A 72,089-nucleotide genomic window follows, 5' to 3' on the forward strand; every position below is an offset into this window, starting at 1 on the left:
ACATAAAACATGTTGATATGACCTTTCAGTAATGATCACGCACACGCCACACCTGGTGCAGGAGATCTGTTTTCTTTGTTTGTCTTTTTCTGCTCTTTCGTGCTGCGAGCCTGTTCTTCTCCCTCCTTTCCAAACGACTGACATTATAATCACCATGAACCTGATACACACACACACACACACACACACACACACACACACACACACACACACACATGCACGCGCGTGCACACACACACACACACACACACACACACACACACACACACACACACACACACACAAGACTCAAACTTCAATGCCCTTAGAAAACATTTTAACATTCATCAAGAGAGCATTACAATAATTGCACTCTCTGACACAAAATTGCACAGTCAACAAAGTGAAACATGCACTGACACACACACACACACACACACACACACACACACACACACACACACACACACACACTTAAGTTACCTCACAGTTCTGGGGGCTCAAGTCATTTTGTCTGTTTCCTGTGGACGATTGACAGCCAGACATCATGGGATAGTGGAGCACACATTTAAGAGGTGATATATCTTGTATGGCCCGTTATATAATGTTCCACAATATGGGCAGCAGCAACACACAGACGGTCAAAAAAGGGTTTCACTTCAACTTCTGTTCACTTTTTCAATTTCGCTGCCGTTTTACTCTAACTGCCCTCGGAACTTCTTTGAAGTCATATGATGCAAGTATAGTCCCCACACATTTCATTTACAATGAGTGTGCACATGCCATGCGAGACTGATAAATGTCCTTGTGAAGAGCACATCCACTGTTTTTAAAGAGAATAACTTATTTTCTTATCTTGATTTTATTTTTGTATATGATTTTTAAAGATTTTTTGGGGTTTTTTCTGCCTTTATTGATAGGACATATAGTGGAGAGACAGGAAACAGGGAGAGAGAGACTGTGAATGACACACAGCAAAGGTCGTCAGGATCGGGACTCAACCTCGCAACATGCTGTCAGTGTCAGGCATGCGCCTATGTGGTATGCACCTGGACCGCGAGGCCAGTGGGCGTCCCACCTTGGTTTTATTTTATTTCATTACAGTCCAGACCAGTACTATTGTGTATATTAAACTTTTACTATTGCACAGTCTTGCCGACCACCAATACAATATTTTGCTGCTTGCAAATTATATCTGTGAAAATAAGCATAGGGCAGAAGCCTATCTCCTAAACACTATAACAATATAATATAATATATATAATTGATGAATTGAACATGGTGGACCCTCTTGTAAACAAGTGTAATGCTTAATTGGGTCGTCCACTCACAGTTAAGTCTTTGTATTGAGTTTGTGCTTGAAATGTACTGTAATTCTGCAAACTGTTAATAAATATTTTAATCAATCAATGTTTGTGATGCTTCTTCACTTGGAGTTGGTATTTTTGCTCACACAGGTTTTCTGTTAAAGGGGTGCTGTGGTTTGGGCCCAATTCCCTGACCCCTTTAAGAAGGCGTGCACTTCCTCTTTAAAATGTCTTTGTGGGTGATTGTAACGTAACTTTTGTAATGCTTAGTCAGCTCCAAAATAAGTTGACATGAAAAGAATGTTTGAGAACCACTGTACCATGGGGTCTGGACCCCTCCCCCCCTGTGGATCTCGACAGACAGGTTGAGGACCACTACGGTAGAAGGGCTAGGCTACATTAGCACGTCACACAGACTTTCTTCCTGTGAAGGCGCGTCATTCAAAATACTATACAGCTTGTGCAAGGACGTATTTAGTATGTATGTCACTGTGCAGGCTTATGTAAGTTTGGCAAAATGTGCCAACAAATCATGGCTGCCCTTGTTTGCAAAATGTATTCGTTTGTGGGAGACGATGCACTTTGCAAACCCCTTGTGTTTTCCTGAGAACATAGTAAAACTGTACTCTCATCACACAGCAACATTACTCTTTATTCTTCTGTACCAGTTGTTGGGTTTCACATAATGTATACCTGCTAAATGTCTAAATTGTATACTGTATGTATGTATAAAGAAGAAAACTAAACTTTAGACTTGAACTTGGTACTCATGCTGATCATTAATGGCGACACGGGACGCTATATTATCAGCACCCACAGCGAAGGACAAATGGCACACTTACATTAGTTATAATCAGGAAGAATACCATGTTTATACAGTATGTAAATGCATAGGCATGAATATCATGGTTCATGGATCACCAAACCCTGACTTGGCCTCCGAAAAGGTGGGAGGAGCCATATAATGTTTAATCCATGATAGAATCAGGCCTGTGCACATATCGTCTCTGTAGGGTGGAAGCCACATAATAGTTACTTTTAAAGGATTCAAATTCAAAAACAGCACGCTCCTCCAGGTGTGTGTTTTTTTCCCGATCATCTAGACGGTTCGGTAAAGCCATCTTCGGTCTCTGCCATCTCTACGGCTCTCTTGACCGTGACGGCGTGGGGCAGGACTGCGTCGGACTGGCCGCCATCGCCAAACACGTCCCTGTAGACCTGGCGGTCGGTGGCGCTGGGTCTGGTGTTGAGCACCTCACAGAGGCCCTGGGCGTGCTGCTGAAGGATCTCCATGGACTGTGGGGCACATTGAGATTTAGTTATTGTCTTTTGAATAAAATTCAAATGTTTTAGTTTTAGTCTAGTTTAAGTCGACTAAATAACGTAAGATTTTAGTCGACTAAATCTACAGTTGACTTTTATCGACAAAAAAGAATTTTTGCTTGCGGCTATTTTCAGCAGGCACCCAAACATAAAATGACCTGTCTTTCAGTTTTACTGGATCTCTCCACTAGTCCCTCCCTAACATTTTAGTTTTTATTTGTTGACGAAATTGTCAGTATATTTAGTCATCATAGTTTAGTTTTTAAATTAATGAATCAATGAAAAAGGGTAGTCGACGAACATTTTTCATCATAGCCGATGACATTAACACAGCATGTGTTCACAGGCATCAGTGGTTCTCAAACCCCCAAATTGATATTTACCCGCCGCAGACCCCCCCACACCATCTGAAAATACTTGTGTGTAAAAAAAAATGTAAATTAATAAAATGTTTCCAATACTTTCAAGATAAAAAATACAAAGTACATATACAAACTTGTAGATCTGCAATTCTTTGAGTAGCCAAAGTATAAATAAAGTGGTTGAGATGAGGGTGGTGATGCTATATAAACTAATTATGCTGGGGGACCCCCTGGAACCACCCCTGGGGGTCCCCGGACCCCACCTTGAGAACCACTGTAATAGATAGCGTTTTAAGGACAGTTAGAAAGACATAGCATTCTTTAATACCGGTAATGTACATTGTACAAGTCTGATGCCCCCTGGTGGAATCTGTGCACGTCTCACTCTTCCTCGCCCCATTCAGCCAGGGGTTTCAAAATGCTTTCAGCTCAACACCCAAAAGAGAAAGTTGGGGTCAATTTATTCATAATGGCTTCAGTTAACCCATTAAAGGACCACTTCACCACTTTTCAACTTGTCTTCATATAATTGGTCCTCACAAATGTTCACGATAAAATACCACAATATTTTTCTACTCAGTCTGTGTCTCATAGGAGGGCTGTGGGCAGTTCAGAAACATGTCCACCAACAGTGACATCATCATTAGGAAAACATTTTTTTAAACAAGATTTTATATAAATAATATTTAGATTTGTAATATTGTGAGAACGATGGCTTCCATTATCGCATTGCAACTTTTCAGGAATAGACAGCCTGCCGTTTCTATTAGCTTGGATTCCCCAATGGCATTTTAAATATTAGTGAGGACCAAGTATATGAAGGTACAGTAGGTTGATTCTACAGATACCTTCTAAATCAGTAGTTCTCAAAACCTTTCGTGTCAAGGACCCCCAACATGCTATATACGTTTATTATTTAACAAACACATATGTGCATAGGAAGGTTTAGGAGTGTGCAATACTTGACTAACAAATTAGGTTTTGCATGTGTGACTTGCTGCATTACCTTCATAGCCTGGGCCACCTCTTTGACTGCTGCAGAAGATGACACACTGTTCATGATGTTCTCTGTTGGTGACACACAAAGTTAAACACAATTAACAATGTTTCCATGTTTCAAATTACGCTGACATTAGTGATCCATCCATTTCTGTGGTGCAGCGCTAGAGATCTTATTATTTTGATTCCTGAATCCAGTGCTTAAGATCAAGGAGAGACAATAGTAGATGTGTGTGTGTGTGTGTGTGTGTGTGTGTGTGTGTGTGTGTGTGTGTGTGTGTGTGTGTGTGTGTGTGTGTGTAAATAGTACTCACCTTGCTCAGGGTCTCTCTCAATTTTCTCAGGTTTTACGGTTTCTTTGTACAGGCCCTAAAAAAACAAAACAGACATGGCATCTGAATCTGCAGGGATGAAATAAAAACGGAATGCGCTCCCCAGCCAGCCATCGACATGACACCCAGACAAACACCTATCTGGTGGTTCTCAAACATTTTCAAGGCAAGGTCTTTCAAATTAGGCTGCAGAGCCCCATCCGAAAATGTTTTGTGCTGGCACAAAACATTTGCAGCCTAATTGACTTTGCAGTCTAATTGAACAGTGTGTTATAATTCTTCAAATGATTAAAAATGTTCCAATACTTTCAAGATTTTTTAAATATTTTTGTACAATACAGTCTGGAGCAACAGAAGCTCTGAAAATGATCAGCGGATGGAGCGGAAGTGATGCCTCCTCCCCACTTCCGTTTTGTCGTTACAGTCACGCAAATGTGTAAATCAAATAGCTTGCTGTACAATAACATGTAAAGATATTTTAAAACATTTTCGTGAACGGAAATGCCGAACAGAGGATAGCTTCCATTCTCAGATTCCGAAATTCTGAAATAGTTGTATACGAATGGTGTCCCTGGCAAAGAAATGGATGTTAGTGTAACTTTGATGAGACGCACCATGAGTTTGCGGTCAGCCTTCAATGAGGAGACCACGTGGGGCAGGATCTTCCTGGGGTACTTGCGGCGTTTCCAAGACGTGTCCACTATGGTGTCATCCAGCTGGATCTCCAGGGTTGCTGCCGGGTTTAATCACACCACGACACCATTAAGGAGGAGAGACTGACTGATTACGTCCTTAAAGTCATCGTCATTTAAAGCACAGCTGTACAGCACTTCAATGTTTTTGTAACTTTCTGTCCAATAACACCACAAGAAAAACCCTCTTACTACTTATTCAATTATAATAGTGATTTTCCATGCTATAGCTCAGGGGTTCTCAAACCTTTTCATGCCATGGACCCCAAATGTATTTGGCCGGGACACTACATCTGAAAATATTTTGTGCCAGAGATTTATGTAAAGAAAAAAAAAAGATATATATATATATGTTTGTATTTTTTTTGCTATTTTTGAATAGCCAATGTATAATTGAATAAAGTTGTTAAAATGATTGTGATGCTGTTAACTACTTTGAGAACCACTGCTATAGTGTACTACTGTAAATTACACTACATTATTTAGGTTATAATTTGTGAGTGTCAACAATGACAAATTGCCAATTTCCTGGATGAATTAAATACATACAAAGATGTATGCATAATTATCTGCCTTATGAATAACTTCTAGATGCAGACAATGGACATATTATTCATATACACAGTAGACACATCCACAGACGGGTTCCCTGGTCGCAGCCAAGGGATTTCCTGTAGGCGGAGCCAACATAGCTGCGGTGTACAGCTCAGCACTTCTACTACAGTGAATGAGAAAGTGTCTTGTGTTCATCTCAAGTTACTCATTTACCTGCTTTTTACTAACACTAACTTTACAAAGATGCCCAGAACATCAGGACTTACATGTGTAGATTATGGCTGCTCCTACAGTAGTGGCAAAATTCAATTTGGAGAGAAATGGAATGTCAAACACATAAATCTCTATGAGCGCTCGCCCTATTTCGTATTAAGTAGTGTAATTACGGTAAAGGCTGCTGTGACCAGGGTGCCCGTCTGTGGAGGTGTCTATATGCTGCTGTGTGATTGAAATTCAACAGCTGGCTTACGTTCATCGTCAGGCGCGTCGTCCCAAGGCTGGCCGTTCACCAACAGGTTATCCTGCACCGTTTTCGAGAAGTTCTGCACAGTGACATTAACCCATTAAGACCTGAGGCAGATTCTAAAAATGTCTTCTAAATCCTAAAAGGTCCCTGAAAAACGTATGTTGCTATATCAGTGGTGCCTACACATTTTACCAATTAATTTTCAAAATCATTTCCACAACTTATCCAAAGTAATTTGTCATAACTCTGTCTTACTCTATGGCTCTGAACGTGATGTAAACATCCTAAAAAGACCTACGTCCAGCATCTGGTTCAGTAAACGTGTCCTGATCTGTTGGTCCATGGCAGTCTGCCCGTCCAGAGACTTCTTCAACAGCTCCTTGTATCTGTCCATCTGCTCAATCACTTGTTTCTTCGAAGACACCTGGATCAGGGGTGGAAAGTAAGTAACTAAGTACAACTACTCATACTGTTATGTACTTAAGTACAATTATTTGAAAACGTTACCTACTGCTGGTTACATTGTAGATTTCGAATTATTATTGCAAAACACATATTACCGGTACCAACTTCAGCCCAGCATATTTCGGCCATTTGAAAATTATTTGTATACATTTTGTACATTTGAAAACTTGTGAAATGGGACATTCTGCGTAATGAGTACTTTCTACTTTTGGTACTTTAAGTACATTTTTATACCAATACCTTTGTACTTTTTCACACTTGAATTCAGGACTTTTACTTAATAACGTAATAAGAGTATTTGTCCAGTGCAGTGCTGATACTTATTTTAAGTAAAACAATCAAATGTACTTTTTCCACCACTAACTAACCTGGACTCTGTACTCCTCACACTTCTCCACATTAGACGTGATTCCACTCGCCTCAGTCGCCTCCATCTTCTCGCCGATAACCTATAATGTTTTATCGTAGTTTATATTGTTATAGTTGTTTATCGTGCTTTAGTTATTTCATTGTCTCCAGCGCCAAAGCGTTTCAAACGAACAACAACAACACAGGAGGCGGAAGGAACGTCGTCTCGCGCCCGGGGTCCGCCTCGAAAAGTGCACGACGAGAGAAGCGTGTTGCTTAGAGAAAAGGTTCCGCTTACTTTTTTGTTTTACAAACGCAGTGCTGAACACTTGAACTAAAACAAGAAGGTTTTTTTTGTTTGCTATATAAGCCCTCCAAGTTCACGTTTATTTTTATTTTTTTAAATGGAGAATGGTTTCGTTGACTGTCACTGCCACATATCTGCCCGTGAGTTTGAAGAGGTAAGCTAAGCGTGTGTTGACCGACACTCGGGACTCTTGTTTACCTTTTCTGCATGGGACGGCCCAAGAAAAGGTACACGAGGGTTCCGATTCCGAAAGGGGCTAACCCCCTATGGGGCCAACCCCCATATGAACCACCCCTATGGCTAACAAGTAAACAAGTAAAAACCTGCCAGCCTTCTTCAGTAGCAGGCTCAGGCTGTTTGTGAATAATGCAGATTCTACAAGCATAGGCAACAGCAACACAATAATGTAATAAAATAACAATATGTACTTTAATATTAATAATATATAAACAGAACAGATATATAAGATATGTTTTTTTTTTTTAAATAGATACAATATTTGTATTATTATTTATTATGCTCTCCTACATTTTATCATTAGATTTTATTTCACTTTTGTGCTTTATATGCTTTGGTCTCATCAAATGACCCTGAATGTTATCCTCTGTACTAGGATCTGGAGGAGGTGATCCAGAGGACCATAGAGGTCAGTGTTGATCTGTTCTGGAGCAGTGATGATTTCGTTGACAAACTGGAGAAGTATATAGGACGTCGTACAGTGGTTAAGACCAGGAATTTAATCACAATCTAAATCTGTTTATTATATGTTCACATATGAGGAATCTTACTTGGTGTATTGCTTGCTGTACAAGCTATACGAACGATTGCAGATTATTTCACGTGTGTGTGTGTGTGTGTGTGTGTGTGTGTGTGTGTGTGTGTGTGTGTGTGTGTGTGCGCGCCAAAGGCCGGGGTGCAGACCCTGGTTGCGGTGACAGAAGAGGTGGGTGAGTTCGACAGAGTCCTCCAGCTCAGTGACAGGTGTGTACCGTTCACAGTGGATGTCTTGCATTAATGTGTTGATCACTATAATGTTGCAGCAGATTTTAATTAGGCTACTTTGTGTTGCTAGGTAGTTTCATCTATAATAACAATTAATAAGGTATCAGTTAATGTACAGTACATTTGGTATATAAATAATCTAAATCTGCAAAGTAACTAGTAAATAATTGTAGTGTTGTAGATTTAATTAGATATTATGAAGTCTTCCAAAATTGAAATAGAAGTAAAAGTTCCTAAGTGCATCTTGCAATAATGCTTAACAAGTCATTCATAACAGTTTATGAATGATCTATTAACTACTTATAACAAATCATAGCTATTCTTACAGTAACATATTGGGGGAGAAATCACATGTATTTTGAGCTTTTAGGATTACCCCCTCGTAGACTACTAAATTCAGATGCACACAACCTATATTGTTTTTATTGTTGTAAACTGACTAACGGTGTTCCAAAGACAAATTTTCAATAATATTCATAACATTCCAATCGCCACAAACCCACTGCTTCAATCTAACCTCTAGTCTGCTGCCACATCCACTGATAATATAATATATAATAATATTATTATTTCATCTTTTAACATCTATGCTAAAAGGTACCCACTGTGCAGTTGAACAAAATATATTTCTGTTGTGAAAGTAAACATACTGCTCCAGGGGTGTCATTTTTATTTTTGCTTTAATCCACCCCTCATTCATCACGGCGTATAGGTACCCAGGTCTGGTGGCACCATGCCTGGGCCTCCACCCCCTTCAGGCCTGTGGGAACCCGGAGCAGCGCAGTGTGAAGCCAGAGGTAGGCCTACGTTATTCCAACACCTCTCACCTTTCTGGTGGTCTGCAGCCGTTTGTTTTCACTTAACTTCTCCTGGGAAAGCACAGAGAGAAGGGCTGGGTAATGACATCTCTTTTGGCTCAGTTGGTGTCCCATGGTAGAGAAAACATTAGCGCCGCACACGGGTCCTCCTTGCGCTGTGAAAACATTACAGCCAGTGTTGATTTTGACACGAAAGTTTTATTTTGTTTTAGTCATAGTCTTTTGAATAAAACGTAGTTTTAGTCATAGTCTTTTGAATACATTTTCATTTTGTTTAATTCAAATTAACAATTTGTGTCTAGTTTTAAATCATAAGGTTTTAGTCGATTAAATCTACAGTTGATTTTGACGACCAAAATGAAGAGTATACACATGCATGACTTTTCCACCGGGACACGGCCCCCTCATCTAGACTGAGTGGCAAAACATTGAGCAGCATGGATCATTAGAGTCTGGAAGCGCTCAACAGTCCTGTTTGGATGTTCTTTGTCACTCAGTAGCCGTTCCCGGAACTTCCCGCATAACTTCCGGGTGTGATGATGTCACGAGCATACTGATAGCCTCTGTTTTGGTGGGCCATGATGGCGACCTAATGCCTGATTTTACATTTGGCTGCATGCTGAAAATAGCCGATCTACAAGCTCACAATGTGTCGCAGCACAACGAGTTTCTCATAGTTTGTCGACGAAATTATCACAACATAAACAATTAACATCTACCAATTAGACACATTGCATTGTGATTCCTGTGAAAAATACAAAGATAAAACATTACGTGGCAACTAAAATAATGTGTTGTCTCCCCAGGATCTGGAGTCTGCCCTGCCACTTTTTTACAAACACCGAGATCGTCTAGTCGCTGTTGGAGAGGTAGCAGTAACACACACACACACACACACACACACACACACACACACACACACACACACACACATGCACGATGTGACCAGGGTTAAATTCAGTGGTGGAAAGTAATACTATCTCTACTATATCTACTTAAGCACTGTACTTAGGTACAATTGTTTATTATACTTTTACTCCTACATCTCAGAGGCAAATATTGTACTTTTTACTCCACTAAAAATTATTAGAAAACTTTAGTAGGTTTTGATACAAAACGTACATTAACCACTTCAGTACATTTTGAATTCCGGAGTTTTATTTGTAACAGAGTATTTCTACATTGCAGAATTGATACATAACTAAAATGTGAGAGCTTTTTCCACCACTGATGAACTAAAAAGGATACAATTCAAACAGTAAAGATTTGAACTTCACAAAGTACGCATGCACGCATTCTCTATCCTCTGCTAAGTGAACATAAGAATGTCTTTCCACATGCGCACAGTGCCCCACACACACACACACACACACACACACACACACACACACACACACATACAGTTGCTCTATCTTCTGCTGATTCTTAGAGAGTAGGAGTGGAGAGGTATTTCGCTACATTGTCAAGCCAAGTCCATTGTCTAGTTTAACCACATGAACACTATAACATCCCTATTCTAGGCATGCCACAGGCGAACATTCAGCAAAAATAGCAGATCTACAAGCTCAATTCTCAATGTTGCTGGTGCGTCATCATGAGCTTGTAGATCAGCTATTTCCGAGGAAGATATTTGGTGTAGATGGGGAAAAAGGAAGGGACCAAGTGGACTGCTGGGGGAACCTGGTGAAACAAAGTATTTAAAGTTTATGTTTAAGTGGTTAATGGTTTTATTTTTAGACTTGGTGCTTCAAGTTTCAAGTATTACACACGCATGCATGCACGCGCGCACAAGTACACACACGCGTGCGCTCACACACACACACACACACACACACACACACAGCCCGATGACCATTAGTGAAACAGCACAAGACTGTAACTAGACAGTTTTTGAAAATCAAGCGGATTAAACATGTTAAAGCTCTAACGCTTTGTGGCCTCCTAATCTTGAGCCCATGTAACTTCTTAAATCACTGACAGACTCACTGACTGTCTCGCTCTCTCTCACGCACGCACACAGCGTGTGGAAGGAACACGTTATTCCGACCAGTTCCTTTCCCTGCATGCATCAGTAAGCAGGAACTGGGGATGGCAATGAAGGACCCGGAAAGTCTGGCGTGGCATTGTGAAATCCATGATCTCGACCACGGTCGAAAGATTATGATGATTATTATTATTATTATTAATAGTTTTTTCATGTATCCCATTAAAACCGGTGTCATTTTGAGATGTTAGTTTTGACTATTCAAAAATAGCAGTAGTATAAGTACAAGCTCACTTTCACTTCGTGCCGTTTCAACAATTTTAAGTGTTTGAAACTTTGTTTAGAAGGCATTTGTAGAATTCCGATCGTCGGTCGACTCGTAAGGTAGGGTGATAGGAAACGGAGGGCAGATGTGTGTGTCTGGGAAATAAATATGGTGTGAGTAGTGTAAGAACACATTAGAATCCCCATAGCCTCGACCCAAACAGTACGTGTGTAGCATGTTGTGGGTGGTGGTTACAAAACCATCAAATAAAACATTTCCTTTGCTGTCATAATTGGTAAGCACTAAGCAGTGTCCTTTATTTCTCTGTGCCTCCCACATGGCTCATTCCAGATAGGGCTGGACTTCACTCCATGGTGTGCACCTACTGCCCAGGACAGAGAGGACCAGCTGGCCGTTTTCATTCAACAGCTCCACATCGCCAAGGAGCTGGACCTACCAGTGTGAGGAAATCACTTCACTCATTAAGACCAGAGGAAGATTTTTACAAAATGTCTTCTAAATCAGTTTTCTGAAAAACATTTGTTGCTATATCAGTGGTGATCAAACGTTTTTGTGTCAAGGACCCCAAAACATTATATGTATTTGGCTGCTACCACCCTCCCAGAATACAGGAATGAGTTAAGGAACAAGTTGTTCCCAGCTCAGAGGACACAATTGCCATAGCTACAAGTTGCTAAACTGGTCTTCCTAAATGGAAAGGTTGTCTACTGAATGATTACATTACCCAGTCAATTACCCAGTCATTACCGGGCCCAAAATATGGAGGCCGGGCCGGGACCTGGTCGGGGCCCAACGGGCTTGCAGGGCCATCCCCAACCCATCCTTGTCCAATAGGCACGTTAGCAGCGAAGAAAGCTTGATCTGCATAGCAACTATTTGGATTGGCATTGGACAATCACTTTTTGGGGTGGGATTTTGGACAATGCAAGGGCTAATTGTCATATGAAACATAACTAAAATAGCAAATCCACAAGCTCACAAAGCATTGCATCGTGACGTGTTGTGAGCCTGCAAAGCTGCTATTTTTCTTTTCAAACATTGTTGAAAATTATGCCCAAAATAGGGATAACAGTTTGAAAGTGGTTAAGAACATTAGGAATATTATATTGTTTACTCGCTCCAAGACATTACTCACATGCTGTACAATGATGAATATGACAAAGATGATGGTGATGTTTCCTGGTCCCCAATGCACAGGAACGTCCACTCAAGATCTGCTGCTCAGGTGACCATAGCAACCATGAGAGAACAAGGTGTGTACAGTAGTTACAGTATGACCAGGTGTGAATATGATCATTGTTTAGTTGAGCTGCAAACAAATCAAATTAACAATACAGGTGGTTTATCTTGGAGAGCATGGCAACATTGTAAGCATTTATCATACCTGTTGCTGCTCTGCATGGCATGGAGATGAATTAAATTGGGACAAGGCCCCAAAATCTATCTTGTAGGTTAAAGCTATAATATGGTTGGTTGGTTGGTTGGTTGGTTGGTTAGTTGGTTATATTAGATAAAGACGACTGGATGCATAGATTAATATTATTAACCACTTAAGCCCTATAATATTGTACTTTGTAGCAAGTTAAATTGCAAAAATAGCTGATCTACAAGCTCACAATGCGTCATGGCTATTTATTATATATATTGTTTTGTTCTTTTTACATTTTTGAACATAAAATTACATTTCTCAAAACAAACTTGAAAATTGCAGAAGATTTCTAAAAATGTTTTGACCGTTTTTGCGTTTTCGCCTATATGACATGCCCAAGATATATTGACACATAAAAGTAGGTGTTTTATGCCCTGCTATATTATAACTGACAAGGACCAATTAGTTTATGTGGTGATTAATGGTAATGGTTCCAGTGTCAATTAATGTATTATGGTTCCAGTATCAGTTAATGTATTATGGTTCCAGTATCAGTTAATGTATTATGGTTCCAGTGTCAGTTAATGTATTATGGTTCCAGTGTCAGTTAATGTATTATGGTTCCAGTATCAGTTAATGTATTATGGTTCCATTGTGAGTTAATGTATTATGGTTCCAGTGTCAGTTAATTCCCGTGGTTCTCTCAGGGGTGAGCAGAGCTCTGCTCCATAACTTTGCTGGGAGGCCGTCAGTGGCTCTGGAGGCTGTGAAGGCTGGATACTTCCTCTCCTTTCCCCCTGCCATCTGCACCAACCAACAGGTGTGTGTGTGTGTGTGTGTGTGTGTGTGTGTGTGTGTGTGTGTGTGTGTGTGTGTGTGTGTGTGTGTGTGTGTGTGTGTGTGTGTGAAGCGGACCTCGTAAACGTTTCAAAGACCAGCTCAAGTGCCAACTTACGGTAGCAGGTTTACAAGCGAAGACGTCCACTGCCACTGACAAAAACTCTTGGCGCTCTACTGTAAATGTAGCTGCTGTGAAGCTCAGCAACATCAGGCAGACAGCTGCAATGCACAAATGTGTGAAAATGTGAAAATGTGAAAATGTGAAAATGTGAAAATGTGAAATGTGTGAAATGTGTGAAATGTTGCACTGTTGCCTGCTAATGAGCGAAAGAGAGGAGGGGGGGTCAGGGGGAGAGGGGAGTTGCACCACTCAGTTCACACGGGTGTGATTTTTGAAAGTATAGGCAGTTTAAAACAAGGAAAAGACAACACTATATTACAATATGCCAAACAAGAGTAGAAGATTAGTCTCATATCACAATCTCAATAATATTGATATATTGCCTCCATCTGGGTGAGTGTGTGTCCTTGTACCGAGTGTAAAGTATCCAAGGACAGTGACTCTTGCCCCCAAGTTCCTGCTGCTAAGCAGAAAGTACATTTTACTCTTACAAATATCTAACTTTGTCGTCCTTCTGTTTATGTGGGTTGGGGGTGAGGGCTCATTTTAATTGCTTGTGTGTACACATGCGAGTGTGCATGTCGTGCACTTTCTGGATCGAGGCCCACTGGACATTTTGAAACCCATGATCTGACCACTTAATAATAATAATAATACATTTTATTTATATGGCGCCTTTCAGGTCACTCAAGGTCGCCTAACAAAACAGAAAAGAAATACAATACAATAAAACAAGTTTAAAATACACACAAAGGCCTGCAGCAGACTTCTACTCAAGGTGGGAGTAGGCTTGTCTGAAAAGGTGAGTTTTGAGGTGGGATTTGAAGGTGGGGAGTGAGTCCATGTTTCGAATGTCGGCGGAAGGCTGTTCCAAAGGCGAGGGGCAGAGCGGCTGAAAGCTCTACCCCCCATGGTGGACAAACGAGCTGGGGGAACAGTGAGGTTGGTGGAGGAGGCAGACCTAAGTGACCGGGTGGGAGTGTTGATATGGATGAGATCAGACAGGTATGGGGGGGAGAGGTTATGGATGGCATTGAATGTGTTGAGGAGGATCTTGTAATCTATGCGGTATTTGATGGGTAGCCAGTGGAGTTGGTGAAGAACGGGGGTGATGTGGGAGATGGCAGGGGTTTTGGTGATGATGCGGGCTGCAGCGTTCTGGACCAGTTGGATTTTATGGAGGAGTTTGTGGGGGAGACCGAAGAGAAGGGAGTTGCAGTAATCGAGGCGGGAGGTGACCAGAGAAAGGACTAGGATGGCAGTGTTGTTGGGGGTGAGTGAAGGGCGGAGGCGGTTGATGTTGCGGAGGTGAAAGTAGGCGGACCGGATGGTGTTATTGATGTGGGTATGGAAAGATAGGGTGCTGTCGAGGACGACACCCAGACTCTTGACCTGGGGGGAGGGGGAAACCGAGGAGTTATCTATGGTGAGTGTAAAACTGGGCTGCTTGGTGAGTGAGGATTTAGTGCCAATGAGGGTTAACCAGGTGAACCAGTCTTTAATTTCATGAAGACAGGCACAGAGGGAGGGTGGAGGTAGGTGTGGAGGAGACATAGAGCTGGGTGTCGTCCGCGTAACAGTGGAAATTGACGTTGTGTTTGCGGAATATTGAGCCAAGTGGGAGGAGGTATATTATAAATAATATGGGGCCAAGGACAGAGCCCTGGGGAACACCAGAGGAGAGGGGAGAGGAGTGGGATATGAAAGATTTTAGCTGAATGAACTGAGTGCGGTCGGAGAGATAGGAGTGGAACCAGTGTAGGGGTGTGTCAGATATGCCAATGGAGGCTAGACGGTCGAGGAGGATGGAGTGTGAGATGGTGTCAAAGGCTGCAGTCATGTCGAGAAGGATGAGAATGGATAACTGTCCAGAGTCGGCTGCTAACAGGAGGTCATTGGTGATTTTTATTAGGGCTGTTTCTGTACTGTGGTGGGGGCACTTAACAGAAATTTGTGTTAAATTGTTGTTACATTGTTAAATTACGTGGTCAGATGGGTGCATTTTCAGCTTATTTTAATGATCAATCGATTGTGTTGGCTTAGATCAATGGAACTAACATAGTATAGTATTTTTTTTTACATAAATTATTTTAATGTTAGATTGTCATTCAAATCTTAGTGTTTTGCTAAAGTATTAGTAGTAAAGAGACAGAGACATGTATTGAGTTAAGCTAAGGTATAGGCCTGGGCCATATAGTGATATTTGTCAAGATGATTTCATGAGCTTGTAGATCGGCTCTTTTTGCTATTTCTGAAAACATTAAATGGGACACAAATATCGTCGCAATATCAATATTGAGGTATTTAGTAAAACATTTAATGATATTTGATTCTGTCCATATCGCCGAGCACTAGTTTGGGGATTACATCTTATTGATACCGATTCATTTTATTATCAGAGAGCCAAGCTGATCAAGCAGATTCCATTGGAACACATTTGCCTGGAAACGGACTCTCCTGCACTGGGACCTGACAAGCAGGCAAGTCTTTATCATTATACATTTGATCCATATCACATAATCAATTACAGTAGGAGAGCTTTTATTATGATTATTGTACTGTTACACTGTATACGCGTGGCCAGACTGTGGCATCCCACAATTTCCAAATGCTTCTGGTCAAACTGTCGATAAAGCCGATGTGACGTCTCCTCCACGCTTCCGTTTCGTATTTACAGTCACGCAAGTTTATCCTAACAAAATCTAAATCATCTTAGCATAGCTATATAATACAGCAGCTTGCTGCTTAGCAGAAATGGAAATGTAAAGATATTTTAACTCGTATGGATGTGAAGCATCAACTGACAGTGGAAAAGTACTATTTTAGTACTAAGTACATGCCTGACAAAACTTTATTTGTTAATTTGGACGGGACAGAGTATATTAATCAAAAATATAGCGGAAATACACCGGATTTAGCAGAGATGCTAATTTCCATCCGTAGTCCCCGGACATTGAACACTAAACAAAACTGACATAACAAGACATGAGAGGACAGCATCCAAAAACATAATGCATTTCAAACGCAAAGGTGTGATTTGTTAATTTTCGGAACACAGTTCCTATATGATGTGATCTAAGATTGAACAAATAACGCTGTGACGCAATGACATCAGGACTTCACTACTCTATATTGGTCTAACCGTATCTGCTTCCTGTCTGACCTGTTCTCTAGGTGAGGAACGAACCCCAGAACATCTTCATGTCATGTCAGTACATTGCTGATGTCAAAGGCATGTCGTTCCAAACCGTTCAGCAGGCCACCACAAACAATGCATACAGACTGTTCACCATGGCTAAGAAAATGTAACACAATCACATGTTAACACATAGAGACACAGTAACACACATCCAGCCATCCATGCATCAACTGCTTATTCCAGAGTTGGATCGTGGGGGGGAAACAGTTCCAGCAGAACGCTCCAGACTTTACTTTTCCCGAGCAACATCAGCCACTTGCATGCTGGGGTTCCAAAGCCAGCGTGGATATTATGACCCCCATCTGGTCCTTGGTGTGACCCAGGGCTGACGTGCCCAGAGGACCTCCCTAGGGGGACGCCCGGGGAGCATCTGTACTAGATGCCCGGTGAGATTGAGACTTTAATGGGTAAACACATGGATGAATGCACTGATGAAGAATGGCATTCTGTTTTCTTATTGCATTGCATTCATGCTGTAATTTATTAAAATACAGGAATTTCAAGTAAGTTGTCCTCATATAAATCACTCTGCTCAAACAGGTTATGTTTGAGGTGAGTTTTGTCTGATGGGTGGATCCCGTGGTCTGTGGCAATCTAGACCAGGTGGGCTCTGTGATTGTCTGAAAGAGAGAATAGTAAGACTAAGAGTCAGGATGTAGCTATTATTAATTCCAACACACTTTCTTTGGCTTTATGGGCATGAGAAAACGTTTACATTGGTATTTAACATAGACAAAGAGAGTAGACTACAGTATGTCCTCAGTGCAGTATACCCATACCCTCATACCTGTCTGACTACTTCTTCAAAGTGAGTGACAGCCACAACACCAGAGTGAGCGACCATGATTTAAAACAAATTTAAAACTAACATTGGAAAATCCTCATTCTACTACTCTGAAATCAAGATGTGGAATGCCCTGACACCATTTAAAATATGTACCAATCATTTATTAGTTAAGCACTTAAACCCTGGAGAAAAGGACCTGAGTTACAACTGTACTTGGACCGCTTTTTTCTGTCCACACCAAATCTCTGCCAAGAATAACCAATCTACAAGCTGCTATTTTTCAGATATGTACCCCCCAGAACTATTGTTCTGCACTAAAGAGTCTCACCCAACATTCTGTATCTCAGTTAAATATAAGTTCAAGTTAATTCAAAGGTGTTTTATGGATGACTTAGCCTATTTTAAATAACACAGTCCTAGTTTATGTGCCGTAGGCCTATGTGGTATAATGTTGATAGCACTACAACAAAATATACACGGTAGGCTACAATAATATTATAAACGTCTTTGACGTAAGCTGTGCAACTTGTTATGAAGAACAGGAGCCTTTGATTAGACTCAGACTCTGTTATAGAGCCAAGCGGTCATTATCAGGAAAAAACAGACTTGAGATTGGACCAGTCAGAATCAAGCATTTAACCAACTAAGTAAGTAAGTAAGTAGCCTTGCCGAGCCATGAGGCCCATAGGGCAGGAGCCTATCTCCTGTTTCTGTAGCGTGAGGCAGCTTGATGTACAAGTACACCCCCTGGACATGACGCTAGTATGTCGCAGGGACTTGTCTTACCCCCAATCCAACCCTTGATGCTGAGTGTCAAGCAGGGAGGGTCCCATTTTTAGAGTCTTTGGTATGACCTGGCCGGGGATCGAACCCCGGACACTCTAACCACAAGGCCACTGAGCTGGCATTTAACCAAGCCGTGTAATAAAGGGTGAACATTTGCATGGCTGCAAATCTGGATTACTTGTGATGAACGCTTTACCATTCTTATGTCACAGGTTAACCCATTTAGGACTGAGGCAAGATTTAAAAAATGCCTTCTAAACTTTCTGAAAAACAAGAACCCCAAAAGGGTTTCCCGTCCAGAAGGGTCAAAGCACCAAAAGGGATTCCTTGTTAGTGGTTCTTACAGCTCTCTTCATAGTGTTTCCTCTCCACGTGCTTTCTGGTGACTGGCTTCTCCATCCAGGCTGACCTAGGCTGTGGTGCGACCGTCTTCTGGGAGCTGTTCCGGAGGTGACACCCGAAATGTCTCATCTCCTTTCTCTCCAAGAACGCTCTGCTGTCGGTCTCCACTTGGCACCACGTCTCCCTGTGCAGGTTCATCTCGCAAACGGCATCGTTCGATTTGGACATGATCCCAACTATTTGTATTGCTTATATTTGGTTGTTTATGAAGCTTTAATTGTGTGACACTGTACCAGGATTGCCACTGTCTGTTGATGTCCACTGCGTTTCCATGGAGACAGTACAGGAAACCTGAGGATGTGTCCCGTCACCTGATCAGCCAGAGAAACGTGACCATGCAACCACAGTGGGATCTTCCCATGTATTTAAAATACAGCTGCCGTTTAGTCCAGGCCAGTCCATTTTCTTTTCTATTGCCCGTTGTATCATGAGCTACGTCAAAAGTTATTTAACAGATGTAAAAATCTGATGTGGTTAAGTGATGCAGAGCGACTGAGATGGATTTTCGAACAAAAGATATTTGCATTAGCAGAATATATAGAGAAAGCTTGGGACGTATTATATTTTATTTATTTATTATATATTTATTTAATGCTTATTTCTGTTTTTGTTTTGATCAAATACTTTGTGTAACTTCTGTGTGGGAAGTGAACGTGATATTATTTATTTATGTTGTTGGTGTCTTATAATCCCGTAAGGGATGGGTCTTAATGACAAGACACGAAAAAAAACACCTCGCGCTGCGAGCAGTTGTGAGATTGTAGATCAGCTATTTTCAGCAATCTCAGTCGGCAATCTTTTTGTCATGAAGTGTTTCATGTTTTCATTTTCTTGATAGTGTGCCATATCAACATTAAGTTTAATTATTTATTTCGAAATATCTTCGTTCACATCAGGATAATGATCATTAGACTCAATAACCCACCTATATCACTGAATCCCTCCCCAGTCAGAGTTATCAGTTTGAATGAATGTGGAATTGTGGAGATCGACAGCACTTTTTTATGGCCTGCCAAAGATAACTGACATTTACAACTTGTTCAAAATGTGGCAGCCAGCTTTCTGCTTCTATGGCCCGACGTCTGGAATAAACTCCCATTACACCTAAAACAGGAAGCCTATGTAGATAGCTTTAAAGCACAACTCAAGACCTATTTATTTTTTAATATTTAATTTTAAATTATCTCAGATTTATGTGCCAATGTTGCCAACCTTGCCTAAGGTTGCCTACCCCATGAGGGGGGGAAAGCAGACAAAGGATGACTAATATAAAACAAATTACAGTATTAATAAAATGGTAAGAACATGGCTGACACACACACACACACACACACACACACACACACACACACACACAAACAGTGAAGTCTATTGGGCTCACTATCTGTCTAGGCCTAGTTCAGTGCACTGGGTCAAGCAAGATTAGGATTAGCAGACGATAATTGCCTGAACATATGGACATGGAGCCAATGCTAACCAGTTAGTTTACAACAAGGATGGCTAGATAGTAGATAACATACACAAGCTGGGACTAAATGGGGGTAAGATTCTAGGCCTATCTATAGCCTATAGTTGCTGACTAATATGTAAACGTATTACATTTACATGACTATAGTGAAGGCTAAAGGCCTTACACTACTACTGTATATGGTCTACACTAGCCCTGAAACATGACTGCCATGTATACGAGAGTCATGAATCATGGCTAGGTCTACACATGTTCTGACCCATAGTCATATGTGTGAGACTGAGGTAGACTGAATGTTGCATCATCCTTTCCTGCTATATATCACCTCTCGTGCCATCTCTCACTCACTCACACGCACGCTGCATGCACGCACACGCGCATGACATGACACGGCGCCCTGGAAATGGTACAACCCTCTTTGTTTCTGCTTTGCTATTGGTCGTGTCATCGTCGGAAGGAGAGAGAGGGGGGGTGTAGAGAGAGGGAGGGAGAGAGGGCGAGATAGCTCACACAAAAGCCGCGTTGCCTGAGAGATAGGCTAGACAGCATGCCATGCGCGACTACATGAGGAAGCTTGGTCCAGGAGAGAATAAGGTGAACTGTTACTGGTGACTATCGGTCCAGCAGAATATGGCCATTGTGCATTATTCATACAATGTAATCAATTTTATTGTATCGTTTTAATACCACTGCCGGATCGTTCATACAACCAACATGCCCTGCGTTGCGCCGCGTACCGCTGCGGTCTGTGTTCCGTGACAGACAGTGTGTGATCATCATAACGACATGAGGAAGCGTCCCTCCGGCTGCTTTGCATCAGATCAGCTCTCTTGTTCTCCTCTTTCCTGCCGCCGCGCTGATCGTCTCCACCAAGCCGCTCTCCGGCGCCCGGGAGGCGGCTTCATCCCCCTCCTCAACCCCGGTCCCCTCCTCCTCCTCTGCCATCATGGTCGCTGGGGAGCTGGTCCAAGAAGAGCATCTGCGCGCTGACAGCAGCGCCGCTGCACCTGACGCGGACGACGCCGACGGCGCGCACATCACAGTATGCAAGAAGGTATTTAAACAGTCCCGGGGGCCTCATTTTTGGGTCACCGCTATAGACAGTGTTCCACATTAGCCTTAAATTCAGTTATTTTGTCCCCGCGACTCTGAATCGTTTTTGCAGATCATTAATCTGATTTCATCGCAACGATATGCCCGTCCATCTGGGGCTACATATACTCTAAGGCTACATGTTATAATTTAGATAAGCGTTTCCGTTTTATTGTGTAATTAATGCAACCATTCATTCATTAACGTGCACTTTCAATGTGGCATCCCTATTTTGGGAATGTCGTTATCAGGCGAACGTTTCCTATTTTCGCCCACAAACAATTAAACAAACAACCATAAATATATTTTTATGCTATGGGAAGTGAGAACTTATTTTTTTGCCTACACCTCTGAAGAAGCAGGAGGACGTTCCTGCACCTCCCGAAGCGGACGGTGACGGAACCACGTCGCCTGCCGAGCGGTACGCCGAGCTGCTGCCGCACAACGGATCCGCAGCGAGGGAGGATGACTCGGAGGATGCGATCCACCACCTGAGCACTGCCGCCCGGCGGCATCAATATCTGGAGCAGGAGATCCCGCATCAGCCGGATGAGAAAGAGGCGATGCTGCCCAACGGAGTAGGAGGGGTTGGTGATAGAACAGGTCTGGAGACCCGGCTGTACTGGCGTCGCTTCGCCGTGCTGGCTGTGTTCAGCCTGTACTCGATGGTCAACGCGTTCCAGTGGATCCACTACAGCATCATCACCAACGTCTTCACGCAGTACTACGGCGTGACCAGCGACAAGGTGCGTTGTGTTAGTTAGTGATGTTGTTCAGTTGTTGTTTGTTGTTGTATCATTTTCCTCATTTTCCTCATCCCCATGCATGAGAGAATGAAGAATTGCCCTTTTGTAGATTGTTTTGATGCATGGCCTACAACAGATGAGTGTTGAGATGACAATAATAGGCTATACTATAGCCTATATATGATAAAAAATGAAAGCTCCTGGTGAATCATGACCATAAAACATTTAATTCTGTGTCAAATAAATATATCCTACCCTTTTTTCAAATATTTTTCATTAAATATAGTATAACATAATTAAATATTGACACAATCAAATGTTTTATGGACATGACGCAGGAGCCTGGATAGCTTGGTTGTAGACTTGTATATAAATATCTTTGGAAAACGAATGGGTTTTCTATATCTGTGCGGCACCATAAAATGTCTGCTATGCCCTTATTGCCATATATACTAATACTCAAATAAGAGGGACTGATGAATGAACAAGTTACTAGGCTATAAAACGGTCAAACGAATAACGAGGCACATTGAACCATGCAGGTGGACTGGCTCTCCATCGTCTACATGGTGGCCTACATCCCGCTCATCTTCCCGGCCACGTGGCTGCTGGACTGCCGGGGCCTGCGGCTGACGGCGGTGCTGGGCGCCGGCCTCAACTGCCTGGGCGCCTGGCTCAAGTGCGCCAGCGTGGCGCCGGACCGCTTCGCCGTCACCATGGCGGCACAGGTGGTCTGCTCCATGGCGCAGGTGTTCATCCTCGGCCTGCCGTCGCGCGTCGCCTCCGTGTGGTTCGGACCCAAGGAGGTGTCGACGGCGTGCGCCACGGCCGTGCTCGGGAATCAGGTACTACTAATAATGATACAATTCTGACGGTTGTTTGTGTTTATGGAGGTGACTGACAGACAGACACATTGTCACTGGTGGAAAAAGGGGCGGCAGTGGCTCTGGCTATTTTCAAATATCCAAAGTTTAAAGTAGGTCTACCTCAAAAATTGTACTTCAGTACAGTTTTTGAGTATAGTTACCACACGACAGGTTGCGCGTTGGTCTGGCGAGTGGGAGGCCCGGGTTCAATCCCCGCTTCCGCGCAATGCTACAATCTGGCGTAGTCGGCAGGACGTGGAGCGTGATATCCTCGCATGAGGGACATTGTGTGCGACTGTGCGGCAGTCGGCGGTGTGAAGTGAGAAGCGCAAGGACGCGCTTCCAAGACCGGGGGGTGATTGTAGATCAATCACCCCCCAGCCAAGACCCAGCCCGCAACAGCCCTGCCAATCGGGCTCAGCCCTATTGGCACGCCAGGTTGCGCGTTGGTCTGGCAAGTGGGAGGCCCGGGTTCAATCTCCGCTTCCATGGAATTTGCATTATGCAATTTGATTTGGGGAATAAACCCCTTGAGGTATCATAAACCATCTCGTTTTCAAGGGATTTAGACAAAATATTTAACAGACAAAATAAACCTACAAACACATCAGATACATCAGACACATCAAGTCAGTATACCATACTGACCATTCTTGAGGGTCAATAGGTCAGAAGACTCCTCTGCAGGCTATAACTGTCCGGCTCCTCCACTTACATGCACTGGGTGCACGTGACGTCAGTATGGGAGAGAGAGATCACTTCACACATTCATTAGATTATCCAATGCTGTATGTGTTATAGCTGGATATGATAGCTCAATTGTGCTTTCATACCTCTTGTCTACTACGTGTGTGTGTGTGTGTGTGTGTGTGTGTGTGTGTGTGTGTGTGTGTGTGCGCACGTGTGTGCGTATCTAGCTGGGGTGCGCTATAGGTTTCCTGTTGCCTCCAGTGCTGGTCCCCAACACTCCAGGGGACCTGGACCTGATGGGAAGCAACATCAGTGTCATGTTCTACGGCACTGCCATCATCTCCACTGTCCTCCTCTTACTCACTGTGATAGGTACGTCTGTCTGTCTGTCTTTGCGGAGGCTGCTTTGGCCACTCCTGGCTTTTGCCTTCGGTCTCATAAACAACAGTAACAACAAACGGCAACAACACTAACACACAATTATCTTCATCGCAAAAATGCAGGACAACAGTGGCAAATACATTCAAAAACATGTGTGTGTGTGTATGTATGTAGGTGAATGTATAGGTGAATGTAATGCACATTGTGATGGGGCAGAAAGGCTTTGGATAATGTATAATAAAAGCATCATCGCCATTTCGGCGCTGCCAGGCAGAAATGTCTTAACTCTTTGTTTTCATGAATTAACGCCCTACTTTGACTCTACAGTGTTACATGAAAGCATCAAAAGTAGCAGATCTACAAGCTCAAAACCACTTTTGCCGTTTTTGAATTTGAATGCTGATAAGTAACATATGAGGTTTCCACCAGACAACATATGTTTTACGCCTCTCGCTTTCTCCTCAATTACGCGCGCGCGCGCGCGCACACACACACACACACACACACACACACACACGGTTAGCCATCTGCCATCAGTTAAGGTTAAGAACAGGCATACCTTCGTAGACAAGAAAAGAAAGAAAGTTGTGTGTGCGTGCATGCATGTTCATGTGTGTGCACCTGCATGTGTGCATGCATTGCACACACATTGAGAAACGTATACCAGGTGTGTCCACATCCAACTTTTGAAGGCTATGGCCTGGGAAATCTTATTCCTTTTTCACATACAGTTTGCATCTGTCCTGGCTGAGTATGGGGAGTATATGGCTGGGCAATTTGGACAAAATCAATTATCACAATATGTTTTGACCAAATACGTCCTCAATATCAATATTTATTGCGTGCGTATTTATTATGACCAAGGTCATTAAATACCAACCACTTCCACATACCATCTCAGAGCTAGGTTATAGTTTCCAGCAACGTCTCGTCTGTGGTCTCTTTGCGTTTGTAAACATACTCATTTGCAGACTCAAGATTAAACGGAAAACTAATGGAGAGACGAGGCTTGCGCTCAAGGACAAGGACAAGCTATGAGGAAGAGAGCGTTATCTCGGGGACATTATGGACACAGAATGGAAAGATGATTTTGTCAGCTACTGACCTTTCAGGCTACAACTGATGCAGCAGTAGCCTACCTCATTGAAGGAACGAGCTATTCTAGGCAACATTTAATTGCTTCCATAGCGAAACATCTGCGGAAATCTTTCATGCCCCATGTTTATTTGACATCTGCGGGTGGGTGATCAAACTGCTGATTCACATCCACAGACTAGTGCAAAACAGAAAAGCGTCAATACTTTTTAAACTCTCTGGGCTGTTGACAATGTACAGTAATGTATTTGATTTGGCCATTTGCCTATGATAACACATAATTATGCTATCATTCAAGAATATACAATTGGCCTACCTGTAGATCGGGTGTTTTTTTATTGATCGTTAATATCCACGTTAAATCTGTTCATCGAAAATAGCTGATCTGCAGCTCACCAGGCTGTGTACTGTGTAGATTGGCTATTTTCAGAGAAGAGAATTAACATAGACATTATGCACAAATATAACATAGCTGTGCTTTAATAAGTAGGCCTTTAATAAGTAGTTATATGGTGAAATAAAGCCCTACAAGCGTCATGTGAACCATGGCAAATGAATGACAGAGTTTCAAGATTCAACAACATTTATTAAGAACAGAATAATGTGCCATCGTCCACAGTTGCAGTGTTACTCCGGGCCCCATGGTTGGATGGTTCATTTGCCTGGGGGAAAACAACAACATTGCTAATTCTGTAACTTAGTTATGCAACTTGTTAATAATGTATTCAATCAATCAAAAACTATCTTAGCTCTGCACAGATTGCTGTGTAACAAGTAACAACATCATGTTAATGTGGAACAGTACAGCTGGGCTAGATAATGGTAGTTGGCATTGCTTTAGTTAGCAGAGGCAACATAGCAGTTTCATGTGTTTGGTAATTTTACGTACCTTTGTGAAAATGTCGTGAACAAACACGGCTGTGCTTGTATCTTTTGTTGAACGATTCATGTTTTGCGACGTCTCTTAAATTAAGTTAGCTCGTTCATTTGAGGTCCTTTATGTTTCCTCCATGCTGGGATCCAGTCCATGCAGGAAAGAATAATAACTTTATCTACCGCAGCTTGAGCCTTGAGGCGTTCTTCTGTTATGACTTATGGAGCAAGTCTGCACTATTTTAAGTCAATAAAGTAGTATGTAATTATAATAGCATAGAAAAGTCACTGTTTACAAGAAGCACCATCATGGTCGCCCTACGTCACTCAGTCTTTCACAGTTGCACTAAACATAGTGTGTGTGTGTGTGTGTGTGTGTGTGTGTGTAGTCATAAGGGACCGCCCCCCGCTGCCCCCCAGCCAGGCCCAGGCCGTGCTGCCAGACGGCCCTCAGGAGGACTACTCCTACAGACAGTCCATAGAGAACCTCTTCAGGAACAAGGCCTTCCTGCTGCTGCTCGTCAGCTACGGTAAGGACAGGACACAACCAGCTGGTGGAAAGTAACCAATTTAATTAATCTGAGCGCCCGCCATTGCCGTAGATCTACGTCAATTGGTCTTTTTTATCATGGTTGTGATCGATCGAGTTAGTAATGCTACTTACATTAGCACTGGGTTGCTAGGTTGCATAGGTTGATGTTGTTGATGCGGTTTGGCCAGAAGATCCTGAGGATGCGTCTTAGGCAGTGGTTGATGAATGTCTGCAGTTTATTGGTGATGTAGTTGGTGGTCCTCCAGGTTTCTGATCCGTATAGAAGTACGGATTGGACATTGGAGTTGAAGATTTTGAGTTTTGTATTGAGTGAGATGTTTTTGGTTTTCCAGATCTTATTTAAAATGTTGAATGTTGCTCTTGCTTTCCCTATTCGTGTCGTGACTTCACATGCTCCTCTGTCCCACCGTCCACTGTTATCACACTTCCCAGATATGTGAATTTGTCGTCCTCTTCCAGTGTCTGGCCTCCGATGTTTATCGGATTTGTGCTTTTGTTGTTTATCCGCATTATTTTGGTTTATTTTAAGCCCCAATCCGGCTGCTGTTTCCAGGAGTTGGCATTTCTCTTGCATCTGTTTGTGGGTGTGTGAGAGTAGTGCAATGTCATCTGTTTGTGGGTGTGTGAGAGTAAGTAGTGCAATATCATCCGTGAAGTCGAGGTCTTCCAGGTGTTCTGTGAGACTCCATTGGATGACGGTCTTTTTATTGTGGGTTGTTTGTTTCACGGTCCAGTCGATGCACAGGAGGAAAAGGAAAGGGGGAAGCAGGCAGCCCCGTTTCACCCCAGTGAGCACTGTGAATGTTACTTGGGAATCCTCCAGTCCTGTTAAAAGCCTTGTCAAATGAATCCCACTATGTCGTTTTTCAGTCACTTCCACTCTTCTGTGTCGTTTTTCAGTCACTTCCACTCTTTTGTTACGCTGTTTATGACTGCGTTTTTCCTGACTAGATAGGAGAGTCTGCTACTCTGCTGTGTCCTGCAGCCATTTGTTCCATTAGTTAGATTATATCTGAGCATTCAGTGTAACACAGACACACTGCACATGGGAACATGTCAGTCTGTCAGTGTTTTTTGGCAGCACATTTCATACGATAAACCAATTACAGGAGTTGAACCTCCAACCCCTGGCGGTGTAATTGACTAGGGTTGGAACCGGAGGAACCGTTTGGTTCCAATTGTACACTCTGTGTTACACACCTGTACAGCGTCCATTTCAGGGGTCATCTCCATGCTAGCTTGTGGTGGACATTGTCAAAATGAGTGTACAATAATATTACAGAAACAGGCAGAAACACATGAAGAGCTAGCCCTGAATGACCATAACAGGCCTGTAACTCCATTTGGTTCCAATTGTACATTCTCAGAGTTATGGGGGTCCTTGTAAATAAATCATTTGAGAACCACTAGTACCATAGTATCATAGTTAATAAGTGTTGTACACATTCTGAAGAAAACGTGACTTGACATTCAGTAATTGGGTCTTATGGTCAAAATAATAGCATTATAATGGTTTGTACAATATTACATATTGGTGACCCCATGTCCATTTGGAACCACTATTTAGGAATTGTTAAGCAAACTCATTAGTTTATGTATCACTGTTGTAGTATTATATGGATGAAATTAAGCGTTTTCTCCTTCTGTGTGTGTGTAGGTATAATGACTGGCTCATTCTACTCCGTATCGACTCTGCTCAACCAGATGATTATGGCTTGCTATCAGGTAACCCACTCTCACAGATAGGTGATTTCATCTCCCCCACTTTTGACCACAACAACTGTTTTTTCAGCAACAACTCTGTTTCCCCTATATGAAAGCCTATTGGCCCATTTAAGATTAATTGACCAGCAACTGTGCGATTTTTGCCTAGCCAAAGCATGCCTATTTGGGAATTTTGGTCGGTAATATAGGCTAAAAATAGAACAAAAAATAAAACGCCAAATTCAGCACGCAGGCATTGTCCCCTCCCCACGCTCACCCCCCTTCAGATACCCTGTGACACCCTTGGAAAAGAGGGATTTGGATTAGGTAGGGAATGAGAGTCTGAAAAGGTGGATTTGAGTGTGGTTTTAAACGTGGCGAGGGTGGGGGCAGCTTAAGGAGGGGAAGGCCCAGTCACCCCAGGTTTGTGTCGTTGTCTTGGGGATGTGCATGTACCGTACACCTCTCAGAGACAGTTAAGGGGGTCCTTGCAAATAAAACATTTTTGAAGCACTCGTACTAGTTGGACTCCTACTATGCCATAGTGTCATAGTAAATAAGTGTCATAAATATTCTGAAGAAAACCTTGATGTTCAGTATTTGGGTCTATGATAATGGTGGGTAAAAATAAAATCTAGAATTTGCCATGAACAAGACCACGTGGTTGCCACGGACACATTTGTCTGTGTACTGACATATGACCTCTGAGAGAGAGAGAGAGAGAGAGAGAGAGAGAGAGAGAGAGAGAGAGAGAGTAGAGAGAGATGAAGGGAGGGATGAGAGGATGAAGCAGAAGCAATGAGGAGACATGACATGAGGCCATTGTCTGTGACTGAGTTCATTAGCTGCTTTCACGCATGCCTGCACACTGTGTGTGTGTGTGGAAAGGATCAGGACACACACACACCACACACCACACACACACAGAGTATAAACCACTGTTCCCAGCAGTAGGTCAAGACCTGCATGTTTGGGTCACAGGGTCTATAGTACATAGTATAGTAAGTGTCAATCATTGAGTATTTCTGCATTTACATATCGTTGGCTTTACAGAGTAAAAGCGGCCATATCTTCCTGGCACCTCGAGCTTCTATTTTGAAATAAATCCTGGCGCTGATTGTGTTAAAAACGGATATATGGGCCTGGGCCGTGGCTCAGCGGTCCAGACACCTTTGCTGGTAATCCAGTCTGGCAGTATGTCGCGGGTTCGACTCACAATCCCGACAGCCTTTACTGCATGTCACCCCCCATCTCTCTCCCCATTTCCTGTCAGCCTACTGTCTGTCCCTCCATAAAAAATATAAAATAAAGGCGAAAGCCACAAAAATGTTTTCAGCAGACGATGTGTTAAAAGTGAGAAAACAATGTTGTATATTAAGCTAATCATCTGGGCCGCACCAAAATCATTTGGGGACCCCGCTGAGGGTCCCGACCCACAGGGTGAGAAGAACTACTGCTCTATCTCTTCCAGTTAAAATGTCAGACGACTTTAGCAGTCCCTCCCTCACCGGGCCTCTGTACAATAAATCCCTGAACACACACACACACACACACACACACACACACACACACACACACACACACACACACACACACACACACACACACACACACACACACACACACACACACACACACACACACACACACACACACACACACACACACACACACACAAACGCACACAAACGCACGCACACAGCGACATGAGACTTGGCTTGACATACCCTTCCATAAGTTGACCCTATGTGTTCTGACATATGGCTTCTTTATGGATAGATATGAGAGTTTACAAGAGCAAAAGCTAGCCGTCAACCCTGTGAATGTTCCCACACATACTGTACTGTACTGTGCTGTGCTGTTATCGCTACTGCTGATGCGGGGCTCTGGGTTCACACTGTACCAGAAGAATGAAAAGCTAGAGGTTGTGCAACATGAGCCAGCAATCACACTGAGACACCATATAGGCACCAGCAAAGCAGTTTTCCTACGGTGCACAGCGCAGCACACAGACCGCCTGATGTGCACTCCCACTCTGAGCAGCTATACGTTTCGAACTTGTGGATCTGCTACTTTTGATGTTTTGTGCAATCTGTGGGAACCCATCGGCAAAAAGAAAAGAAAAACAGGTGGGAGGGGGTCCGTTTGGTCCGCCCTCAGTCCTTGTCTTCCTTTGGGGCACTCATGTTTTCATTCCACATTTAATCCCCAAAGTTCACACATTCCGAATGCCCCTGCCGACAGATTCAGTAGCTCAGCTCGGACTCTCTTCTTGAGAGATTCGATTGTGTGCGACGTTGTAGTGTGATCAAGTAGGGCATCAATTTATGAACAAATAAATAAATAGACCTCAATTCCCAACAGATCCCAAAACCTGTTGTTTTGTGGAGCGCTGGTTTCAGTCCATTCAACCTCTCTCAAGCTCACTACCGCGTCGTGGATGCAGGTCTGCTATTCTCGGTCCATTCTCTGCTTTGAATTGCTATTATTGTTCACACACACACACAACAGAAGCCAAGGATTATATGTTTCTAATAAGAACGAGAGATCATGGTAAAAATCCTAAGCATTCTTCCTCCACACTGGGAGAAGAACAGCAGCATCTGAAAGTTTGATGGGATTTTTACACGGGAGTGCTGCTGCATCTTATGGGCGGTGGGGGTTCTTTTGGTGCCGGCCTGGTTCTTATCAGTGTGACGTCGTCTGATAAAGGGTCTATAAGCATAACCATATGAGTGAGCGAACACACACACACACACACACACATGCAGCTGTGCTTGAGTGCGGGTAGAGAAGCCACCTGGGAATCAGGTCACATGGTTCCTCCCCCAGCCCGTCCCAGTCTGTGTCGAGGTCAGCGTTTGCCAGATTTTAAGAGGAGGAACAAGAGGAACAAGGTCTATGGAAACAAGCCCAAAAGAAGAGTCTATTATAGGCCACGTGAGCACTCTAACCCCGTATACTGTACATGTAGATCGCCTATTTTCATTGGACTGACTTTGTCTCCTCCGTCCACAGAACCAGGAGTTGAACGCAGGCCGAATCGGACTGACTCTGGTGGTAGCCGGGATGGTGGGCTCCATTATCTGTGGCCTATGGCTGGACTACACCAAGACATACAAGTACATAACATAACACACACACACACACACACACACACACACACGGATACGCACGCACGCGGCCACACAACATGACTCTTGAACAGACACTCACTTCTATGCACACCCACAACTTAGTGCACACATGGTTTTAGTTGCATACTGTTAGGTTGCCTAACACAAGGGTTCCCAAACCTTTCAGGCCCGATAATCACTTCGAATTGACTCAGTTCCTCAGATAAACATTGGGAAAATAGCCGAACTACAAGCTCCCAATGCCTCTGCATTACAAAGGTCTTAAAAGTCATTACACGTTATCTTATATACCCCCCCCCCCCCCCCCAACAAATGACCTTGGAATAGAAGCATTAATCCTTCTATGCCTTTTCAAACACTAACAAGTCTATTTATTTTGCCCTTTGCTTTTACTAAGCCTGTGTTCTGGGTCTGCTCCACAGGATGACCACTCTGCTGGTGTACATCTTGTCCTTTCTGGGCATGCTGGTGTTCACCTTCACCCTGGACCTGGACAACATCTACCTGGTCTTTGCCACTGCCGGAGCGCTTGGGTAAGACTGACCTCTTACAAACCAAACTGTCTGTGAGTAAGACTGTATACTTAGTTCAGAGCTGTAGTTTTATTGTGGAACATCTTGCTTCCATTGGCATGAGACATGTAATGTACTACATTTCTGGTGTGAGGTTACTAACATAAGTGTAAAGGCCCCACAAAAAGGACCCAAGAAATGTAATATGCTCAGATTCTCACACTTCCTGTACTCTCTGAGCCCAGTGTAAAACATTTTAGAGAATGTTGTACAGTAGGGCTTGTAATATGTTCAAACAACAGCTGCAGTGGCAGTTTACGGTTGCAATGTCGCTGCAAGCTTACAGTATATCTGCTATTTTTGAAAGATATTGAAAATGTTTGGATAATTTAGAATACGTTTGGGGGTCCCTGGTACCAAACCTTTTCAGATGGGGTCAGTGGCCAAATATATATCAATTTGGGTGTTCTTTGACTTGAAAAAGTTGCCAACTAACACAAACATCATGGCGTGTTGCAGGTTCTTCATGACTGGCTACCTCCCTCTGGGCTTCGAGTTTGGAGTGGAGATCACCTACCCAGAGTCTGAAGGAACCTCCTCAGGTCTCCTCAATGCCTTCGCCCAGGTAACCACACCTGTGTGACTTCTTGACCCGTCACAATTCATTTTAACTATAAAATGCACCAAGTCTCTGTGTGTACGTCTGTAATCCACGTAACTCGAGAACCATTAGCCCCAGCGACTTCAAATTCGACACACGTGTTCCACACCACCACAGGGTGCCTATGGCCGCCCCAAAAAGGCCTCTGCCATTATATCCATATATGAAGCTGGCCACAACACTCCATATCCTGACACAGAACTCCATAAGCTGGCCTGTTCTGACATCCCAACACTCCATATTTGGGCAGGGCTGACACAGAACTCCATATATAGGAATAAAGGGACACTGGCTACTTTTTATACTTGTACAGTGTGACGCTGCAGTATGATCAATTAGGGCGGTCATTTACGGGGAAGAAAACGTTTTGAATGACATACACACGATTGCTCTATGGTTCATACCCATTCTTACACGTGTGTGTGTGTGTGTGTGTGTGTGTGTGTGTGTGTGTGTGTGTGTGCGTGGACCCAGCTGTTTGGGATCATTTTCACACTGATCCAGGGAAGGCTGACGACAGACTACAGACCTTTGGCTGGAAACCTCTTCCTGTGTTCCTGGATATTCGTGGGAATATTACTCACAGGTACGGGTTCGGGGGCAGTGTTGATTTTGACGGCAAATTTTGAGTTATTTGATGAAAAATATTTCATAACTAAAAAAAAACATTTTTTTAACTGTTTGACCTCAACATTTCAGCGTAATGTCAGCATAAAAACAAACGTTTACAGCCTTAGAATGCCTGTGGAACCAGAACACATGACATGTCATCAGTGTTGACTTGGATTTAATCATCAAGTCATAATCTTGACTAAAATTCCATTTAGTTTCACTCACATTGCCGTGCTGTATGTTTTGTATGTTTCAGCCTTGATCAAATCGGAACTGAAAAGAAACAACGTCAACATGGGAGCAGAGAGCAATCACTTGAAGGCAAGCCCGCACACACACGCACGCACGCACTACACACACATCCCTGTTGGAGTAGCGTTCATGAAAGTAATAGGAGAGGCCTAATCTGACCTTCAGTTTGCTGTGTGTAAGCGTCAAAGAACAGCAAAGCAAGACAAAATGGTGAGAGCACTCAACCAGTAATTAAACCCGCTTTCTGTGAGCATTAGCCATTCTACTTTCAGTAGCTCATCGAGCTGTTCTCGATGGCAGCACGGCTGGACTGAGTGTTGTTTGGATAGCGGAGTGAGAAGATCAATGAAAACAATGCGTACTGGACATGCTCCAGGGGTGCTCTCAGCACTCGGCTCTTATAGCCTGCCAGCCAGTCAGCCAAATGTCATGGACCCATACTTCACTATACAAGGGTGTCATGGACACATACTAACAAGGATGTTACCTCAGCCAGTTCCTGCAGCCAGTGGTATCCACATGTTTTACTTAAGTCAAAATATCGACATTGCACTGTGGAAATATGCCCGCACAGAATAGAATCTGATGCTGGCATTCAAAGCAACAAAAGTTATGGCATCCCTATATCTTGCACGTCGGATTGAACCCTACAAACCCTCAGATCAGCCAAAACAATGTTTTTGTGCACCATGGTGATTTGGCCGTTCTTCGGCTATAAGGAGTCCAGCTCTCTACAAAGGGGCTAGACTATTGGTTCAATCTCTTGTCCCATATATCCTAGCTTCTGTCTGGTTGGGAGTGCCAAGTGCCTGAAAGAGGTGCCCCTCATATGAGGTTCCCTTCCAACAGAGTTCCCTTCAAGAATGCCAGCATATTAAATCTCATGTCATCCCTCTGTGTATTGGGTGTCCTTAATGGCTCCCCCGTGAAGTGTCCTTAAGCTAACCCATTCTGGGCCCGGGCAGTAGTGTGGTCCGGGCACCTAGGCTGCTAAGCCAGCCTGACAGTGTGTCGCAGGTTTGACTCCCGATCCCTACGACCTTTGCCGCGTGTCACCCCCCAACTCTCCCCACTATCCAATAAAGAATTTTAAATCCCAGGCATTACAAAGGTCTATTACCTGTTGCTGATGCGTGGCTATATCAGTAGTCTGTTTTGTGTTGACCGTGGCTTACTTAACCCCAGTAAAACTATACATAAACCTCACCTTAACCCTAAACTTAACCCTTGCCCTTGACCTCACAGAAACTATGCCTAAACCCAACCTCAAAACTACGGCAATCTGGGCGAAACTCCAGAGAGGGAGTCCGGTAAATTAACAGATTGAGACCCGAGGCAGATTCTACAAATGTCTTCTAAACCAGTAGTTCTCACACTTTCACCATTTTTCTAAAAAGTTCAAAAAGAGCAGATGTACAAACTCGCAGTAACCACTGTATTCACAAGGTAATGCATCAAATGGTAATCTAGTATCATAGGTCAGTGGTTCCCAAACTTTTTCGTGTCAAGGTCCAGGACCCCCAAACCAACATGTATTAGGCCATGGACCCCCCATTTGAAAACATATGCCAGTTAGTAGTTACCCCCCCCCCCCCGAAAAGGGAGGGTTTTTACGGCTCTAGCAGTGATTCCGAAACATATTCATTTCAAGGACCCCCAGTTTCACACGCATTATGCTACGGACCCCCTATTTAACCCATTTTGACCTGAGATCAGATTCTAAAAATGTTTTCTACATCCTGACAGTTTTCTGAAAAAGCTATGTTTCTATGTCAGTCATTTTCAATTAAAAAGAATAGCAGACCTACAAGCTCGTAGCGCACCACTCGGTGGCGCGCTATGAGCTTGTAGATCTGCTAGTTTTCTATAGCTAAAGCATAACATAATGCTAACACCAAAAGGGGTTCGCCCAAAATGGGTTAATGGCATTTCTATCTCTGGTACCCCAATTTATATTGTAAAACCACTGTTAATTTAACTCTCACAGTAACGGAAACCAAATGGACCTGTTATGGTCCATTTGGTTCCATTTGTACACTCTCAGAGTTACAGACCCATAAGGGTCCATTTGGTTCCTAATATCTCTAATTGAGCTAGGTACCCCTTGGAACTCCCTCAAGTACCCCTAGGGGTCCCCGGACCCCACTTTGGGAACCACTGGCATAGGTAAACCAACATGTAATTTCCACTCCTGTTCAATTTGTTTGGAAAGAAAGTTATACTTTTGGCCTGAAGTGCTCATCTCTCTCTCTGTCTCTCTCCTTTGCCCTAGCTCCCTACTGTGGAGTGTCCTTCTGAGAAGGAAACCAACGGAGTCAAGCTGGAACCTTCCTTCAGCTTCTCCCGTGAGACCTCTCTGTAAGGATGTTACAGAGTGGATCACAGGAAACAAACCGAAAAAACAGTCGCTTCCTGCCGTCCTGGGACGCATGCTGTGCGAAATCCCCAAAAGGGTTCTTGATTTTCACAATGTCAAGCATCTGGGGGCTTCATTCTGATATGTGGAAGCTCTTAACACAAGCACACCAAAAGTATTTTACAGTCACAATATGTCGGGTGGATTCTAAGCGGGTGGAGCAGGTCCCCTGACGGCAAGGCACACAAGAGGTCGTATCTCCAAGCTTTCATCCGACAGGCTGTGGCTGACTTATACCTCCTGTGGTATAAGGGTTCAGTGCACAGTTCTTTTATCGCATGTTCCCAAACACCCGTGGAGATGGAAGACAATTCTTCTCAAATGAACATGGCTTGGTTGGTTGCATCAGGAGTTTGGTTTGTTAGCAAAGTACAGAAGCACAGTGAAACAAATAAGAGAAATGGCTCCACTGCCAATTACAAAAGCCTTTTGTCTGCTCTTTTGCTTAACTTTTAATTAGAAATATCAAATTCCTGCAGACATTATCAACGTTCCTTTAGTATTTAAAAACTAAAATGTCTAAAACTAAATCACTTTTTATTCATAAAATTATGACTAAAAATTTGCTGTCAAAATCAACACTATAGGCTACTCAGAGCAATGTTGGCCTGAAAACTGGTTTCACAAAATGTCCCTGAGATCCATGGATGACCCTTCATGAAAATAAGTAATAAGTAATAAGCCGAGTAAGGGAAGTTTCTTCAAGACATGAGTCTTCTTCTCAAGCGTGTCTACACAGGAAAATCCTCAATTTGTGCAATATTGACGTAAATTAACACTCGTGATTTGACTGTGTAGATGAGCTAGCAGTAATATTTACTGGCCAAGTATAGAGCCCTGAGGGACTACTGGTCATACTGTAGCTATGAGTGGTTAAACATGTCTCTTAATGTGATGCTGCGTCAAGTTATCATATGGAAAGATTGGTTAGTTCAAACAGGATTTTTGAATCATAAATGTGATTGACTGCACTTGCCATGCAAGACATTTTGGAAACACACCATATTCACAGTGGACATTGTTCTCTACCCTCATAAAAGTATGTTTTATATGTTTATTTATGTAATGTTGTGTAATATAACAGAAAATTAGCTAGTTAGATGTAGATTTAAAACATGAATTGTCTTATTATACAAGTGTCGGTGCTAAAGTGGAGGGGAAAAAAACAAGAATCTCACCTGTATCTAGCATAAAGAAATCACAAAAAAAAATATCTAAAAAGTATGCACACTAAAGACAGTGGTTGCATTGACTGAGAGGATCTCCATTCACTTTCCTCCTAAAGGGTGTAGCTCATTGGTAGTGCATGGCCAGCACTACCAATCTATCAAATCTACCTGGCACTCTACAACACTGCCCCACAGAGGAAAATAACAGTAATGTTTTCTGTCCTTTTAAATGTCAAAGGTCCACAAAGCAGTGCTCTGTAGGCCAAGCCTGGTAAACCCTTCCCCCTTGAAAATGTTTGGTTTACCAGGCTACTGTAGGCCAGGTGAAGGCAATCAATGCTGCGGTGTCAAGCTGTGTTTAATGCAGCTATGATTGTGCCCAGGGCAACCTGCGTGAATTAGTCAATAGGGCTTAGTTTTCATGACAGTTCTACCGTTACTAATACGCAAGTGGCCAGCATTAAAACATCTTAGGTAGCCTATAGAAATAAATACTTTTGGTGAGTCATGATGACTCAGACAAACATTGAAGAATACTTTTAGTATTTAATTAAAATAAAATATTTAATTAATAGTAGCTTTTCTCTTCATGGCTTCCGTGTCTCCTATACAACAAGGACCAAACAGATTCTCTGTGCTCTTGATAGAGTATGGCACACAATACAGACAACATGCACAATCGTATTTTATACTACTTAATGTAAGAGATGCTCTTACATTCATAAGTTCATACCGTATAACAGTGATTCCCAAGCTGGGGGTCGGGCCCCCAGGGGATCCCCCAAATTCCAGTTCCCATATTATTATTTTGTGGGGGTCAAGGTTGAGAAGAACCACTGTAATTTAGTATGGTGCACATCTGCACAATACAGACAACATGCTCAGAAGCCTTAGATCTGTGAACCAATATTCTCCAGCGAGTCTCAGCCACGACCCGCCCCTCTAGACCAGAAAGCACGCTGGCTAGGCCAGGCTATTTTGGACATAATGAGGTTTCCACCCGACAGAGACGACATACGGCATAATCTATGCTAATACTACGATTCAATGGCAGTCTTAAATAGTACAATTGAGTCCAATCGTTTGGACTATGCACAAATGTCAGCTTAGTATCGTATCGTAAGGCAGCCGTTAACTCTGTTGCTAAACTGGGAATAAATGTATTAATGTGACACACATTAAAGTTCTCTAAATAGTCCTGTTTTAGTCGCATGTCTGTTAACAAATACAAATAAAAGCTTGTATCTTGGCATTAACTATCTCTTGAAATTGCAAAAAAAAATAGCAAGGGTACCAATTTAACCTTCAAAATATTATTATTTTAGTAGTGGAATGTCCATTGTTTACAATGGAGAGAGAGTTAATTTGTTCATGTATTTTTTAATTAGTTTGTGTGCCAGTATGGATGTATTTGCACCAAATTCTAGTGCATAATTATGTATGATGAAATGTTTGTATGTCAGAACTAATGTCATGGTTTCCCTTCAGTTGATAATTTATTTTTTATCCATTTATGTGTGTTTTTTTATAAACCGCTGTAAATGCATACTGTGTTAGCTCATGCATTCTTACTTTTTCAACCCTTTGTAAATGAAGAACTGAACACTTTGTTGTTTTCTAACTCTGTTTTCTTTCATCTTCTAACAGGAGTAGGCTACATTTATTTTGTCCATTTTGAGAGCACTGTAGTCTCCTATATTTAAATGATTTATGTTATTCTATGTATCATCCCCAGTTCATATTCAGCCAGTTATGGCAGAAAAAGGTTTTGAGCTTATATTAATTCATATTATTAACAAAGAAAGGTAAATGACCCGATCTGCAGTATACAGCATACAGTAGTAGGCTATAATAGCACAACATCTCATAAGGCAGGGAATCTCAAGCTGTGGGTCGGGACCCCAGACCCAAGGGGGGTCCACCACATGAATATGGGCAGGGGGTCCCCAGATGACAATTTAATGCCCTTTTTATTAGCTACATTTTTATTTTTTAGTAGCTGATCTACTGTACAAGCTCACAACCAGATTTGATCATTTTAATGGATTAATGACATACTGGATGCATTTATTGATTCAGAGTATTCAGACTTGTATTGAACTAAAACTGGCCTGGTCCTGTCATATCAAGGCTTCTTTCATTATATTTTGGTATAATATAATATTTCACTTCCTGACAACTGAAGGCAGATTGCCCAAAGTATCAATTCTGCAATGTAGAAATACAATGTTACAAGTAAGAGTTTTGCTATCAAAATGTACTTAAATTAAGCATGAGCATTCAAATCTGTTGCTCTCCCCATGTCCCCCATATATGGGGACTAGGTTGGCGGAGGGTGTGTAGAGCCCAGGATCACATTAGATAATTGACACAGGGGTGAAAAATGGGTTACAAAAATCGTGGGAAAAGGGGGGGAAAAGTACTTAAAGTACCAAAGTATAAAGTACTCATGCGGAATGTCCCATTTCAGCTTTTCAAATGTATAAAGCTCATTTGAAAATATCAGATCTACAAGCTCAGACCCATTGTGAGCTTATAGATTGGCTATTTTCAAATGTCTGAAGTGATTAATGTATGTTTTGTAATAATAATCCAAATCCAACGTAACTAGTAATAACTAGGGCTGTCAATTTGTGAAATGAATTTGATTTAAAAAATGTAGTTTTGTGGATTAATTATTTTTTAATGAGTGGCCCCACCAAATGACCAGAACTACTTCACCAAAACCAAGACCAGAACTCCCACCACGGGACTCAGGAAATCCATTCATTATTTTGCAATCACTATATTAATGGCAATTATTTCCTACAGCTTTAAGTCCAAAAGTCGGAACTAACCCTCTAAACGAGATGTATATGAACCTTTATTGAGAAAAGGATATCCCCTTGAGATGTATCATCTCGTTTTCGAGGGGGTCCAGCAACCTACAGCAAATACAGAACAATACAACAAGTACATTCATACATACATAATCGGAGGACAAAACAAACAACAAAGCTCTCCTAAAACTAGCCGCTCCCACCCCACCTAATCACCTGCAACATAGTATCAATAAATCAATATAGTCATGTAATGATACAAGTATGTAAAGATGTAAGGATGATGAACATTCACCGGAAGCCAATGATGTAGTGGAGTAGAAGTAAAAGTATAGAAAATTGGGAATACTCCAGTGAAGTAAAAGTACCTCAATATTGTACTTAAGTAAAGTACTGATGTTACAATGATTTCAATCCACACTTCTTAATTTCTTGTTATTCCACACAGCTACAGAACTACTTGATCAAGATCATTTTAAATGTGATGAATGTGAAGTGATAAAATAATATTATTGTTTACACTACAGTATGAACCCTGACGATAGAGGAAATTGCTGCAGTGCAGTTTGTGGTTTTACAATATAACTTATGAGTTTAAGTTTATGCAAATTAATTACATTTAAAGTGGGTGAAAACGAGTCGGTTTTACACCATAAATAACTAGATGTTCAGTGTGAGACCATCATCAAGCAAGCATTAGTTGCAGCAGAAGTCAACTGAACTGACTTAAACCATTCTGAATCCCAGGGGGGTTATACATTTAAAAAAGTGAGGGCGCTCTTATCATCGTACTTTGTACATCATCAGGACGTAAAATAACGCCCCTCCAAAATAGAAATGACAAACTAGCAGTCAGGCAAGGTCACTTGAGCTGATAATGTGGCGGGATAAGCAGTAATGAGGAACTAACTATTCTCTGGTTGATGAAAGCTTATAATAAGTGTGTCAAGAGGATGTAGATCAGAGACAGCAGAGATTCAACAGAAGAGAGAGTATAGAAAGTGAAGTATGGCTGAATTCAAATTTGAATTCACATTAATATTGATGGTACTGCTTCATCTGCCTGGTGAGAATACATTTAATGTAATTATTTCATTGAGACACACAGCTCAGGATTAAGCGTTTACCATTTATTGCAATGCTATTGCGTTTAGTTTGGCGATGTGGCTCTGCTCATGTATTATTACAGATTACAGTACCCATACACAATCTGAGACCACTGAGATTGACTCGTTTAGCTAGTATGGAAACAATACACAATGAATTGAAATTTGAAACAATTTAACTGATCATATCTATATGTGATATATTGCACGCATCTATTTTATATTCATGAAGTATTGACTTATTTCACAACGACGATAGTTTGACCTGTGGTTGTAGTTCTGACACTTAACTCTAACATAGACCTTTCACTCCTTACTGTTGCGGTTGGTACTGGGAATCCGGGAGTTTAAATGAAAATAAAATAATTTACTTGAGAAAGCCCGGAGGGGCGAAACATTGTTTGTTAGGTTGAAATAAGGAGGACAGGGAGCAGACATGCAGTATATCGTGTGCAGACATTCAATTCAACTTTTTGGGTCCAGCACCGTCTTCAAAAAACTATGGGGATATGTGCATATCTTATTACTTTTTTAATACGGTAATTTATACCTTGAACAAGATTAACCGTAGTTAATAGTGTCCGATTTCTAAAATGTTCACATAAATGTAAATGTATTAGTGGAGTTAGTACAATAATTATTTGCTATTATTTATCCCTCAGCAAATACCAGGCAAAACCCCACCTTCCTTTACCACAGAGTTGAAGATGAAGTCACTCTGCATTGTGACAATGTGACCAAAATTCATGATTGTCAGGAAGATGAATGGATTTTTGCGAGGAACAACCCTTTTGTACGTTTAGTTATTCACGGAAAGATTGACAATGAATTGAACAAAACTGACAAGGCAAGAGCAAATAGACTGAGAGTTGGATCAAACTGTTCTTTGGTCCTAAAGAATTTCACAGTTGAGGATGTTGGCGACTACATTTGCCGGAAGTTTGCGCCAGTTCCAGTTAATCTTACAGATGCTTATTCTGTCTCTCTCTTCGACAGTGAGTATCTTCTTTACTGCTTATCAGGTCAATCCACTGAATTGGACTGTGTTCTAGTTGAAATATATTTGTTTGTCCTCAGCCAACATATTCACTATGTTTTCTCTCTAATGTAGTATCTCAGTCATCTTCACCAGGGACAGATCTCGATCCCAGCAGCAGTCAGACGGTGTTATCCTGCTTTATACTTCACAAGCATCCAAGGAATAGACATTCTCTCAGATGGGTGGATGTGGATGGTAATGTATTGAATGAAACCAGTGGAAAACAGGAGCTCCTCTACACGGACACAGTGACCATTCACATCCCGCAGAAGAGGAATAACAGTGAGGTGTTCAGCTGTCAGCTGATTGATGGAAACAGACAAGTGAAGAAATCTATAGATTTTAGAGCCGTGCCCTCAACCTCAAGTACGAAATACTATTTTCATATGATGAAAATCATTCAAATTATACAGTATGTAGATGTTTAAGATATTTAAAGATTCAAGTATTTAACATGATGAATGAAAGCTACAGTACTGACAGGGTATATAGTATCAACCATGGGTGTGTGGTGACGGTATGCAGTTTGATATGACAACACAGCAATATATATATAAATAGAAAGCAGCAGTTGCATGTATGTTAAAATGTGTAGTTCTTGTTTTAACGAAGAAGCTTGCCTGATGTGTATTTACCTTTTATAAATTATGCATTCAAACGCTTATCTGATGTGGTGCACTGCATAGTTATGGTACATTTGCATATTAGCACATATTTTTTATGAGGATGTTTTGTCTGAGTGTCAGTGACATGTCTGTACTCTGTACAGTACATGTCTGTACTCTGTACAGACATGTCATGTACATCATTTCCCTGATCTTGTACTATTTTGTTTCTTAATTTCAACCTATAGATAACCCTGCAGGGGCTGGATACCTGACCTTCATCCTGGTGGCTGTTGGTGGAGTTGCGTTGTTGTTCCTAGTCGTCATGGTAACTATGATGTACAGGAAGAGAGCTAATGGTGAGCATGGTCTCACATCTGATTCTGTTGCATTAAACATACAATAGATTACTTTGCTTAAGTCCATGTTACTTCAACATTAATTGACGATGAAGACCGGGAATTCATGATGAATTAATGCATTCGTTCAGCATAAATTAAGCGCTATGAGTGTCACCCAATTGAGAGATTCTGAATGCTACTCTCATACCTTTTTTCCCACAGGGTACCAAACACAAATTGATGACAATATTGTGAGTAATAACACTGGAAATATAATTCCACAGTATGTACTGTGTAACAGAGAGAGAGAGAGACATCAAACAAGCATGTATTAAAACAAGATGCAATATACATAAAATAGTAAATACATAAAATATAATGCCTTTCCGTTAACTTATGTCCAAAACTTTTCAGGATTCAAATTCAAAAACAGCAAAAGTAGCTGACCTCAGAGCGACTTTGCTCCGCGTTTCGAGGTCAATCTGCTACTTCTGTGTGAAGTTGTAGTATGATCAAGTAGGCTGATAATACGGGAAAGAAACACAAGAAGTTAAAATATGGAGATATTAAGAGGATTCCGCCTGACAATGATATGATGTCAGTGTGCCAATGTGACGCCAAATGCTAATAGTCATAAGTATTGTCAGTGCTTGTTCACTGGCACACTGACATCTAACCAAATTAATCATATTTGAACTTGGGACGCCCCACCCTGGCAAGCACTTGGAATTCTGTTCCACAGATTAATTTTAGAAAATAGCCGACTTACAAGGCAAGCACACAACACCTTACTGAGCTTGTGGATTGGCTATTTTCACAATGTTTCCTCTTTCTTAGGTAATATGACAATTTGGCCAATGTTTGACCATAGTATAGTTTGTTGGTTACTTTTGACGTAGTAATGGTCTTATGGTTAGTTTATTTTAGGGACAAAAAATTGCTTAATTGCCATTTTAGAAATGTGCAGACAGTAGACCTACCCTGTATGCACTTAATACTTTGTTGTTTTGTAAGCTACAACATCCGGGGACCCCCCCTAACATAATTTGGGGACCCCACTGGCTCCCAACCCCCAGTTTGGGAACCACTGTGCAAACTGACACAATGTGTTGCAGTAACTGAGCCGTTTGTACAGTACAGGCTCTAGTGTACACACACTGTAGCAACCACACGTTTCACACTGTTACACCACTAACCTGTAGCAACCACACGTTTCACACTGTTACACCACTAACCGTAAATAATCAGTGTTCATCATTATCTAATTCTGACTATTGAAATATAACCAAATTAACCCACTGAGGATTTTACGTCTATGCAAATATGACAAAAATGTCCCAATACAGACACAAACTCCATCTTGCTCTGACAGTTATGGTGAAAAAAATAGAATGAGAATAAATAGTGTACAATCAAATATAATATATATAATACACACACACACACACACACACACACACACACACACACACACACACACACACACACACACACACACACACACACACACACACACACACACACACACACACACACACACACACACACACACACACACACACACACACACACACACACACACAGAGTAAGCTCATGTCAACCATGTCGTCATTAGACTGTGCAGGCTGATCCAGATGAGGGCCTCACCTATGTGTCAATCAACCACTCTAACACGACACAGACTCCCAGGAAAGCACAGGTAAAATGGCAATGTTACGGAATGTCTTCTTTTCTTTACCTTTCCCCTGTTCAATTAGGCAATACATTTTGTTGTGTTGTCATGCCATTTTAAGCTGTCAGACTCATTTGTGAATTTGGCATAGAGTTGTGTTGTACTGACTTGTGTTGCGTTCTTCTGTGCTATGTGGTGGAGTTGTATTGTTTAGTATGTTATGCTGTTATGAATTGCATTGCCTTTGTTTATATTACATTGTGTTTTCTTTTGTAGGCCGACAGCAGTACAGTGACTTATGCCACTGTAAAGGCCCCTACTGCCTCAACTGGGCACTAACAGCACATAACCTCCTCAACATCACCCAACAAGATGCTCAGTATAATCAATAAACGTAGGTGGACCTCGATTAGCCTCATTCCTCAGAATGGACATCAACGCGACCCCAAGTCGCATTACACTGTACCCCAGAAGGCAAGAGGAAGAAAGGGGAGGCCTAAAATGACATGGCGTAGGACGATTGAGAAGGAGCAACAACAACATCAGAGCTGGGGGACCATAGATAAGATGGCCAAAGACAGATGCAATTGGAGAAACTTTGTTGCTGCCCTATGCGCCAGCCAGCGTAATGGGGATAAGTATGTAAGCAAGTAAGAAAAGCCTTATATTTATATTTAATATAAAAGATAGCCCAATGAAGGTTGAATAGTACATCGGGCACCTGTCGCCTGCAAGTGTGCAAAAGCTTTGCTTTTCATAAGGTGACATATATTACACAGCATAAATATTGCAAATATTTCTTTAATGGAATAGACAAGTGAATTGATCTTCACAAAGCTTTAGCACATTTCGGTCACTCTAATTTGGTTTATGCATTAGCATTCCATGTAGCCATTTAGATCAGTAAAGTTCTTAAATGCTAATATACCCAAAGATTTGACTGATTGATTGACCAAATATTGACGAATACTAACTCACCCCGGTGAGTTGTCGTCACTTTCTGACATGGCGGGGTGAGATGTAGAGACATCTTACTTTCTGCGGGTGAGTTTGTAAAGGGAAGCGAGTCGCGACGAACAGCTCGCCCCAAGAGACGCGGACAGCTCACCTTGTGATTTACCGATAAGAGTATAAATGACTATAAGACATTGTAAAATAAGCTGTTATTGCCTTTTTCTGTAGAATTAGGGGACTTATATCGTTTAAATAACAAATGCAATTCATGTTGGCGATGTCACTAAAGGGCCAGTTCATTACTGTTATGGAGGGGAGAATGACTAATGGGGTTGAGTGCACTTTTGACTCTGAGGTGGAAAAGGGGTGAGTTGTCCTGTTACCATATTGACTAGCCTGCCATTTTTTCATTTATTTTTCAGATTTATAGATACATTTTACCATTACCATTACCATACCATTAATTTTACACTGTGTGTTGCTGTTTCATAACCAATGTTCTGTGAAACCTTTTAAAACTCTTGCTTAATGGACCAATGTCTGGTTGGAAAATATGGAATAATTTGCCTTGTTGCGAGATTTAATAAACTACTTTATGTGTGGAAGGCATGTATTGGTCATATTTTGAAGTACAAATTACTCTACCAGTTGTCCTTGAGGGTCCCCACTCCCCAGTTAAATTATGGAGAGTTGGTAACCAAATGGAGTTAAACATCTTACTTAATTTACAAGAAGTCTACACAATTAGAGAATGTAGAAGAATATTTCTATCAACACCTGTTATCTCTCCTATGGTACCATATCAATAGTTAAGACGTTTTGGGTCTGAGAGGCTGGCCCGTGGCTCAAATGGTGAATAAATAATGGACCTTGATATGAAAAGGATTTAAAACCAAGAGGTCAGCAAGAGGAAAGCTGATAGGAAAGCAATACAGGGGTGATAAACAAGTTTACACAGAGAGTAACACACAACTCTCACACAACACTTCTCTGTTTTTACCAACCACCTTTTCGGTGGTCACCTCTTCACCGAGAACTGTGTGAAATCTACACCAAATCTACACCAAAGTACGCAAATAAAATGTTCTATAGTAGCTACAATAGCTGCCGCATTACCACCCTATTTCTTCCTTTTAGGAAGTCTTTGTCTATGTCTATATGTGGCTGTTTTCTTCAGTCTATTGCCTAATGGCTGATCTGATGTCATACATTGTATGACAAGTACTTCCCACTTTCACATCAAATCTGAACACAAAACAAGACATAAATAGCATCAAATAGATGTAATGACAAGGATGAATAGTCAGCTAATGGGGAAGTACATCTGTGTGTTTAAGAGGCAGTAGATCAGAGACAGCAGAGATTAACAGAATAGAGTGTAGAAAGTATGGCCAAATTCAAATTGACTGAATTATTATTATTGACAGCACTGCTTCATCTGCCTTCATATACCCTTAGTAAAGATGATTCGATTCTTTACCGAAGAGTTGGAGAAGAAGTCACTCTGTCTTGTGACTCAAGTCACTGTGAGGAGGATGAATGGATTTTTCATGGGAACAAGGTTGAAACACTGGGTTTAGTTCGTAGAGGGAAGATTGACAATGAAGGGTTGAAAATGGACATGGCAAGAAAACAGAGACTGAGAGTTGAAAGCTGTCGTTTGGTTATAAAGAACTTCACGGTTGAGGATGTTGGTCAGTATGTTTGCCGACATGAAGGCGAAAGTGTTTTCAAAGAGCGTTATTCTATCCATCTCTTCACCAGTGAGTATCTTCTTTTCCGTTTATTAGTCTCAATCCACTAAATTTGGTTTAGAAATGTTGCTCTTCGGCCAACATGTTGAACTAATATTCACTATGTTTTCTCTCTCAGTATCTCAGTCATCTTCACCAGTAGGGCCAGATCTCGATCCCAGCAGCAGTCACACAGTGTTATGCTGCTCTATACTGATATATGAGCGGTTTGCAAGGTATAAACCTACTCTGAGATGGCTGGATAAGGACGATAAACTATTGAAGGGAACCGGTGGAAAACAGCAGAATGACTTTAGTGACACAGTGACCATTCACATCCCCAAGAAGAGGAGTAACAGTGAGGTGTTCAGCTGTCAGCTGACTGATGGAAATGGACGAGTGAAGCAATCTATTGATTTTACAGCCGTGCCCTCAGGTGGGAAATGCTTTTAAGTCGGATTGGTTAAACTATACTACTTTAATTATGATGAAAATGTGTAGGACCTACATACATCTATGAAATCATTAAAGATATTAAACACCTACATTGTAGGTGTTTAATATCTTTAATGATTCCATAGATTAATACTACTACAGACAGGGGGGCATCGGTTATGGGCTGCTATAACAAAACAATGTGAGTAATGACTAAATTAACCACAGCATCAGAGAAAACTAAACTACAAAATCAGTATATTTTATATATATGTATATTACACACACACACACACACACACACACACACACACACACACACACACACACACACACACACACACACACACACACACACACACACACACACACACACACACACACACACACACACACACACACACACACACACACACACACACACACACACACACACACACACACACACACACACACACACTGAGCCATGCAGTGTTGATTTAGTTAACTAAAACCATGATGAAAAATGTTCGACTACCTTTTTTCACTGACTAAAACTAAATAAATAAAGACTAAGCTATGACTGACTAAATATAGGCTATTAACAATTTAATCAACCAATAAAAACTAGACAAAAATATATTCAGCATTGAACCAAGTATAAAATCTGCCATTTTAGTCAACAAAATCAACTGTAGATTTAGTAGACTAAAATGCTACGATATTTAGCAGACTAAAACTAGAATGACACTAACACATTTGAGAAGACTTCTTCGTCATCTGAAAGTTTTAGTCATCTTACTGAAAAGACTAAATCTAAATCAACAGAGCCAGCCCATGAACAGGGACATTCTCTAGTCTAGAGAACACAAACTAAAAATAAAATGCATTTGATGTGCCGGACTGCACAACACAGCAACAATATAAATAGAAAGCAGAAGTGGCATATAAATTGCAGTTTTACATAGGGATGTCCTGATCCCGTTCTTTTGCTCCCAATCCGATTGATTTTGAGTATCTGCCGATTCAGATTTTTCCCGATCCGATATTTATATTTTATAGAACACGTTTATGCCATATCACAACAGTACAATATCCCAAATCACAGATAATATCATCCAATATCATGATATGGATATAATTTTGATATTCGGGATTAGACGTTTTTGGCTTTTTTCTTTCGTTTCTAGATCCCGATCCGATTCCGATCATTTGAAAATGACGTGGCCCCGATTTCCGATCACCCGATCCGATCGGGACAACCCTAGTTTTACATTTTGAAATAATGAGTGAGTGTCGCGCCGTCACAGACATGCGCAGCGCAGATCAAGTTCAGTCAGGAAACTCAGTGCAGTTGCCGGCGGCCGCTCATTGGGCCGCCTCAGCATCACGTTCTCATTCACATGATTCACTCATCCAATCACACACTCATTCCATCTTCATACAGGCTTTTTAAACTGGAAGTCTGCACCGCTCATCCTGCTTGCTTGCTTGCTGCTGCACACTAATTCTGCTGCACTGCTGAGTGCTGTCTGCTTAAACCTTTGCTGCTCACCCTCCTCCACCCCAGCTACCACCTGTCGTTTTGGATCTGCTGTTTAGGTATGGGTGATTCGGAGTCCCTATGGTGGGAGTCACTGATGCGATTGATCAGAGTACCTAAAAAGCAGATCCAATTCTTCGCCAAACCATAATAAATATATATTGCTCATTTTATATTTAATAAATATATATTCCATCCATTCATGAGTAGTATTCAAGTATAGTAGTTTATCTTAAATGCTTGCTTGTTTGCTTGTATGTGTGTACTTTCATAGTTATAAGTTATCCATGGGTACATGTTTTGGGGAGGTTTTGTTTGAGTGTATCGGTGAGTTTTATTGAGTGGCAATGCAATCTCTAAAAACTATTAATAGTAATAAGGCACAACACTGTATCAACTCACTGTATCACACCACCTTCAAACTTCATATATTAGATCTGTAACTCAATATCTAACATAAGGTGACATTCAGAGATAAAAGGTCAAGATCAACCATGTACACATTGGGCCCGGTTTACTAAGCAATTTACGCTCATATTTTGAGTGTACCAGGATTTCCGACCATTTCTACGTTACACTAAAACAAAATACGCAACCCACAACTGCTATTATTCCCAAGTAGACATAGAACCAAAGGTCCTGTCAATGCGTTTGTCTTTGTCCTGAACTTGTTATTCTTGTTTCCTCATTTCAACCTATAGATAAGACAGCTCCCCCTGCAGAACCCCACACATATATGACCTTCATCCTGGTGGCTGTTGTTGGTGGAGTTTTCTTGTTTTTCCTGGTCGTCATGGTAACCATCATGTACAGGAAGAGAGATAAAGGTGAGCATGGTCTCAAGTCTGATTCTGTTGAATTAAAAACATAACAATGGATTCTGAATTATAATGTGATTTTGATTTCCCAGGGAGACAGAAACCAACTGATGGCAAGAGAGTGAGTAATACCATTGTCAAAATCTGCAAACCAAATATATACAGTATAATGCTTCAGCAAACATGATTATTTGGTATTTTATAATAGATCAATTATCACGTTAATTAATTTACACAGTACTGTGTAATAAAGTGCTGTGCAAATCTAAAAGAATTCTATCCAAACATAGAATATAATCCCTTATGCTCTTTAGACAATTACAATTTAGGCATTTAGCAGACGCTCTTAATCCAGAGCGATTTACAGTAAGCAAGAACAAAACATGGTAATACGTCAAATACATAAAAATAGTCAAGAATCATACATAAGCTAAGAAGTCACTAGTTTAACTGTGCTATTGTGCCAGATGCCATTTGGCACAACAAAACCTAACAAACTAAATGTGTTGCTGTAATGGCACAGTAAAATCCTCAGTGTTCATTTACATATACAAATAACTTAAATGAAATGTCTTTGAGTAGCCTACCAATAAAAGCACTATATATTATAAGTTTGATATCGTCTCTGTCGGGTGGTGTCCAAAACTGTTACTATTCAGGATTCAAAAATACAGTTAAAATATGGAGATAAGGTTGACAGCAACAATACATTATTATTTTATACAGGTCTGGGGCGGGCTCGTTAACCACATGATACAGCAACACCACAGTGAATGAGTCACAAATGGAAACTATTTCTCCATCAATATTGTCAACACATTGTATTACGTCTGGTGGCCTTCATGCAGATTTTTTTTTTTACTCTTTCAGATGGAAACAGAAACTATATCTTGCTCTGATACAGTATTTGTTTTCCCTAGATGGAAAATAGAATGAGTCTACAGTAGAATATAATAGAAATAAGAGTTAACCTCATGTCAACCATGTTGTCATTAGTCTGTGCAGGCTGATCCCGATGAGAGCCTCACCTATGTGTCAATCAACCACTGTCACAAGACTACTAGAGCACAGGTAAAATTACAATATATTAGCTTATTTTTTAACTAATGTTTACAATCAATGTTTCATGTGCTGCATTACTGTATATCATTTAGGTTGTGTTGTGTGATGCCATCATCTTCAGTTTATCAATATGTATCAGTGTGCAACTTTGCATCATATAATGTTGTTGAATGTTACACTTGTGTGTTAATTGTGTGGTGTTACGTACATGCGAAACGTTAAAGTGTGTTATTGTGTTTGGATACATTGCTTTAGTTTACATTTTACTGTGTATTTTTTATAGGGTCAAAATAATTCTTATGATGGTACAGTGACTTACGCCACCGTAAAGGACTATATTGCCTCAGCTGGACTGTGACACCAACACTAACACTACCACCACCAACCTCTTCAACATTGACCACAGCGGTTAATACCCGTTGGATTCAGAAACACAGACAGCAAAACCATTGTGTAAAGCCCTTTTTTATACACATAACATTTTTGTAATAATATTTGATTACAGATAGATCTTTCGAAGTTGTAACCAAGGATAATTTACGAAAATGTTATTTAATTGGAATAGAAGTTGTAATAATCCAATCTCTTTCATTTTCTCACTTTGAAATTAGTATATTTTAACATACAAACATAAATTGTCATGGTTACATCATGAGCAATGGAGGATGGACATTTGGGGAAATGCGGCCTGGGCACCATGTGGTGCAAGACACTAAAATAAAAATCTACCTAACAACCAACTTCACTTCACTTTTTTGTAATATATTTATGAGTAAACTCCACCACACTGGATCTCATCCTCTTAAAATAATAACCATAGGTTGTTAACTTGTTGATATTGGGTACCCATTGGTTTTATCAGTGCAAAAAGCTTTTTGTCCACTAGGGTGCGTGGTAAACCAACTGGAGAGAGAAGTGGATTGACATTGGTGTATGATCCTAGCCCTGAAACATGACTAGTACAAGCAACATGTGAACCATGGCTAGTATGATCCAGGCAGAGTGCATCCATTAATTATACTCCTATATGGGATTGGATTTATTTTTTATATTATTATGACCCGTTCTAGTTCTAAGTATTTTTATTTAAAGCTAACAGTAGGCTAACACCTGCAACAAACACTGCACCTGTTGAGGAGCTGGGATGATATGAAGGCCTACGTCTTTGATCAGCTTCTTGTAGACTATATAGTGCTTCTTTGTTTTAGTTTTCCGCCAGCTGGTAAAAAACACTGTCGACTCTCATTAACTCCATGTTCATGTCAATAAAAGTTACATTCCGAGGTGTTTAATATTAAAACAAACGTATTGTAACAAACACTAGCAGCGTGCTTGTTTGGGCGTGTCAGTGACTGTGTGTGGTGGTGGTGGTGGTGTGACCAAGAGGTGGCGCGCACGACCTGATGACTTAAATACATGCACGTGCGTTATTATGGATCCCACCGCAGCACAGCCTCAAGCCAGCCCCCCACGTGTGTGTGTGTGTGTGTGTGTGTGTGTGTGTGTGTGTGTGTGTGTGTGTGTGTGCGCGCGCGTGCGTGCGTGTAAATTGATGCAGATGACTCATTAAAATGAGACATGGCACCACTGCCTCACCAGGTGGTCCTGACGTGTAAACAACTCTAAGGAAGGGTTTGATGATGGATATAGTTGAATTTATTGCATGGAGAAGTTTGTCGGCAAAATACCACGGATTGTCGTACATACCGTATACACGTTTGTAGATTCCCCGACAATCCTTGTATATGTACTTTATTTTCTCCCCGTTCACTTCTATACGTTGCTCGTCAGTGATGTCACGAGGCTCTTTCACCAGCCCGATCTGATCACCTGGCAGATCAAAAGCAGTCAGCGCCATCTGCTGGCAACGTATGGTACAAACATTCTCCCTTTCTTATATTTTGCAGTGGACAGACTTCATGCTTCAATTGTCATTGCAATAGTTAATTTGATAAAGTACTTATGCACAATTATGTTTAGAACAAAAAGGGGTAGGCTATGGGCTAGGGGTAGGTATGTGGATAAAATAATGTTAAAGATTTAAAATAGTTTGGATGTTAAGATATGCCATCATGCCAGCCTTTTTCATTTTTGAAAATGTGCAGAATATTTCTGGATCAGTAGCATAAAGGATAGCATTTTTGGGAAGGGCCCTCGTTTGAAAAGCTCACACTATGATTCATTTGAGCTTGATGTAAATCGGCTATTTTCCAAGATCGTCTGCACTAGGGAGCATTTACTAACGAATGTCCGTTAGCAAGGTACTTTTTTGTTTAATTCTTGATCTACCAAACACATCATGAAATGCACCAAACAGATTTCTTTAAGTTCAATTCAATATTCAGTATAACATATTAAACCTAATTAATTAGCACTGCATGGGGCTGTAGTCATACATAAAACCAATGAACCAATAGGACAACTCTCACCACCACATTGCTCCAAGAAGTCCAGCAGGGAACACAAATGATCACAAAACAGCAGGGTTAAAAACATAGATAATTTGTTTTATTACAACAACACATGCTTGATAAAAAACAAACTGTAACAGTGGGAGAGGGCCACATACACTGCAACAGTAGGAGAGCTAGAACTATCCATGGGCTCGTGCCCTGTCATACCCTCCTTCATTAGGTTCCCATAAGAATACAAAAAGCACGCCATTATCCTCGCACACACATTCTGGGACGGATTCCACAAGGCTCAATTCAGAAAAAAAGTGGACTGGATTATTTACGTAGTAAATCCAAAAACAGTCAATAGTGGTTTATAGTGTGGGTAAGGAAGCCAGTTCTCCAAAGCCCTACAATGAGGTGCTTCCATGTTTTCCAGTGCTACAATGAACAAACCAAAGTTTTGCTCAGTCTCATTCATTTGGCTCCAAACTAGCCCAGGGGTGTCCGATTTGTTTGAAGTGCCATGATGGGAGCATTTGATTGTAGTGGTTGTGGGTTTGATTCCCACTGGCCACCACAAAAACAGAATACATTACACTGCGTTTTATTCACTTCAGCCCACGCCAGACTATGGGGGCCGGGGGTTGTTGTGTTTTCACAGACAGTTTCTCTACATCATGTAGGAGCATAGAAAATAGTCGGGGAAAAAACAAAACAAAACTAACTTTGTTTGGACAGTGATTCTCAAACATGATCTTGTGATCCATAGTACGGTAGGTTTCCGTTAACTGTTTTTGTATTTGCATTTGTTGGCTTAGGCCCTCACCTTGGATGTGGGTATCATGGTTTAAACAGATTGTCTTTCTTTTTTTCTTTTTTGCCCAGAAATCTGCTGTGTGCAGTAGCACCACCTTTAGAATTAGAGCACTAAAGATAATATCTAGCATTAAGAGGAAGCTGGGAAACCAACCGATGTCAACAGCACTAAACAAATCAAAGGCCTTCAACGAGACAAGCTGCTACAAGGAGTGAATGTGCTTTTGCATCATCATACATAGTACAATCAATGAATCAAACAGAAATGTGACTTTCATCAAAAGAAGGAGAGTTGATCACATCACCTCAAAGAATAAAAGAATAGGTAAACAAAAATAAACAAAGTTTTTCACTCAAAAGAAACCCCAAACAAAGTTGCATTAAAGCATGAACGTCAAGTAAAAAATGCTACATTGCTTGAGTGTTGCAGACCATTCCCATACAAAAGAAGTTCACCCTGGCATCGTAGCATCATACAGTGTGGTAGCCTGTGTCAGGACAGACAATGCTTTGTGATATTGGACACGAGTTTATTACAGTACTGTAAAAACTAAACATTTCTGAGTATTACACGTCATCTGGGTGTAACATTGCAGTTCAAAAACAGGTACAGCCCTCTGAACTTGGGAGTAAAATCAATTTAAAATCTTATTAATCTTATTAATCATATTTGTATAAAAAAATGTCACGCTCATTTATCATTTAGACATTGAGGAAACCGTGTCCCTCTTGTGCCCTTACGTTACAGTGCGTTTTATCATTTCAAAAAGCACATCAGTAACCAGGCATTAAAAACATTATCATTACTTTTCTTCATTGGTGAAAAAAGGTGGTGAAAGTAACGCTCCAGTTTACTATTAAGTAAGCTGACCGCCAGGTATTTGTAATGTACAGTGGTGACTAAGTACCATGTAACCGTAGATGATATACAAAATACCATAAAAGGTCCTTGCCGACTGGTTGCGTTTTTCAGGAGAAATGGCGAAAAAACGCTGCTAAAAATCTGAAAATCGCAGCAGTGTGCACTGTTGTGCCAGAGTTAAGAGACCGTCCTACTTGATCATATGTGTGTGTCTACTCTCTGCATTGTGCTATGGCTGGCTGGAGTCCAAGTCCCAGAAACATGCATCAAGCATGGTCTGCTGTTCCTACTGCAGTGTTACTGCGTCAACCCATAAACATTCTGACCTTTATTCTGGAAGTGTAAGCCAACGATATGTCTAAGTTAGTAAATTCAGTTGATATGTCTTAAATGTCTGTCTGCATTTACTGAACTTGGTGAGTAACAGTGATTATGCCTATGGTTGTTCTTTAGTATTGAGATGATGTTAAACTACATTTATCATGATGACACAGAATCTGATGCAGTACCTTTCCTTGTGTACTTCTATACTGTATTTAGGGTGAGAAGCCACATTGAATCATAGAGGGTGAGTGGGGGGGCGGGGTATATTATTGGGATTATCAAATATGCAATTATTATAGTGTATGGTACTAACCATACAGTCGACCTATTTAAAAAATAGCTCAATCTAACACCTCAAAATGCATTGCATCAAGACGTGTGGTGAGCTTATAGATCTTCCATTTATGCAACTTTTTGGAAATTCTTTGACATTTAAAAATAAGAACTGTTTTTTTAAGAATTAGTTTTTTCTAAATTGGGAAGCGAAGTGGTTAAATATATACTCTTTTACAAAAGTATGCAAAGTATACAATATACAGTATAAGTTAAAAACGGATCCCCAGCTGTGTACTGTAAATTAATCTATGGACCCCTGCACCCATATGATTTATCATTCCTCTTATTTGGCTTGTGGAAGACTTTAGATTGTAAAAAAATTTACCCCCTCCATAAACGTTGATTAGCTCTTTGCGTGCATAGCTTGTTGTCAAAGCAAAAAGCTACAACAACAACAAAACACCTGACAGCATAATTTTCAGTTTCAGATGGATGGACACAACCTGTCCTCGAGGTAAAAGACACAACCGAACATTAAACAACAACTAAACAGCGACGGACGCTTGTCAGCGCCTGTCACAACCGTCCTCGACACTCATTCATGTGGAAGCAAAACTGTTGACAGCGGATGAGACATCGGCGTGTGCGAGTTCAAACTAATAATCCCATACATTCTCTGGATTTTGATAATGTAACGCAAATACGCGTAGACTGCCTCGCATATCGTCTCTGTCGGGAGGAAACCTCATTGTGTCCGAAACTGTTACTTTTCAGGATTCAAAAAGAAATTAATTTAACAAAAAAATACACAAAAAGTTAGAATATGGAGGTTTCTGCCCGACAGCGACGACCTTGAAGGTCCAGAAACTAAACGGTACAGCAGACGTGTCTGACATGAGATTCCAAGCACGTGAATCATTCAAAAAAGGCCTCAATAGGAGAATCTAAAAATAATCGTAATATTAATATATCTCATCTTTAGGAACAACCCCTATCATAACTTGCTCAATGCGCCGTGTGCAGCGCAGGACACACTGGTATAGGCCACTGGGTACTTCATCAAAGCCTCACAGAGCTGAAAACAGACAAGCAGGGGCCATCGCCATGTTGGCTTGGTGATGGACATTTTTTGGCCAAAACTCAATTCTTGCCACGGACATATAAAATGAGTATTATTACCAGAAACACATAAAGAGATAGCCCTGAATGACCATAACAGGTCTGTAACTCTGAGAGTGTACACATGGAACCATTTGTACATTTGTACATTTGTAAGGTGTACAAATGGAAGGTGTACAAATGGAACCATTTGTACACTCTCAGAGTTATGGGGTCTTTGCAAATAAAATGTTTGAGAACCACTAGTAGTAGTGGACTCATAACCTATGTGGCATAATATCGTAGTACATCATTGTCATATATATTTTGAATAAAACCCCGGAGACTTGACATTCAGTAATTGGGTATTATAATGAAATAAAATCAAAACTTTCCCACAGACAAGTCTTTGCCATGGACACACATATGGACATATTGATGACCCCTGCAGACAAGACAACAACCCGCCTCTGTGAGTGAGTGCCTTTTGCTTTAATGTCTTCAATGACATGTACAGTACTATCAATGACCTCTCCCAGAAGGATATCGCTGATAATAATTGAAAAGATCAAACTAGCCAAGTCCTACGATACGAAGCTTCCCCTTGATTTCAGATCGAGTAGAAAAGGAGAGAGCGAGCGAGTGAGAGTGAGAGAGGAAGAGCAGATTTTTTTGTCGCAGCATCAGTTCTAATGATCTCTGCTGAACTCTCCCACTGTATCTCGCTCTCCTCTCCTCCATTCTCTGTCTCCTTTCATCCCTCCCTCTCTTCCCTTTCTCTCCCGCTCCCTTCTCACGTCTTCACTCTCTCGTATTCGCCTTTCGGTCTTTGATTTCTCAGCACGCAGCACCGATCATGTCCTCCACATTTCATTTCTCAGCATGCTGCAACGATCATGCCCTCCACATTCTAAACAGGCCCGCTGTGATCCGTTACGATCTCATTATGCGATGCCGGCACTTTTCAAAGCACTCTCTCGCTCCCTATTCGCAAAGCCCTTCAGGAAGATGGAACAGAAATGGTCTTCGTTCGTTAGCTTCTGTTTGTAGCTCATTTGGTATCGTCGCCAAGCGACAGCACTGGGAGCTCAGCATGGCCACTTGCAGCGCAATATGGCTTCTAGTAGGCTAATGTGGCTTTTAGACTTTAAGCCCACTTTTGCACTACAAAAACCTTGGCACCCTGCAAGGTTGGGCGCAAGGGCGAAAACACAGGCCTCAGGGGTATGTGGTGATTGGAAATACATACATTAATTATAATAGTGGCGAATAAAGTTACACAACAGGCCCTCTGTGTGGCACAAGGTTGAGCAGCTGTTTTCAGTGCTTTGGCACAGACAGACATGTCAAGTGAGGGGGACCCTCACTTGACAGGGGGACCCTCCAGAGAGGGGATCCTCCAAAGATGTTTGCCGATGTTCGCCGGCGGTGGTGGCTCAGGGGTAGAGTGGCCGGATGGCAACCGCAAGGTTGCCAGTTGGAACCCAGGCTCCCCCAGAGTTAGTGTCAAAGTGTCCTTGAGCAAGACACTGAACACCTAATTGCTCCTGATGTGCTGGTTGGTGCCTTGCATGATTTCCGCCGCCATCGGTGTATGAATGTGTGCGTGAATGGGTGAATGTAATGCACAATCTATGTAAAGGGCCTTGGATCAAGGCGCTATATAAATGCACCATTTACAAGTGTGAAAGGGGCGTTAGTCTCGGTTATAATTTAATTAATTAAAGTCATAATAATTTGACATATAATAATTCAAATGTACCGGTAGGTCTGTTCCTTTCTTTTTTCCCCTCTACATGAAAACAGATGGCCTACAAGCTCACAACACGAGATGCCGCCTAAGAAAAAGAGATAAGAAAACGGTCGTAGCGACAGCGATCTTCCACTGGAGGTCACTCTGAATAAGAAAGAACACCTGCATGGCTTACGGCCTTTTCACCCGGGAAGCAATTGATCATGCGCCTAAAAATGTACTCTCATCGAGAGGCCTGCGTTTACATAGGGAAGCGTGTGGTGCAATCTGACACTCCTGGGAAACTGTCGCCCGTTTCGTCTCGCGGGACGCGTGTAAACACGCCTGTTCACGTGAGGAGCGCGCAGGTCCAACTCCCCACGCGAAAGACCCTTTAGACCCGTCACACACACACTGGCATACAGGAAACGTTCAGCCGGTTTCTGCCGGATCTTCTCATTGGAAGTGACTCCCTGTGTTCCATTTACCGTCGGCAGTTTGGAGAGGTGAGGCTAGCGGAAAAGAGCGAGCCAGTGGATGGACAAGGACTCGTCAGGGAGGCTGGTTTACCAAGGTGGAAATGAGGAAGAGGATTCATAGAGGCAGGATACGAACGCAGAGCGAGAGCTCGGAGGTTCAGATCCGGATCTGGTAGCCGTCGCTGAGCATGCTGAGCTCTGGGGGTTTCCTGTCCACCGAGGCGGGCCTGGTGGGACGGACAGACAGAGAGACAGAGAGACAGACAGACAGACAACAGAGAAACAGACGCTGTTAGATACTGTACATAGCACAGTAAACAATTTTCTGCATCACTTTCAGATTTTTCATTTCTAGGGTGTCACGGCACTCACCTTGAGAAACCTTGCAGTAGAGAGAGAGAGAGAGAGAGAGAGAGAGAGAGAGAGAGAGAGAGAGAGAACGGGTGGAATGGAATTGAAGACAGTGGGGCGATGGCCAGCGAAAGGGAAAGGAGTTCAGAGAGATATAGGAGGAGAGAACGAGGGACAGAGCTACAACGTAGTATAGAGAGAGAGAGGAGCCTCTGCAAGAAAGTCATCACTTTTTAATCTCACTGTCAGCCCCCCCCCGCCCTACACACGTCTGCCTTCTAGCACAAGCGCATACTAACTGTACACAGACAATCTCCCTGACACACACACACGCACACGCACAGGCGCACACACACACACACACACACACACACACACACACACACACACACACACACACACACACCTTTCTCTCTGAGCTCGCACATCAAAGAGAGTGTTACTTCTTTAAGCTGATCTACTGAGAGGACAGGACATTAGAGGAGAGGAGAGAAGATGAATAGAGGAGAAAGAAGGAGAGGCCAGCTGGACAGCTGACAGGTTCCCTCCTCCCTTATTACTTCTCTTTTCTTCTCTCATTCCATCCTCCCTCTCTCTCCTCTTCTTTCGTTAGCCTCCTTCCACTCTCTCCATTATTCACCCTTCTCTTCTTTCTTCCACTTCCGTGTATTCACCTTCTAATCACTCTCTCTCTCTCTGATTTAGTGCTATTGATTCCATCCTTCCAAAGACACCTGTAGACCTCACAGCCTTCAGCCAGCTCATCACTCACTCCTTGCTGTGTGTGTGTGTGTGTGTGTGTGTGTGTGTGTGCGTGCGTGCGTGCGTGCGTGCGTGCGTGCGTGCGTGTGTGTGTGCGTGCGTGCGTGCGTGCGTGCGTGCGACAAATGATGAGAGATATGGACAGATACAAAGAAATTAGAAAAAAATGAGGATGAGAGAGAGAGAGAGAGTCAGGGAATTGTTTGAGAACACAGAGTGGGTAAAAATCCTGAGTATCCAATTCACTCTGAGGGTGCAACTATGGACTCGTAAGGGGTCGGTTTTAAATCTGAGATAAAGTAACACACAGGCTTTTACAGTGCAGGAGGATAAACATAGCATTGTGAGACACAGATGGTGCTAGCTAAGCTAACAGAGCCTTGTGTTAGCACAATGTTGTTGCAGCCACTGCATTCATATTGAATGCCCTGCCTGCGCTATAGTGTCAAGCTTATCCACTTGAGATGATTGAAATTAATGTACTTGATCTGGTTTGTTGTGGGCTGAAGAAATCAGTAGATAGGATTTTCTGAATCGTGTGGATGAATAGAAACAACATGCATCCTGTAAAAACATTAAAAGCTTCGAAAGGGCTGTTCACACCAAGCACTATATTTATAACAATAAGCATTAATCACAGTCGTTTGTAAACCACAAATGCCCGAAACTGTTACTTTTGACTTGCGGATTCAAATGAAAGAATAGCAAAACTAGTAGATTTGACAAGCTCAAAACGTTTCCAGCTTGCAGATCTGCTACTTTTGTGTGACGTTGTACAATAGTATGATCAAGTAGGGCACTGATTTAAAAAAAAAGAAGAAAAGTTATAATATGGAGATAAGAGGTTTTTGCCTTGACAGTAACGACATCTATAACGATAACTATACAATTCACAGTTGTATTTGTTGTCGTAGTTGTGGCGTAAACTCTGCCATCCACTTGACAATGATTCTTAAGACGACATCCCTTCGTGTCACTTTCTGTTGTTGGTACTAATTTACATTTACATCTAGCTGAAGGCTGAGCACTCTCTGCTGGACACACTCCATCAACAGCATCAGCATGTCATTTTCACAGCCAGCTCTGCTCTGCTCTCACAAGCCCTGGCTGCTGGAAGCTAATGTCGACAATGATTATATAGCCTCTTACAGGACTGCTCCAAGCACACATTATCTACACCAAACCACTTTGCCAGAAATAGTCAATATGCAGGCTCACAACACACTGCATTGAGCCCCTCACTCAGAGACAATTTTCTTTTTTGAATATGGAAATAAAGAGTTTTCTGCCAATGCCAATGCATGTGAGAACTATTGGTCAACCCGCTGAGGAGAAAATGGATGAGGACGGATAGGCGGACGGACAGAGGTTTCTTCAATTCTGAGTAGGATTAGAGTATGTTATTATGATAGGTTTATAGTACGGTTAACACTGTATGGCTATAACTAATATTTGACTAATCAGCTTGTTCATCCAATGATTGGATGCATAGGCTCTGCCTTTTAGGTTCTGTGTCAACTGATACGAGTTTGCACACACAGACACACACACACACACACACACACACGTTTCCCCCTAGTGTTGTCAGCTGTGTGCTAGACTGATACATGACCTGCATTAGATCAACAGCTGCAGACTAGCTACACACACACACACACACACACACACACACACACACACACACACACACACCCACACACACACACACACACACACACTAACATTGCCATCAACTGGTGTCAGCTTAACAGAACTGTCTTTTCTGCCCTGTGATACAACAGATGACACACACACTGCACGCTCTTCTTCAGTGTCAGCTGTAGGTCGATTTAGCTCATGTATGTAACCCTAGTCTGCTGCAGTGTTTCCTTGCACGCGCACACCCACACACCCCCACACACACACACACACACCTTCTACATGCCCTGCAGATGTTACACCACTAGGGGGCAGTTCTGTGTCAAATAAGCACACAGGTGTCATATTATTAATTTCCAACTAGTTATTGGTCATCTCATCCTGCCAATCCTGACTTCAAAAGAGGAGCTAGGAGCTCACATTGTGAGCTTGTAGATCACCTATTCTTTAATACACAGTATAAGTAGTGTTACAAATGGTTGAAACTTTTTTCTGGGGACCCCGTGGAAGCGGAGGCCCCTCAAGGACCCCCGGAAAATGACACCGTATTTCCATTTTAACTCAGAGGCAGTATTATACTTTTACTCCACTACAATTATTTGACAACTTTCTTTATAGTTACTTCGTAGATTTGTATTATTATTACAAAACATACATTAACCACTTCAGCTCTATACATTTTGGCCATTTGGCCAATTATTTTCAAAAGATTTGTATACATTTATACATTTGAAAAGTTGTGAAATAGGACCTTCTGCACAATGAGACCAATATCTTTGTACTTTTGTACTATTTGTACACTGCAATATTGATGAAAAATGTGAGTACTTCTTACACACACACACACACACACACACACACAGCGGGAAAACACGTACGATTTGTCTCTGCGGTGTCTGCGTTGGGGGCTGCTCTGTCGCCGCCGTGGCGATAAGGACTTCCCCCTGCTGCGTTCTTTGATTGGTGATTGGGCGCTGGAGGATTTGAGGATCTGAAAGAGAAACAAGCAGAATGCAGAGACCGTGACGACGATGCCGTGAATATGACAGGCAGAAACCTCTCATGTATACAGTACATGTTTTAACTCTTTGTGTTTTTAAATGTGGCGCAAAGCGACACATTTCGAGCTTGCAGATCTGCTACTGAAACAAGGCTAATACTGAGTTTGTGTGTGCGATTGTAATGCCTAAGGCAAGGCTTTATTTTTTATAGGACATTTATAGTCAGTTCAAGGTGCTTTTAAAGAAAAAGCTTAAAAAAGCATTTAAAGACACTAAAGGAAATCCAGAAAGTCACTATGTGCTGTATGTAGGGGCCTCATAATCTTTTTTTACTTTTCAGGATTCGGATCCAAAAGCATCTAAAGTAGCAGATGGACAAGCTCGAAAGTCCAAACGTGTCGCTTTGCGTCACATTTCGCGCTTTCGTATCGGCTACTTTTTGATGCTCTTGTGTGACGCTGCAGTAGGACGCCAATTTAAAAAATAAAAGAGGAAAAGTTAAAATATGGACATAAAGAGGTTTTCTAACCGCGGCATGATTATCATCTCTGTCGGGTTGAAACCTTGTATGTCCAAAATGTATCTACAAGCACACATGTTGTGCCCTATTAAAATGTATTAGTAATAGGGCATCGGTATATAACAAAATCACACCTGTGTGAACTGAGTGGTGCAACTCCCCTCTCCCCCTGCCTCTCTCTCTCTCTGTAATTAGCACTAGGCAACAGTGCAACACTCTCTCTCTCTCTCTCTGTTTCTCGCACAACAGCGGCACTTTTGCCCCTACTGGTACTCATAGTCACATAGTCACACACATAGTCACATAGGTTAACACGGACATTGCTGTTCCTTGGAGTGGTTGCACCACTCAAAAAACATACGTTGAAATAGGTTTATAGGCGGTTTCTGCACGGCAATTTGGGAAAGAAAGCCAGTGGAACGATACATTTAACCCCTTTCTTTTGTGATTTTGCAATATCCTGTGTAGTCAAGGCAACCCTAATATCAGTTTTTATGGATTGATGTACTCTCGTCTAAGATCACAGATCCACATTGGAAGCATTATTATATACACATTATTCTGGTTTATTTTTCAGGAAATTACTTTTTCTTTTCCAGGAAATTGCTTCTTATTTTTCTTTTCTTCTTTTTAATCTCCCCATATAAAGGGATCTAACACAAGATGTATCTCTCTCTCTCTCTCTCTCTCTCTCTCTCTCTCTCTCTCTCTCTAATAATGGTTAGATCCCTTTATATGGGCAGATTAAAAAGAAGAAAAGAAAAATAAGAAGCAATTTCCTGGAAAAGAAACCAGAATAATGTGTATATGTGTATACTGTATATAATAATGCTTCCAATGTGGATCTGTGACCTCTGTCATCTATATCTACCCCCTATTGTTTAACATTAAATAAAAATATATCTTGAAACATTTTTGAAGAATGCGTTTCTTGTTAGATAGATGTATTAAGTACGTCTATCTATTTTTGTACAGCAATAAAAAAATAACCCGTTTCTGGACTTTTGTGACTCCAGCACCTCACAGAGATCTATAGGCAGATGAGCAGTGGCTTCACTGGCTTAAACCCCCCCCCCCCCCCCCCCCCTCAAACATTTTCCTGGGGACCGCGTTGAACCACAACCCCTCTTAAATTAAGGACCCAGGAAGATGATTGAGCTGAAACTCAAGCCGATCTCCCTGCTCTCAATGCTGCTTTGTTGGCGGTGGCTCAGGGGTAGAGTGCCTGGATGGGAACCGCAAGGTTGCCAGTTCGAACCCGGGCTCCCCCAGAGTTACTGTCGAAGTGTCCTTGAGCAAGACACTGAACCCCTAATTGCTCCCGATGTGCTAGTTGGTGCCTTGCATGGTTTCCGCTGCCATCGGTGTATGAAAGGGTGAATGTAATGCACAATCTATGTAAAGCGCCTTGGATAAAGGCGCTATATAAATGCACCATTTACCATTTACCATTTGAAAGCGCTTCAATGGGTTTACTACTTGACATCTTCTTTGCTATTATTGTAGAGACCATAATGAGTTCGTTATTGACCGTTAAACAGAGAACAAAAACTAACCAGAGAGACAATGAAACAATGGAAGAGACAATATCCTCTCCAGTAGCAGCACAGACCACGAGGGTGGCTGATGTGTGGCTGGTGTGAGTGTGTGAGTGTTAGAGACAATAGTAACTATAGTGGCTGACCTTGACCTGGATAATCCAGGTAAAAGACAAAGAAGAGGAGGGGAGAGAGAGAGAGAGAGAGAGAGAGAGAGAGAGAGAGTGTATGTGTGTGTGTGTGTGTGTGTGTGTGAGAGAGAGAGAGAGAGAGAGAGAGAGAGAGAGAGAGAGAGAGAGATAGAGAGAGAGAGTGTATGTGAGAGAGAGAGATAGAGAGAGAGAGAGAGAGAGAGACATCTTGTGGAAATGCTTGAGTTGCAGTAGCGCCCGCAGATAGAATGATGTCAGTGCAGGTGAAACGCCTGCATGCATGGCATGCATGGTAGAGTTACTGCACAGCCTCACACCACTGAACTGAACTCACGGATAATAGTCTTTTCTTGCAGCGTTTCGACCTTGTAGATCTTCTACTTGCGACGCTTTTGTGTGGCGCTGTAGTATGATCAAGTAGGGCGTTCATTTACGAAAAAACAGTACTGATTGTTTTGTGTACTGTGTTTTGAATCTGTGAAGTTGTGTGCCTGTGTGTAATTCCCTCTCTATGCCAGTCTGTTTTTCATCGGTTCTCTCTGTGTGTGTGTGTGTGTGTGTGTGTGTGTGTGTGTGTGTGTGTGTGTGTGTGTGATGAATACATCGGTTGAAGCTATCATTAAAAGAACAAAACTTGTGACTCATTGTACACACACACACACACACACACACACACACACACACACACACACACACACACACACACACACATCCCCACACACACACACACACACACACACACACACACACACACACACACACACACACACACACACACACACACACACACTGGTGGTTTCCTGGACGGGGTGCAGGGCAGAAAACAGGATATAGCTCATATTCTACAGCTGGTCACATTACTCACATGCTTCTCATAATAATATGGGTCAACATGTTAGAGTGTGTGTGTGTGTGTGTGTGAATCTTATATATGGTTCCATGTTTTAACTGTGGGTCTCATGAGTTCTTCACATTCCATGTCTGCTATGGAAGCACGCACACACACACACACACACACACACACACACACACACACACACACACACAATCTATTTATAATCAATTCATTTTATATGGCTTATAATCAATTACAGTTTAAGTCCCAGACAAACCCACAGAACAGCTGACTAAAGGCTGTCACTGTGTGTGACAGCTGGGAGTGAGTACACTGACCCACATATCGTCTCTGTCGGGTGGAAAGGCTCATGTCACAAATCCTTCTCAGGATTCATATTAAAAAACAGCGAAAGTAGCAGAACTACAAGCTCAAAATGCGAGCTTGCAGATCTGCTACTTCTGACACGTTTGTGACACTTTTTTTTACACTTCTGTGTGACGCTGGTAGTATGATCAAGTAGGGCGTTCATTTAAGAGAAAACACAAAAGTTAGAACACGGAGATAAGAGGTTTCTGCCAGACAGCAATGATATCTTGCTGAATTGCAATTACCCACACACACACACACACACACACACACACACACACACACACACACACACACACACACACACACACACACACACACACACCTTAAGCCACTGCGAGGTGACGCTGTAAGGGTATTTTGGTACAGTATGTGTGTCAGTCACCAAACAGCAAAATATTCAGTGTTAATTTAACTCTGGCAGAAAGGGACCTGCAGATTTTCTATTTTTGTGTTAAACCTCATTGAGATTTTCACTGTGTACAACATTCATATTCATCGTTTTAGACTTTAGACTTTCATCTGGCTTTCACACATGGCTGTTCATGTGGAAGTTTCACGATTTACATATCTTCCCTGTCGGGCGGAAATCTCAGAAATGGTTACTTGTCAGGACTCAAATGCAAAAACAGCAACAATAGCAGATCAATAGCAGTTCAAAATGTGCCGTTTTGCGCCCCATTTCGAACTGTGTTGGGGTGTAATCCTCATGTGTGTGTGTGGGGTTTTGTGCTGCTTGCCTTCATCCTCATGTGTGTGTGGGGTTGGGGTGTAATCCTCATGTGTGTGTGTGTGTGTGTGTGTGTGTGTGTGTGTGTGTGTGTGTGTGTGTGGGGTTTGGGGTGTCATCCTCATGTGTGTTTGGTTGTTGGGGTGTAATCCTCATGTGTGTGTGTGGGGTTTTGTGCTGCTTGCCTTCATCCTCATGTCTCGGCCGTGTTTCTCCAGTTCTTTCCTCATCTCCTGGGCTCCTAGCCTCGCCGCGTTCAACACCAGGTGCTTCCACTCGATTGGCTGGAAGACATGAGGGTCGTGGGGCACGTAGAGGCCTATCTTCACCTGGAGTGGGAGAGAGAGAGAGAGAGAGAGAGAGAGAGAGAGACACCTTCATTTAATTCCTTTTTATATCCAATATTTATTTGTAAATACATTGTTTTAATTTGATTGTCTTGTTCCACTTCTGCTTTGGCAATGTAAACGTACGTTTTCTCATGCCAATAAACCGAGAGAGAGAGAGAGAGAGAGAGAGAGAGGAGTTCATACATCTTGTGGAAATGCTCAAGTTGCAGTAGCGCCCCCGCAGACAGAATGATGTCACTGCAGGTGAAACACCTGCATGGCATGTCATGCGTCGTAGAGTTACAGCCTCACACAGGTGATGAGTCTGCTATTTTCTAAACATTTTAAAACTCGTGAAACGGGACCTTCTGCATAAGGAGTACTTTTGTCTTGGTACCTTCACTGTACATGTTGATGCCAACACTTTTGTACTACACTCAAGTAAACTTTGAATACCGAACTTGCAATACAGACCATTTCCACAATAGGGTACATTAAGTAAAAAATGATGTGAGTACTTCTTCCATCACCACACACACACACACACACACACACACACAGACACACACACACACACACACACCCGCCTCTACCTTCTTCAGCGTGTGCTGGTACTTCTTGTAGGAGTTCTCGAACTCGGCCACCAGCTCCCCCAGGGTGCGGTGGACGAGCGGCTTGTCCATGAGGTCTCCGCGCCGGCTCATGCCCAGCGCGCCGTAGCGCCCGTTGAAGTAGACGCCCAGCACCACGTGGTGGAAGCAGTGGCCGGAGAAGTGTGTCTTAAAGCTGATGGGGAAGCGCTCCAGCGACGTCAGGCCGTTGGTCAGGTAGCTGGAGGAGGGTCAGTTAAGGAAGGCAGGGCTTCTCAAATGGGGGCACGTCGTGTACCCCCAATCGGTGGTGGAAAGTGCTGCACTTAAGGTAGGTTTTGAGGTGTTTTTTTACTTTACTGGAATACCTCCAATCTTCCAATTCTCCAATTACATCTCGTAGGAGAATATTGTACATTTATCCATCTATCTATCTATCTATATCCGATCTACAAGCTCACAACGCGTTGTGAGCTTGTAGATCGGCTGTTTTCAAAAGATTTTAATACATTTGGACAATGGGGTGGGCCCGTCTAGAGTTTGAATGGACGGGTATCAGTCAAAAGGGAGACATCGAAGAGGAAGGGCAGGTGGGGAGGATCAACATATTATGTAATGTCAGAACAGGTCAGCTCCATATAAAGAGATCTAAGGGTTTGAGGTCAGATGTAGAGTTGCTGGCCGGCTCCATATGCAGATCTAGGTGATGATCCAGTCTTCTCCATGTATGGTGGTTATCCAAGGTCACGGCCATATATGGTGGCGTGTCACGAGGCATGACGGAAGGACGGACGGACTGACAGGTTTTGCAGGTTTTCATCATAATTAAAAACAAAATGTAGGCATTGCAACAAAAAAAATTAAATGGATCCATAACAACGTGTCAGTGACACACTGAATGTTTTTACACGGTCAGGATTGAATGTGTAGCAGTGCTGCCTGTAGTGGTGATAGTGGTAGGGTTGAATGTGTAGCAGTGCTGCCTGTAGTGGTGATAGTGGTAGGGTTGAATGTGTAGCAGTGCTGCCTGTAGTGGTGATAGTGGTAGGGTTGAATGTGTAGCAGTGCTGCCTGTAGTGGTGATAGTGGTAGGGTTGAATGTGTAGCAGTGCTGTAGTGGTAGTGGTGATGGATGGGTGGCGTTTCTCACTTGGAGATGGGTTGTTTTCAGCGAGCGAGGCGGTGGCGTGATGGAGTACGACATACTGTAAATTATCCTTCAGTGCTTCGACACTGTGGCTGCTCCAAGTGTAGCAATCTGTTCAACCTTGTGTTCCGTGCAGCGCCGCAGCCAATACAAGCTGTTCACGCACGTCGCACGCGCACACACATGCACGAGCACACACTTCGCCTGCTTGTCACCACCAGCCAACCATCGCGATTCACTCTCCCCACAGAGGAGCCCAGCCATTGGCCAGCGGACCTGTTCATCATCTCCACAGCTTGGATGACCTGGCCTGGCCCGTGTGAATATTTGATGAAAACACAGCAGTACAAACAACCGCAGGACCATCACAATGTGTGTGTCCATGGACCATTAACTGAGCACACTTTGATGCAGAACATTTGGAGGCAGATAACTCTATTTCTCTAGGAATTTCTCTAGTGAGTCGAGTCGAACCGACTCACAAAGCTGAACGTTACCTCATGTTTCTCTCTCTCTCTCTCTCTCTCAGCAGGTGGGTGCGGCAATGGTTGCCATAGAAACCCTGCAAAAAGCACTGAGGTGCTGTTTACAACGCTGTTTCCCAAGGTGGATATATCAATTAAATCTAAAAACTCACAGTGCCTCACTTTGCAAAAGCTTGTAGATTTGTCTTTAGCCAAAGTATAAATATGGTTAAAATGAGTGACTGGGGGTCGGGACTGGTCGGGGCGTCTTCAATTAATTTTGGGGCGCCCCCAGATTATTTTACATAGTACCTGCATAAACTTTCCTTAATGATTATATCTGGTTTCAGTATTTATTATGTATTTCCTCTATTATTAAGGTTATTGTAGTGGTCAATTTGTATCGGAGGTGGGGAGGGGGACGTGGCGGGAGTCACGAGACATGGCCAAAGCATACGGGGTCCCCAGCCAAAAACGTTGAGAATCCCTGCAGTAGAGCACATGAGAACAACAACAATGTAGCATCTGTCCTCAGTCATATTCTTTCCAGCTTTCTGCTAAAAGTACAACCAGCTGCCACTCAACTAAGCCAGCTCCTAATTCTAATCTGAGAGTTTGCGGTCCATTCCAGACAGTGACACTAACATTCATGACTGCTTACATAATGACGTGTGTTTTAGTTCAATTTAGTCTAATGGTGGCTTGCTCCAGCCCACATTAAAACCACTTTGATAAGGACGTTAAATGCCATAACATTAATCCACTACCATCAGGAGAACAATGATGTTCAACGCTGGTTAAGATTTCTGGCCAAAAGGAGCATGAACCCCTAGGCTGATTCTGTAGCTTGTTTTCCAGTTGAGGTTAAAACCTACAGCAGGGTAAAACATGGCTAGTTAAACCCTATAGGCCCTACTATAGGGTTCAACCCTATACTATAGGGTTCAACCCTATAGTATAGGGTCCCTATTCTGACCATGTCATCATAATTGTTTCATCATACAGTAAGTGTTTCAGCTGAGAATTTGTCAACATTGGTGACAAGAGTTAATTGTGTTCCCTCTCAGGCTTAGTGGAGAGGTGCAGCATCCCCTCATCAGCATTCCTATCTGAGACCCCAATTTATATTGTAAAATCAATGTTAATTTAACTCTGAGAGTGTACAAATGGAACCATTTGGTTCCTATAACTATCATTTAGCTGGGGACCCCCTGGAACTCCCTCAAGGACCCCTGGGGGTCCCCGGGCCCCACTTTGGGAACCACTGGTCTAGCACAGTGCTTCACCAACCTTCAAGGACCATGGAAATTATTTGTATTTAGCCGCGGATCGACCCCCATCCAAACGAAATGTTGTGCCAGGTACCTTCAGTAGCAAGGATTTGAGTCTCACATCCAAAGACAATTTGTCAAAGATTTGGCAAAAACTAGGACAATATTCCTTTCCACATCGTGTTCAAATTGCTGTACAGTGAGAACATGTAGAGCCATATAAATGCACATTGATTGCTTGCCACTTTTGCACATGGAGTCTACTCCCATCATACAAAATGTGTCATTTAAATTTGACTCGACTTGTTTCATCTCAGCCATTAGTGAGACTGTAAAGCACAAACTGTTTGTTGTAGGGACCCCAGGAGGACCATCTGGCATTCACGTGCCTACTAATGGGGATGCTAATGTATAAACAATAAACCCCCAGGCTGTAAACAAACACAGCACATAAACAGTCCGTAACCAGGAAATGCCTGGGGAAGTGAAAGTTATCGCTAAGTTACAAAGAGACAAAGACCGCCACACTGGTTGACATGAAAACAAGCGGTTAGCAGCCTATAGAATGTAGTGTTGCCAGATTTTGTTATCAATAATTAACGTTTATTTTTTTAAATAATGTGTTGTTTTCCTCACATGGTAGTTTAACAAACTGAAATATATGAATATTTACAGTATCCATTTAATACAATGAAAGGGAGGATAAAAGCACTGTCTGTACTTGAAGGTACACACAAATAGCCAAAAACACTATAATGGGTAAGTTTAAACGGTACATTCTATTTGACATTTTAAAGACTTGTGAGGAATGGGATGATGTAAGTTTTTGTTAGATAGAGGAGACAAACACAGAGGATCACTTTCATATACTGTATGGGGTTCATTGTTGCACCGTTGGTCTTGCACTGCTGCCTCCTCCACCGTCAAGAGCTATAGCTACTGGAGCTGCAGGCTAAGTACTCTTCTCTCAGGTCAAAAAGCTACATTCATATCCGTTTCCCAAAACAACAACTAGAAATGTGCAATTCTGGGAATTTCCCTCGAGCAGGCTCGCTAAGTACAGTATGATGATGATACAAGTAGTCACTCTGTCGAGTGCCTTGGTTTTCGATGGTGACGTAATGACAATATGTTTTAGTGTCGGGAGGATTAAAGGTAATGCCCCTATGTATACATGTATGTAATCTGACACCACTGCCATATCAAGTAGTCATTACGTCATACGCATGAGTGACGTTTTCGATGGTGACGTATATGTGGATTAAAGGAAATGCCTCGTAATTTGTAAATTGATTAGTGGTATACTGTGGTTACTTTGCGTATGCCCCGTTTGATGCGTATGTATCG

The 72,089-nt window shown here is 42.0% G+C and overlaps 4 protein-coding genes and 2 long non-coding RNA genes across 10 annotated transcripts in view; 4 read left to right on the plus strand and 2 right to left on the minus strand.

The window, feature by feature from the left end:
* Positions 1–1,917: 1,917 nt before the first annotated feature.
* Positions 1,918–12,384, minus strand: nsl1 (NSL1 component of MIS12 kinetochore complex). Of its 2 annotated transcripts, XM_080790741.1 has the most exons (9): positions 12,361–12,384; positions 8,965–9,110; positions 6,849–6,929; positions 6,314–6,439; positions 6,019–6,091; positions 4,917–5,035; positions 4,285–4,339; positions 3,978–4,039; positions 1,918–2,582 (listed from the first exon to the last, which is right to left on the minus strand). In XM_080790741.1, the coding sequence occupies exons 2-9, from the start codon at positions 9,067–9,069 to the stop codon at positions 2,382–2,384; spliced, it is 822 nt and encodes a 273-aa protein (XP_080646867.1). In that variant the 5' UTR covers positions 9,070–9,110; positions 12,361–12,384; the 3' UTR covers positions 1,918–2,381. The 2 variants fall into 2 exon arrangements, with proteins under 2 accessions (XP_080646867.1, XP_080646868.1); XM_080790742.1 differs by lacking the exon at positions 8,965–9,110 and having other exon boundaries at positions 12,361–12,379.
* Positions 6,914–17,450, plus strand: tatdn3 (TatD DNase domain containing 3). 3 transcript variants are annotated; one of them, XM_080790743.1, is made up of 10 exons: positions 6,914–7,289; positions 7,749–7,781; positions 8,043–8,116; positions 8,850–8,934; positions 9,762–9,824; positions 11,556–11,665; positions 12,423–12,478; positions 13,302–13,414; positions 15,955–16,035; positions 16,730–17,450. In XM_080790743.1, the coding sequence occupies exons 1-10, from the start codon at positions 7,233–7,235 to the stop codon at positions 16,862–16,864; spliced, it is 807 nt and encodes a 268-aa protein (XP_080646869.1). In that variant the 5' UTR covers positions 6,914–7,232; the 3' UTR covers positions 16,865–17,450. The 3 variants fall into 3 exon arrangements, with proteins under 3 accessions (XP_080646869.1, XP_080646870.1, XP_080646871.1); XM_080790744.1 differs by having other exon boundaries at positions 8,055–8,116; XM_080790745.1 differs by lacking the exons at positions 8,043–8,116; positions 8,850–8,934.
* Positions 17,451–20,733: 3,283 nt separating this feature from the next.
* On the plus strand, positions 20,734–38,563 carry LOC308334140 (choline/ethanolamine transporter FLVCR1-like). Of its 2 annotated transcripts, XM_080790731.1 has the most exons (12): positions 20,734–21,251; positions 21,646–22,035; positions 22,578–22,880; positions 23,819–23,963; positions 26,330–26,470; positions 28,151–28,218; positions 31,216–31,319; positions 31,757–31,867; positions 32,366–32,471; positions 32,982–33,093; positions 33,376–33,440; positions 35,644–38,563. In XM_080790731.1, the coding sequence occupies exons 1-12, from the start codon at positions 21,144–21,146 to the stop codon at positions 35,731–35,733; spliced, it is 1,743 nt and encodes a 580-aa protein (XP_080646857.1). In that variant the 5' UTR covers positions 20,734–21,143; the 3' UTR covers positions 35,734–38,563. The 2 variants fall into 2 exon arrangements, with proteins under 2 accessions (XP_080646857.1, XP_080646856.1); XM_080790730.1 differs by lacking the exon at positions 35,644–38,563 and having other exon boundaries at positions 21,649–22,035; positions 33,376–33,647.
* A 2,122-nt stretch (positions 38,564–40,685) lies between these two features.
* LOC308334154 lies at positions 40,686–42,192 on the plus strand. Its single transcript, XR_013965854.1, has 3 exons — positions 40,686–40,841; positions 41,544–41,876; positions 41,993–42,192. It is a non-coding gene; the product is annotated as an uncharacterized lncRNA (long non-coding RNA).
* Positions 42,193–49,901: 7,709 nt separating this feature from the next.
* On the plus strand, positions 49,902–51,531 carry LOC308334153. Its single transcript, XR_013965853.1, has 4 exons — positions 49,902–50,009; positions 50,093–50,121; positions 50,997–51,071; positions 51,346–51,531. It is a non-coding gene; the product is annotated as an uncharacterized lncRNA (long non-coding RNA).
* A 2,017-nt stretch (positions 51,532–53,548) lies between these two features.
* The window catches only part of vash2 (vasohibin 2), a 36,164-nt gene continuing 17,623 nt past the window's right edge, over positions 53,549–72,089 (minus strand). Inside the window, 4 exon segments of the mRNA XM_080790733.1 lie at positions 53,549–59,272; positions 62,675–62,787; positions 67,127–67,270; positions 67,864–68,101. Of these exon segments, the coding sequence (XP_080646859.1) occupies positions 59,203–59,272; positions 62,675–62,787; positions 67,127–67,270; positions 67,864–68,101 (565 nt within the window). The 3' untranslated portion in view covers positions 53,549–59,202.

Source organism: Protomyctophum bolini (assembly GCF_963924005.1).
Source record: "Protomyctophum bolini genome assembly, chromosome: 19".
NCBI classification, from domain to species: domain Eukaryota; kingdom Metazoa; phylum Chordata; class Actinopteri; order Myctophiformes; family Myctophidae; genus Protomyctophum; species Protomyctophum bolini.

Excerpts from the sequence above, each read along its gene's own strand:
- nsl1 (XM_080790741.1), bottom strand. The coding sequence starts at position 9,069 with ATGGGACACCAACTGAGCCAAAAGAGATGTCATTACCCAGCCCTTCTC. Across the intron at positions 6,092-6,313 it reads TACTGAACCAGATGCTGGAC|AACTTCTCGAAAACGGTGCA; the intron begins GTAGGTCTTTTT and ends GTCACTGTGCAG. Across the intron at positions 4,340-4,916 it reads AGGCTGACCGCAAACTCATG|GGCCTGTACAAAGAAACCGT; the intron begins GTGCGTCTCATC and ends TTGTTTTTTTAG.
- LOC308334140 (XM_080790731.1), top strand. The coding sequence starts at position 21,144 with ATGGTCGCTGGGGAGCTGGTCCAAGAAGAGCATCTGCGCGCTGACAGC. Across the intron at positions 31,320-31,756 it reads GACTACACCAAGACATACAA|GATGACCACTCTGCTGGTGT; the intron begins GTACATAACATA and ends TCTGCTCCACAG. Across the intron at positions 31,868-32,365 it reads GCCACTGCCGGAGCGCTTGG|GTTCTTCATGACTGGCTACC; the intron begins GTAAGACTGACC and ends GGCGTGTTGCAG.
- tatdn3 (XM_080790743.1), top strand. The coding sequence starts at position 7,233 with ATGGAGAATGGTTTCGTTGACTGTCACTGCCACATATCTGCCCGTGAG. Across the intron at positions 8,117-8,849 it reads GTCCTCCAGCTCAGTGACAG|GTACCCAGGTCTGGTGGCAC; the intron begins GTGTGTACCGTT and ends CACGGCGTATAG. Across the intron at positions 13,415-15,954 it reads CCATCTGCACCAACCAACAG|AGAGCCAAGCTGATCAAGCA; the intron begins GTGTGTGTGTGT and ends TTTTATTATCAG.